This window comes from Triticum aestivum, chromosome 6B (assembly GCF_018294505.1).
Source record: "Triticum aestivum cultivar Chinese Spring chromosome 6B, IWGSC CS RefSeq v2.1, whole genome shotgun sequence".
Lineage (NCBI taxonomy): Eukaryota > Viridiplantae > Streptophyta > Magnoliopsida > Poales > Poaceae > Triticum > Triticum aestivum.
Window position 1 is genome coordinate 34,208,912 of NC_057810.1, and position 71,507 is coordinate 34,280,418.

General features: G+C 45.1%; 3 protein-coding genes and 2 pseudogenes across 7 annotated transcripts in view; all 5 read right to left on the minus strand.

The window, feature by feature from the left end:
- Positions 1-3,424: 3,424 nt before the first annotated feature.
- LOC123138723 (dual specificity protein kinase pyk3-like) lies at positions 3,425-12,279 on the minus strand (annotated as a pseudogene).
- Positions 12,280-20,665: 8,386 nt separating this feature from the next.
- On the minus strand, positions 20,666-25,558 carry LOC123133311 (putative receptor-like protein kinase At4g00960; annotated as a pseudogene).
- Positions 25,559-36,698: 11,140 nt separating this feature from the next.
- LOC123133312 (U-box domain-containing protein 35-like) lies at positions 36,699-41,280 on the minus strand. Its single transcript, XM_044552812.1, has 5 exons — positions 40,903-41,280; positions 40,516-40,771; positions 39,461-39,683; positions 39,246-39,366; positions 36,699-38,370 (listed from the first exon to the last, which is right to left on the minus strand). Exons 1-5 carry the CDS (start codon positions 41,065-41,067, stop codon positions 36,976-36,978), a joined length of 2,160 nt encoding a protein of 719 aa, XP_044408747.1. The 5' UTR covers positions 41,068-41,280; the 3' UTR covers positions 36,699-36,975.
- Positions 41,281-52,598: 11,318 nt separating this feature from the next.
- Positions 52,599-57,745, minus strand: LOC123135576 (serine/threonine-protein kinase PBL27). 4 transcript variants are annotated; one of them, XM_044554693.1, is made up of 6 exons: positions 57,464-57,745; positions 56,744-56,934; positions 56,360-56,615; positions 54,839-55,061; positions 54,602-54,722; positions 52,599-54,230 (listed from the first exon to the last, which is right to left on the minus strand). In XM_044554693.1, exons 2-6 carry the CDS (start codon positions 56,906-56,908, stop codon positions 52,815-52,817), a joined length of 2,181 nt encoding a protein of 726 aa, XP_044410628.1. In that variant the 5' UTR covers positions 56,909-56,934; positions 57,464-57,745; the 3' UTR covers positions 52,599-52,814. The 4 variants fall into 4 exon arrangements, with proteins under 4 accessions (XP_044410628.1, XP_044410629.1, XP_044410630.1 ...); XM_044554694.1 differs by having other exon boundaries at positions 56,744-56,955; positions 57,464-57,706; XM_044554695.1 differs by lacking the exon at positions 57,464-57,745 and adding an exon at positions 55,898-56,322 and having other exon boundaries at positions 56,424-56,615; positions 56,744-56,827.
- Positions 57,746-68,972: 11,227 nt separating this feature from the next.
- The window catches only part of LOC123135575 (uncharacterized), a 5,486-nt gene continuing 2,951 nt past the window's right edge, over positions 68,973-71,507 (minus strand). Inside the window, exons 6-7 of one of the 2 annotated variants that reach the window (XM_044554692.1) lie at positions 69,433-71,041; positions 68,973-69,290 (exon numbers count right to left, since the gene is read on the minus strand). In XM_044554692.1, the coding sequence (XP_044410627.1) occupies positions 69,286-69,290; positions 69,433-71,041 (1,614 nt within the window). In that variant the 3' untranslated portion in view covers positions 68,973-69,285. Of the gene's footprint in view, positions 69,291-69,312; positions 71,042-71,507 lie in introns of those variants that run through there. The other variant, XM_044554691.1, reaches the window with a different exon arrangement.

Below are 71,507 nucleotides of genomic sequence, written 5' to 3' on the forward strand. Positions count from 1 at the left end.
TACGGAACATCATGAATAGATAATTAAGTGACCAAATTAATAGAAATTCATTATCACATTAAACCAAAGTACATACATAGTTCTCATCTAACAACATAAAGCTCTGCGGAGCATCTAAATTAATTAAACCATACATTGAAACTATGTAAAACATTTCAACGCGAAAACAAATGCGGTCATAATCGCAACCAAGGTAACAACTGATCCAACGGCATAATGATACCAAGCCTCGGTATGAATGGCATATTTTCTAATCTTTCTAATCTTCAAGCGCATTGCATCCATCTTGATCTTGTGATCATCGACGACATCGCAACATGCAACTCTAATATCATCTTCTCCTCCTCAATTTTTCTTATTTTTTCCTTCAAGAAATTGTTTTCTTCTTCAACTAAATTAAACTCTCGACTATAGGGTCGGTTGGAATTTCCGGTTCAACAACCTCCTAGATAAATAAAATCTATGTCACGTTGGTCGGCATAATTGTCATAAACAATAAATGAACCAATAGTTATGAAAAGATAATATATACCACATCCGAATCATAGACAGGACGAGGGCTGACGGGGGCGGATACCAAAACCATCGCACTATATAAGATGCAATAATAAAAGTAAGAAAATAATACAAGTATCTATCTAAACATATAAGTAAGAATATTTTTCCTTTCAGAAAGAAGATAAGAACAAGAGGCTCACCACGGTGGTGCCGGCGATGAGATCGGCGCGAGTGATCGACGGCGGTGAAGACGGGGACGGGGCGTGACGGACCGCTAAACCTAGACAAATATTGAGGAAAATGGAGTTTGGAGGTCGAACTTGGAGAGGAGAAAGCTTAAGTAGTGTGGCTCGGGCATTCCATCGAACAGCTTGTGTGCATAGGAGGTGAGCTAGAGCACCACCAAGCCCTAACCCCCTCGGCGGCCAAAAAAAATAGAGCAGTGTGCTCTGCTCTTACGCGAGGGGGTATATATAGGGACCTCATTGGTCCCGGTTGGTGGCATGAACCGGGACTAAAGGGCAGCCTTTGGTCCCGGTTGAAGCCACCAGGAGCAAGGCCCATTGGTCCCGGTTCGTCCCACCAACCGGGACCAAAAGGTCCAGACGAACCGGGACCAATGGCCCACGTGGCCCGACCGGCCCCCGGGGCTCACGAACCGGGTCCAATGCCCCCATGGGTCCCGGTTCTGGACTGAACCGGAACTAACGGGCTGACCCGGCCTGGACCTTTGCCCCCTTTTCTACTAGTGTGGGGAGGCCGGCGATTACCCCTGCCTCCGGGGAAACCTCTAGTCCCACTGCGATGACGTTTATCTGGGCCCGACACGCCCTCGACGAAGTCGAGCGGAGGTCCATAGAATGGACGCTCAGCCGTCCCATCGCTCTGCCAAGCATAACCATGGCCGCCGCCCGCCGCCGCCGACCCTCGGTGGTGCCCGTCACCATATGCATCGAAGCCATCATCGCCCCACTTACCACGCGGAGGCCCACGACCGCCGTTCACGAAATCCCGTCCGCGGTTAGCAGCAAACGTAGGGCGATGCGAGCCCTGACCCTGGCCGCCACGATGCCGCGAGGGCGTAGCTTTAGCTAGTGGCGGTGCGCCTTGATGCTGCTGCGACAGCCCTACGTGGTGCGGCGGCGCCGCCGGCCTTGGCTGCGGAGCGACCTTGGGCTGCTGCGGCGCCAGCTTGCCTGCGGCAACGCCGGCTTGGCCGGCGGCGGCACAGGAGCCGCCTTGGGTTGCATGGCGGCCTTTGGAGGCGCAGCAGGAGGCGGCTACGGCCCGGAACCTCGACCCGCCATGGCGACACGACCGCCGGCGGTCGGACAAACCCTAGCGACGCGCCCACCAGCGAACCTCGGGAACCCAGGGGTAGCAGTCTGCCGAACCCTAGCCTCCGCAGAAACTCTCTGCGATGGAAGCAATCCTGCATGTACCGGATCGCTCGTCGATACAGTAGCATGCACGTCGAAACCATCCGTCCGATCGGCCATCTGTTTTTTTTTTTCCATCTGGTTAGGTCGCTAGGCCTCATACCCAGTCGTACCAAGGCCCAAGTCGGAATCAGAGATCACCGGCCCATCTCGGCCTAACAGCTTATTCAAACGCTCCCGTCGAGCCGCTCGGTTCAGGCGCACATCGCCGTTCACCGTCGACGACCGGACAACCGCCGGAGCCCTTTTTTTCTTCTTCTTCCTAGTCACCTTAGTCCATACCTCGGGTGGAAGAAACTCCGACAAAGTGATGGCAGACGGACTCACCTTGGGGAGCGGGCCGATCCACGGTTTAATCTTCGGCGATGGCGACGTTGGTTTTGGACCGAAAGCTACCTCTTGCTTACGCCTGCTACAGAGTTCCCTCTGCAACAATTCTGCAGGTTCGGACTTGACAGGCCGCATCTGAGGCATCTCCTTCGGGTGAACAACGATCGCCCCATCTTCCACTTCATCTTCTTCCTCATTAGCCAGGACCCAGAAACGTCCCCCGAATCGCGGCTTCGAAGGTACGGGATCCGCCGTGAGATCCACAACCTCGATCTGATCTTGCACGAGCGGCTCCGCCTGCATGGAATGGACAATACACACCTCGAAAACATCAATGGATAAGCGCATATCTTTAGAAATGTTGATACCGATGTCGAGAGCAAGGATGTCTCCCTCCAGATCTCTCACTACCATCCATCTCGATGGGTTGTACGCGTAGATGAATCCGTCCCTCCATCGTCCGGCCTCCTGGACGTTATAGAAACGAATTCGCCATTTGACCGGGTTCAGAAAGCCCCCGATCCGATCCAGATCCGCCGACATGGGCGATCCACTTGTCACCAATGACGGCGACGAACCCTGCGCCGCCGGCGTTCGTTATGCCGATGGAGGTTCGGGAGGAGGCGGCAGAACTTCCTACCCACCCCCCTAGTGGCGGATCTAGGCCCCAGGCCGGGGGGGGGGGGGGGGGGGGGTCTCAGGCCCACGGCGTGAGGCCCATTTCCTTTGTAGACTTCAGCAAAACACTGTAGCATTTTACAGCAGAGAGGGAGGGCCAGGAACTACCAACTGCATAATAGTTTCAGTTGCGGCAGCGTATACTCATGGCATGTTTTATATCGCCGCACGAATTCAGACAAACGGTTCGATCGGTGGCAACGTGGTGTCACCTCCCTCAGCTTTAATCAAACCCCTATGAATACACTCAACAGTACACAGTGCAAAAGGTTAATTACCCATGCTAATTAAGGTCTTGTAGACTTGTAGTTGTAGTGCATGCTGCTCTGACATACAGTAAAAAAGATGGTAAGAGTAAAATGGAAGCCACAAATCATGACAAGATCCCGACAAAAAAACACAAATAAATCAAGACCATATAAGCAACGGCTGAACACCAGAAAAACTGAATGAATGATCGGATATAGCTTTTCAACATATCAACTCAGAACTTGTCAACGGGATTGATTCAGTATGGAAAGGCGCTCTGCAACATCTACCATTGTCGGTCTTCGGCGCACATCACGGTCAAGGCATTCCACAACAATTTCTGCCAGATTGTGAAGCAGCTCCAAATCTTCTGTGGTCACAATTTCCTTATCAAACAACTCAGCTGCTTTCCAACCCTGCTTGTGATTCTCAAAGAAATCGTTTATTAAATTCAAAATTGAGCCCCCCCTCCTAGTAAGAAGCTCCAACATGACAACCCCAAAATTGTAGACATCATTTTGTTCAGTCAGCACACCTGTATGTAGGTATACCGGATCCATATAGGACATGTCACCAGTGACCATCCTGGTGAGGTTGCAGTCTAGCGCAACGCTGCTTGATATACCAAAGTTTGAGATCTTCGGCACAAACTGGTCATCCAAGAGTATATTTGCTGACTTAACATCACCATGTAAGAATTGTTTGTCAAGTGCTGAATGCATATAAGCTATAGCACCTGCTGATTGTGCAGCAATACTTAAACGCACAGCCAAGTTGAGAGGCACCCTCTTGTTGCTGTGAAGAATTTCATGGAGGCTATCTTTGGAGAAGAACTCATAGACTAGCATTGGGTTGTCAACTTCCACGCAACAACCTATGAGCCTAACAATGTTCTTGTGAATGAGTCGAGAGTGGGTGATGGCTTCATTTACAAACCGATCACTCTCTCGCATAGTACCACTAATATGCTTCTTTACTACAACTTGTACATTATCAAGAATGCCAAGGTAAACTTCTGCAAAGGGACCTCTTCCAAGCAGATTCTTATCCTTTAAAGTTGGCTTGAGCTCCTCCCTTTTGAAAATTTTAACACATTTTATCTTCTCCAAATTACGCCCACCGTATCTCACGTAATTTTTGCGTGCTTTTTTGTTGAAGATGTCCAAATTGTTCAACTTGTAGAGCAAACCAGAGTTTGAGCTAGAAATGCTTGCACCTTGTGGGATGACATTTTGCTTTGAATCCTGCGATCCCCATAGTGACCATTGGTTACCGGAGCTTCTTCTCTAGGTGTTGCAACGTATTGCACAAGTCCTGTTTCAGCATGTTCCTTGATGTCCTTTCCAAGGTAATCGGATTTAAGTTTTGCAATTTTATCAAGTCTGTTGATTATATGGTGTGCAACTGGTCTCTTCTTTGGCTTTGGATCCATGCACTCTATCCCTATTTGAATGCATACCCTTACTTCTTGCAACTGTGTCTCCCATTGATCTGATCCCTCCAACCGATTCATCCAAGCATTAACTACCTACAAAATTGCAATTGAAAGTAAAGATCCAGATAGTAAACTATGACAAGTGATCTACAGCTACTAGAGCGAGAGCGAGCGCGCGCGCACGAGAGAGAGAGAGAGAGAGAGAGAGAGAGAGAGAGAGAGAGAGAGAGAGAGAGAGCATACAGATCGGTTGCTTTATATGCTGCTGCTGGTGGTGAGAGGAATTGAAGATAAACTATATGACAAGTCATCTACAGCTATGAGAGAGAGAGAGAGGGATTGAAGATAAGCTATGGTGACAAGTGATCTACAGCTACTAGAGAGAGAGAGAGATGCTTGAAATTCAAAAATGGGGGAAAATATTATAAATTGAGCTATATTGTCAGTTCAATGCTATATTTGTTGAAGCGAAAGTGCATTTCTCACGAGTATGGTTTTGTGTAGCTTGAGCTACACGTTACCCCTTATCTTAGCCATCCATTTTGGCATGAAGATCCGTGCAAGCACATTTGTCATTTTTGTTTCTCTCAAACGAAACAACGTATAACCTTCAAACTTTACAGGACAACAACACATTCTAATTACTACGTGGGAAAAAACTTTCAGATTTTTTCATGCATTTAAAATGCTGAAATTTATTTTTTTTAATCAAAAAAAATCCTCATTTTGTATATTTATGTTGGTCCAAAATATCTGAAAGTTTTTTCACACATTGAAGTTGTAAAGTGTGTTTGATCTGCAAAGTTTGAAGTCCGTATGTTTTTTCATTTGAGAGAAACAAAAAAGAAAAATCTGCTTGTTACAAGTTAGTTGTAGAGTACGGATCTCAAAGCAGTGTTGAAGGGCTGAAGATAAGAGGTTCCATGTAGGACGAGCTACAAAGAAACTTTGTGATTTCTCACTTGTGTGTGTGTCCACTTTAGATTGACCTAATCCTAATGGGTAAGCAGGTTGGTGTATGAAACATAGAGAAGACCATTTTTAAATCCTCAACTGACCACTATGGAGAGTTACGATGAAGGGTTCCCCCCGCTTTACATTATAAAGCAAACAACGGACACATCCAGCTCACTGGGGCCGCAACACAGATAAGCCCAAAAGAAAAATAAGAAGAAGAAGAAAGAGAAATAAACACCGACACCGACACATCAATGAAGAGAGGAAGATCGGCAACCGCTGCACCCTCCGAAGAAGTACCACCACGCTCCCAGCATCTTGAAGCGCCGCGCCCCAAGCAACACACCTTCAAGAAGGAATGCGATGATGCCGCCGCTGTTGCCCGAACAAGTTCTAGGGTTTCCCCCAGTATGCGAGGGATAGTGGGGAAGGGGTATACCCGATGCCCCTTGGGAAGGTTTGACGGCGCCTGCAGGCCTCATCGCATCGGTGCCGGACTGGCTGACAGGGGTTTCTCCCGATCCACAACCACCACCACCACCCCAGGCATTTCGAAATGCACCACCCACCAGCTTGTGCCACCACAATTACCGGACAACCCTCACCGCCTCACTGGAGCTATTAACAGGAGACCTGGAGAGGGAGAGGAGACACCGGCCACGGGAGCGAACACAAGTCGACTGTTGGGAGGGGACAGCCTCCACCGCCGCAGCGAAGCCTACCGGACGCGGCGATGAGGACTTGCCGGGCCTTGATGGCCCGGCCGGGCCAACTGGACCCGGACAGTCCTGTCACCACGCTGCAGCACGCCGACCAACGAAGTCCTCACCGCCCGAGACCGCCGCCACCACGCCACCACCAGAGGACGTCGCCGCCGAACACCGAGCCACCGGCCCGCCCCAACCTAGATGGGGCCCAAAAGGGCCCAGATCTGGGCTGGGCGGGCGCCACCCCGCCGCCCCACGGCCAACGGCCACCGCCGCGTCGAGAGCCACCAGGCCCGCAGCACCACCACCGACGGGCCGCAGCGAAGCCGGCCGAGGAGCACCACCGCCAGCAACCACTGTCCGAGCAGGGTGGTGCCGCGCGCGAGGAAAGGCAGGCCCGCCGCCGACAGTACCACGCGGTCGAGGCCCGGCGGCACTCGCTGGTGGTGGCGGGAGGAGGCCGGGGCGAGGGCGGAGAACTGGAAAGAAGCGGGGAAGAGGCCCCCGGCCGCCTCGCTCGGGGAGGCGACACGGGGGTACGGGGAAGGGAGGAGAGGGGGGAGGGGGAGGGGAGCGGGGGAGGGCTAGCTGCGACGACGGGCTCCGGCGACGGCGGCGGAGCCGGCGGCTGCGGCGCGGGAACCCTAGGAGTGGGACTGGAGCGGGGTCTTGCACAAGATGGTCAATCAAATGCCTTTCCACTATGGAGAGTTTAGGACTCAACCCTGAATTTGAAAACCGGTCACTGCACATTCTAAACTTTCAAGACCGTCCACGGTTCAACCCTAGGCTCAACTGAAGCCGGTTTTTGCTGACATGGCTGGTTTTGACAGATTTGACTGCCGGTGTGGTGACTCAGCATGGTATTGACGGGTAAAAAGAAGAAGAAGAAAAAAGAGAAAACAGACGCAGCGCTCCTGTTTAACTTTGACCACATCCTCATTGAGACAAAGCATCGAACAGATGCCACTCACACAGGCCATGCTGCTGCTCTCGCTCGCCATGTTAGCGCTCGTCCACCACGTCTCGGCGGAGCTGCACCCGCAGCACGGCTCCTCCGTGTACATCAAAGCATTCCCGTCTTACCAAAGCTAGAGCCACATGGCCAACCACCGCAAGCCATGGCACGGCGGTCCCGCATGCAATAGTGGCGGGCGCCCAGCAGCAGTGTCCTTGTTGGGTTCCAGCAAGGCTGTGGGTGGAAGAGAAACGGGGCGACGTCGAAAGCCACAGCAGTGTCCTTGTTGGGTTCCATCTCTCCTGCCTCTCCCCCCGCCACCGCCTCTTGGCCTACGCACCTCCTCGCGACCGTACGTCGGCCCCGCCGCTACCTCATTTTCTCCCTTGGTTGTCACCGACCTTCTGCCGGACGCCGTGCTCGTTCATCGCTCGTCGTCATCGCCGGAATAAAGGTGAAACGCCATTGCCGTTGCTATAGCCGATTCATCGGATTGCTCGAATCTTCTTCCTCTTTGGCTGCCGCCGCATCTGACCTTACTTGCACACCATTGCAGGTCACTCCCACGCGTCGTCGCTTGCCAGTTTGGCCAAAATGACGATGGCTAGTCGGTGCACCACCACCGCCCCGCAAGTGTTCGGCAGTTTGCCTAGATGAGTTTTTTCATTTGTTTCCTTTTGAACCGAGCCGTCTGGATTGAAGATGAAGAGGTTGGGGGAAATGGTCTTCGAAGAGCATGAAGACACAATCTTGGAGGTCGTTCGAAGGTTCATTAAAGTTAAGCAGTGATAGATGTTTTTTGCATCGGGATACTCATACATGAGAGCACCCAACGAGGAAGACACCTAGAGGCTGATGACAGGGAGTGAAGCAAGAGGATGGCCAGGGATGCTTGGATCACTTGACTGTATGCACTGGACATGGAAGAATTGTCCTGCTTCTACTAGGGAAACGCTTAGTAGTGAAGCGGGTTAAACAACTAGTAGTAGCGAAGGGGCCCACGCTACTACCACCGCGCTACAACTAACAGGGTAGTAGTAGCGTAGGTGCCACCCTGCGCTACTACTACTTCTGTTAGTAGTAGTGTTGGGTCCACCTGTGCTACTACTAGTTATCTGTAGCACGGGTGTGCTCCCCGCTACTGCTACCTCTATGTAGAAGTGTGTGTCGTGCGCTACTACTACCTTAAAAAGTGCGCCACTAGTATTAATTTTAACTCTTTTTTATGTATTTACACAGTATTTATACAACAATTATATAGATTTTTATACACTCCAACACACACACACACACACAGAGACACATCATGGAAACTATATGATACAACAATTATGCAGGGTGGAAAGGTCGGTACAAAGGGGCTGCAACAATCAAACGATCACTCTTGAGGCAGTTGCAATGAAAGATCTATGGATATGACATTCATTCTTTGGTCTGCCTGGCTCTCATAATGACTTGAATGTGTTGTCGAGATCATCACTGTTTTTTAGGCTAATTGCAACATATGCTCCTGCTTGCAACTAGTCGGTCAACGGGCATAACTACTCGATGGGTTACTACCTTGTGGGTGGCATCTATCTACCATGGGCCACATTAGTCAAAACAATTTCGCGTCCAGAAGTTAACAAAAACATTAACTTCGCCGAATGTCAAGAAGCGGCTAGAAAAGATGTGGACAGAGCATTCGATGTGCTTCAGAAGCGCTCTGTAATTGTTTATGGTCCTGCTGAGTACTGGGGCTCCAAGGTTCTATGGCAGATCATGACTTGTTGCATCATATTTCATAACATGATCATTGAAGATGAGAGAGATATGTCTGAGAACTTTTGTTACATCACCAACGGGACTCCGGTCGATCCAAAGTATGATGCAAGCATTCCTTGAAGGGCATCGCAAGATTGAGAACCCACAAGTTCATACTCAGCTCCAAGAAGATCTTATTGAGCATCACTGGCAACTCCATAGCACTTCTTAGTTGTGTTATTTGCTACATTTGAACCATCCAGTGTGTTTAAGTTTAAATAACTCGGTTTGTAAACTTTATTCGTGATTTGCTTGAATCTTCATATTTATGTTTATTTGCTAGCTAGATGTGTGCTAATTCATAGTTGCTATGTAAACAAGAATTGCATAAGTTCAAGAAAACAAAATTTTACTCCGTTATATTTAGGGGACCGGCTAGGTCCGTCCAGAAGTTAGTGGAGTAAATATACTTCACTAAGCTTTGCTCAGTTGTATCCTCCTCTATTTTATAGGGGGTCAGTTAGAGTTGGTCTAACCAGTTCTGGAGTTCAGGGTTGAACCGAGTCCTAAACATAGCTGTATGTTGAGGGTTGAAAAGTGACTTCTCTCGATGAAACACAACATGATATCCATGTAAAGAGATCTCGAGTTCAAAACTTGGCTACCACACTTTTCTTTTTCAACCGCACCGCAGCCTACTTTATGTCCACACTAGGCATAAGTGGGCCACAAGTGCAGAAGAGTGGTAGCATATACAAACCCATTTTCTACATTTCCTCATAAGTTGATCTTTTAGGTAGAGTAGTGAGGATAAAAGTGTAAGCGGGGTGCTACAAATGTGATTTCGGTGATGTATCTTAGGCCAAGAAGCTTATATACAAGTTTAATTTGTGTTAATTAAGCATGCAATGAAGGTGGGGTGCCACAGAAATAGATGATGTTTTAGACTACTATGCTTCTCCTAGACATGATTTTTACAATTACTCTTTTCTTTTGGTTGGGGGAGGGGGAGGGGGAGGGGGGATTTATTTCTCAATTTCCATAAGTTAAACTACAGTATACGATATGTAGTTATTTGAAAAGCTATCCTTTAACATGGAACAAATGGTTAAATTATTCTTACATCATCATCTTCTGCATACCCCTTCTCTCCCGTCAGTATCTCCACGATGATAACACCGAGGCTATATATGTCTGACGCAAACGTGAGTTCCCCTATGAATGATTCTGGTGCAAAATATCCCCTATGAGAAGAATTTTAAATCATGGTCAATGAATATTCACGCAAATATAAATTGGTGCCAAACAAAACAAGCTTCCAAGTGACTAGCTTACATCGATCCGAATATGTGAGAAGTATAAGCCCTAGTTTGCTCATTATCAAGGCACCTCGAGAGGCCAAAATCAGCAATTTTGGGTACCATGTGATCATCTACCAATATATTACCAGGCTTCAGATCTAAATGGAGAATGCGTTTCTCATGAAGATGAAGCAAGCCCTCACATATTCCCTTGATAATCATATAGCGTCACCTCCATTCAAGTCCGCAAGATGCATCTGCAGAGGGAAGGGGTTTCATATTTGTGTCCCTTAGATACACATAATGTTAAAATAGAGAACAAAAGTCAGTCAACCCTTTGTTTTAAAAATAGGTGAACCAAATGTATAACAATCTGCAACTTAGCCTGCTATAGCAGGCCACCTCTTCACAAATTGGGAGGAAAAAAATCAACTTTCCCAAATCAACTCCCCCCCCCCCCCACCCACCCACACACCCTTTTTACGGATTTTCTCCCTTTGCTAGATTTACCTACTAGTATTTTGACCAGGAAATGTTCAAGCAAGCCCAACGGGGCTGCTTTTTGTTAGCATAGTTGGTTGCCCCATATGTTGTGGGCCAATCTTATTTAGGGAGCAAATACTTCACATGGATCAAAATCATGTTGAACCAAAATACAACACTAAGATCTTTAACAGGCCATTCCCTCCTCTGAGTAACAGTCACACCATGTTTAACAGCTGTTGGATCAAAATGAATGGACAGTTAAAAATAATTTTGGAGCATCTTAAAATTCTCATTTTAAATAGTTGTATTATTTGCATGGAATATATGCTTGGACTATGTAATAACATTAATAAAGAATATAAATATGGCAGCAAACATTACAACCATACCTGTAATATACTTATCAAGACTTCCGTTCGGTACATACTCAAAACATAGTAACCAGTTCCGTACATCTGCCATGACAAACTTCCCCTCATTGTCCGCAGGCCTCCCACACGTTTCAGAACAATATCCCAGGAAACGCACAATATTTTTGTGCTTGACCTTCATGAGACACTTAACCTCTTCTTGGAATTTACGCTCAGGCAAATCAAACGTTCTGGACAACTTCTTCACAGCGACCAGCCCTTTCCCCACTCTTCCCTGCAGTCAGAACGTGTATTTGCAACATTACCGTGTGAGCATGCACATGTAGTGGTGTTACTGTGATGTTCATGTGCCGTTAGTATTGATAAATCTTACTAGCTTGAGGTACCCGTACCTTATAAACCACTGCAAACCCACCACCCCCAGTTTCCTGATCATCGGAGAAACAGTTTGTGATATCTTCTAAAAGTGATAACGATACATATGTTGGCTCTGCATTTTCATCAAGGAGCACGTGCTCCAGCAGGTCGACTTTGTGTCTGAAATTGATTTTCCTGTCCATTTGCAATTGAGAGCAAGCTGCAGTACCTTCAAAACAAGAGCAATATATACCATTATATATGAGTTCACAGTATACCTGATTAGACAAGTAAGCATGAAATACAGATTGAAAGAATGAAGATCTGACATATATATGCATCTCAACTCCCTATATAGCTAGGTATTCAATTAACAACAGTAGCAGATTCTTATATAGTTAGCCTGATTTGATCTGGACCATCCTGCAAGCAAAAGGCTGAATAGTTGTCTTGGGCTAATTATATAGCATGGTTTGCTCAATAAAATATTAGGAACCTCAAAACTGAAGGGTGAATCGTAGGTAGACCAAAGCTAAGATCCATAAAATCAAAACATTATATATGCAGCTTGGTGTTGATAGAGGCCATCCATCTCAGGGACTAAGAGAGATAGAGAGAAGAAGCCACATGTACGCACACCAATGGCAGCAAGTATAATGAACTACCTAGTCCTGCAGAACCGCCGGCTGTTTCATCAAGCCTATCATTTATATGGCGGGCAACATGTCTCTTGATTGGGTCCGGGTCCAAGCATTCCATCCCTATCTCAATGCATACTCCCAGTTGCTTCACGTGTGTCTCCCATTGATCTGATCCCTCCAACCGATTCATCCAAGTCTTAACTACCTACAAAATTGCAATTGTAACTTAAGATGCAGAGAAATGGAAATAATATATAGCCATTTATTACAAACTAAACTATGTTGTCAGTTGGATGTTATGTTTGTTGCATAAGTGTTACTCGCATGTGTCCACTTAAGATTGACCTAGCGAGTAAACTGGTTGGCGTGTGAAACACAACATGGTATCAGTGTAACTGTGTAAAGAGGTCTCAAGTTCAAGAATGGGCTAGCACAATTTAAAGAAAATTGTAGCCTACTTTTATGTCCACATTAAGCCTAAGGGAGCCAAACGTGCAGAAAAGTGTTGGTATAGAAAGCCCTATTTTCTACATTTCCTCGTAAGTTTGATCTTTTAGGGCATGGCCAATGCGCCAGCCTGGACAGCTGCTTCACGGGTTCCACGTCGGAGATGAGCCATCGTGGAGAAATGTGACAAAAAGACAGTAGCTTGCAGAGGCACGGTGTATCCTGCAGAGGAGCCGACCGCTTCGTAGAAAAAGTGTGGTCCTGTAGAAAACTGAGGAGAGAGAACAAGAGTACATGCGGCCAATTTTATTTTATGTACTCTCCTTTGGATCTTTCCTCATCTCAGCAGGCTACCACATGACATCACCTGCGTTGGATAATGTTTATGTGTGCTATACCCTGAGCTGATGTGGCATTTGAGACCACCATTAGGTGCTGCCTCCATTGTACACGCCCTTAGGTGGACTGGTGGACCAGACCAGCGAGGACAAAAGTGTAAGCAGGGTAGTACACATGTGACGTTTGTGCTACATTTTAGGCCAAAGAGTCTTATATGCAGGTTTGATTTGTGTTAATTACCCAAAAAAGGCTTTCGCCCCACTTTATATATAATGCACAGACCATCAGACAAACCGATACAAACACACACCACCACCACACATGACACACGCACCCAAGGCAAGATACATAGGTGTCGAGCACCGCCACACCACCCCAACGCCACCAAGCCTAGGTGGCCACCGAGGAGGGGTGAGACAGACCACGATGGAGCACGGACTCCAAGACAGTGCCACCAAGAAGGGAAATGACTACAAAGCGACACCACCATTCGATCCCGAAGATCAAGTTTTCACCCGGAGCAATGCGATGCGGAGGGAACAACCGCGACAGGGCCTTCAGGAAGGGAACGACGTCCGCGGACGCCGCCGTCGTCGGTCAGTCCAACTGGGAAAGTAATACACCCCAGCTCACCCCCCGCCATTGCACCCAAGCTTCGCCGACCACCAGCACCCATGCCACCGGCCGCATGGCCATGGCTGCCCGACCGCACCTGAGACGCTCGCTCCACCCACAAACGCCGCTTCTCCCGCCGCCAGGGCCGCCACCCTGCATCCAAACACCCCTGGGACCAACCAAAGGCCCTGGCTTTGGTCCAATCGGCAGCCCCAAACCAACTGAACAACAGTAGACGCCCCGCCTCGAAAATCGCCGGAGTTGCGGCCGCGCGCACTCGGCCGAGGAAAGGGGGATGAGGGGGAGCGGACGCATCCAGACCGGCACACCCCTGTGCCAGCGACGGGTGGCCCGACCTCGTCGGCACATTCCATCCCTCCAGCCAACCTCCCCACCGGACACCCCTTGTGTCGCCCCACCACGGCGCCGGTGCAGATCCGCGCGAGGCCACCGATGACCACTTGTTCGCCAGCAAGGGACACCACATCCACCACTGCCAAGCACCAAGGATGCTCACCGGGGAGTCAATCCGCGCCGCTCGCCGCCGTCCAACCGCCAACCAGCCGGAGTCCGGCCAGCATGCACTAGTAGAAAAGGGGCCAATGGTCCAGGCCGGTCCAGCCCATTAGTCCCGGTTCAATCCAGAACCAGGACCAATGGGGGCATTGGACCCGGTTCGTGAGCCCCAGGGGCCGGCCGGGCCACATGGGCCATTGGTCCCGGTTCGTCTGGACCTATTGGTCCCGGTTGGTGGGACGAACCGGGACCAATGGCCCTCGCTCCTGGCCCACCACCATTGGTCCCGGTTGGAGGCCTGAACCGGGACCAAAGGATGACCATTAGTCCCGGTCCATTCCACCAACCGGGACTAAAGGGTTGGTCCTCGTTGCGGCCAAAGTTTAGTCCCACCTCGCCAACCGGAGGGGAATCATACCGGTTTATAAGCCCCTTCCTCTCTGCCTTATTGAGCTCCTCTGAAAATGAAAATAGATGCCCTTATATAGGGAATTTAGGCTAAATTCATACGAATTTCTCTTGAAATTTGTTATGAATTCAATTTGAATTTCCTCTATAAGCGCATCTATGCTCATTTCTGAGTAGCTTTTATATAGTTTTTTTTCTTTTCTGCTATATTTATTTTTTTCTTTTTATTTCTGAGTTGTAATAAGTCATTAAAAATAAGCATCTATGCTCATTTTTTAGTAAAATTAATCATAACTATTTTTTCTTCTATTTATTTTTGAATTGTAATAAGTCGTTAAAAATAAGCATCTATGCTCATATTTTAGTAAAGTTAATCCCAACTATTTTTTCTTCTTTTTATTTCTGAGTTGTAATAAGTCATTAAAAATAAGCATCTATGCTCCTTTTTAAGTACAGTTAATCACAACTATTTTTTGCTTCAATTCATTTCTGAGTATCTTTTTATATAGTTTTTTTCTGCTATATTTATTTTTTTCTTTTTATTTCTGAGTTATAATAAGTCATTAAAAATAAGCATCTATGCTCCTTTTTCAGTACAGTTAATCACAACTATTTTTTTGCTTCAATTCATTTCTGAGTAGTTTTCTATATAGTTTTTTTTCTTTTCAACTATATTTATTTTTTTTCTTTTTTATTTCTCAGTTGTAATAAGTCATTAAAAATAAGCATCTATGCTCATTTTTTATTAAAGTTAATCATAACTATTTTTTCTTCTATTTATTTTTGAATTGTAATAAGTCATTAAAAATAAGCATCTATGCTCATATTTTAGTAAAGTTAATCACAACTATTTTCTTTTCTTTTTATTTCTGAGTTGTAATAAGTCATTAAAAATAAGCATCTATGCTCTTTTTTTAGTACAGTTAATCACAACTATTTTTTGCTTCAATTCATTTCTGAGTAGTTCTCTATATAGTTTTTTTTCATTTCAGCTATATTTATTTTTTTTCTTTTTATTTCTCAGTTGTAATAAGTCATTAAAAATAAGCATCTATGCTCACTTTTTAGTAAAGTTAATCATAACTATTTTTTCTTCTATTTATTTTTGAATTGTAATAAGTCATTAAAAATAAGCATCTATGCTCATATTTTAGTAAAGTTAATCACAACTATTTTCTTTTCTTTTTATTTCTGAGTTGTAATAAGTCATTAAAAATAAGCATCTATGCTCCTTTTTTAGTACAGTTAATCACAACTATTTTTTGCTTCAATTCATTTCTGAGTAGTTCTCTATATAGTTTTTTTTCTTTTCAGCTATATTTGTTTTTTTTTATTTCTCAGTTGTAATAAGTCATTAAAAATAAAAAAGAGGCGCAATGCTTGTTAATTTGCTTCAAGCCTTTCGAAATAGTGTCAACTGCACTGCACATAGCTCTGTGCAGTCTACCGTATTCCTCAAGGCTTGAAGCTAACCAACGTGTAGGAGTATTGGGTCTCTTCGTCATCGTCTCTGCACTCAGGGCTTATAAACAGCTGCGAGTGCCTCTCGCTTGGCGAGGTGGGACTAAAAAAACAGCTGCAGGAAGAATCAAAATAAAATAAATAAAATAAAAAAAGTGCCACCTAAAGGGCTACCACGGCTTGAATACGACTAGAAACCCAACAATCGGCCAGGATTCAGGCCCGCAATAGGCCCAATAGGCCCACAGGCACATATAGTGCGTTTAGGCCCGTAAGCCTGCATTTGAGAGGAGCTCGAGAGGGCAGCGGGACTGGGGCTTATAAACCACTCTCGAGCCCCCTCAGCTAGCGAGGTGGGACTAAACTTTCGTGCCGCGACGCGGGCAGCACATGGCCTTTAGTCCTGGTTGGTGCCACGAACCGGGACCAAAGGCCTTCGTTTCCCGCCCTTTGGGCTGCTAAAAAGAGGCCTTTGGTCCCGGTTGGTGGCACCAGCCGGGACTAAAGGGGGGCATTGGTCCCGGTTGTTGCCACCAACCGGGACCAAAGCTTTTGCTATATATACAGCACTTAGCGCGACTTCGATCTCTCCTGCTCCACTCCCGTCGCCACGCGTCTCTGCCGCCACCTTGCCGTCGCCGCCCCGCCCCGACGCCGTCGCTGCCCCGCCCCGCCACGCCCCGACGCCGTCGCCGCCCCGCGCCGTCGCCGCCCGCGCGCCCCGCACAGCCCGCCCGCGCCGCCCCGATCGACGTCGCCGCCCCGGCCAGCGTCGCCTTGACACCGTCGCCGCCCCGCTCCGCACCTCGCCGTCGCCGTCGCCGGCCGTACGTGAGCACCTCGCCGTCGCCTTCGCCGGCCGTACGCCGGCCACCGTCATTTTTTTGTTAGATTTAATTATATTTTTTTTGTTAGGTTAGATGTGTAGTAATTTAGATATGTAGTTCATAGATTTTTTTGTTAGATTAGATTTTTTTGTTAGATTAGATGTGTAGTAATTAATTTGTTTATATTATGTTAGATTTTTTTGTTAGATTAATTAGATTTTTTTGTTAGATTAGATGTGTGTAGTAATTTCGATATGTAGTTCATAGATTTTTTTTGTTAGATTAGATTTTTTTTTGTTAGATTAGATGTGTAGTAATTAATTTGTTTATATTATTTTAGATTTTTTTGTTAGATTAATTAATTTTTTTTTGTTAGATTAGATGTGTGTAGTAATTTAGATATGTAGTTCATAGATTTTTTTGTTAGATTAGATTTTTTTTGTTAGATTAGATGTGTAGTAATTAATTTGTTTATATTATGTTAGATATTTTTGTTAGATTAATTAGATTTTTTTGTTAGATTAGATGTGTGTAGTAATTTAGATATGTAGTTCATAGATTTTTTTGTTAGATTAGATTTTTTTTGTTAGATTAGATGTGTAGTAATTAATTTGTTTATATTATGTTACATTTTTTGTTAGATTAATTAGGAATTTTTTTGTTAGATTAGATGTGTAGTAATTTTGATATGTAGTTCATAGATTTTTTTGTTAGATTAGATTTTTTTTGTTAGATTAGATGTGTAGTAATTAATTTTGTTCATAGAATTTTAATGATTTTTTTGTTCATAGTATTTAGAAAAAGGAAAAAATAAGAAGTAGTTTATATATAGTTGAACTAGCTAGTTGATTTAATAAACTAATTTATTTTACTATATATAGAAGTAGTTTTTTTTAGTAAGTACTACTTATTTATTTATAGTAAGTGCTTAGTAGTTGAACTAGATAGTTGATTTAATTAATAAAACTACTTTTATTTAACTATATATAGAAGTAGTTGCCGCATCGACGTCGGCGATGCCTATCCCGCATCCTCGTCGTCGTCGACTCGGCGGTGGAGGCCTGCTTGATCAGGGCCATGTTCGGGACTGGGCTCCGCCGGGCTGGTATTGGGAAGTGCTACCTTCCGGGGGACGTAGGTTGGTGAGGAGGCAGCCCGTTGTTGACCCGATCCTTGTTTGGTGGCGGTCGCGTGGGCCAGTGACGGTGGTGAGGCATCCGGACACCGCGGAGGTGGTACGTCACCGTGTCAGCGAGGAGGACGAGCACGTCCGTCGCTACATGGTTGCATTGGAGGGCAGATTCGACAATACCTGGCAGGTTCTTCAGGGATCTCACTGGAGCTATGATCCTGTGATGGTTCCTTATCTTTGGGTGTCCACCGCCCGCGTCGATACCCGTCGGGCGCTACGGTTCTAGTTGTATTAGTGATAATATTCGACGATGTACGGACACCAAGAGATGATGTACTTTTGCTTATAATTATTGAATGCATGCTAATTTGAATACTATACTTTATTTTATGATTTGGTTTTGCTTATTTTATGATTTGGTTTTGCTTTTAATTGGTTTGCTTATGAATGCTCATATTGGATAAGTTCTCCTTCATTCCCGTGTGCTAGACAATTTGATATAATAATGCATTCGGGAATGAAAGGAGGAGCTACGTACATCGATCATCGATAGTCAACCCGTGATTAATAATAATGATCTAGTTTAATATTTGAATTATGAACGTAGGCCGGAAATGTCGTACTCATCGGACGATGAAAACCGCCCGGGGGAGTGCGACTGGTGCCACGATGACCGAGGTATCTGCGACAGGTTCATTGTGCTGGACGAAGATCGTCGCTTCAGCATTAAGCTCGAGGAGACCTTCGATGTTCATACGGTACGCAACCGACGATAATAGTTTTTTTCGTAATTACTCATGACTTCAACTATTTTAATCATGACAATATTTTTCATCTTTTCCAGTTCGACTAGCTTATCCCATGCTTTGCAAGACGCTATGTCTTGGAGAGGATGGGTTTTGAAGACCATGAAAGTTTCGAAACCAAAAAAATTATCCTAAGTACCCATCATGGTGTGGATTTTCAAGTAAAGTTGTACAATGCTCAGAGTGTAACCCATTTTAGTTGCAAAAATTGGGAAGCACTTTGCAAGATGTATGGTTTTGATGAGGGTATGCTTGTTACCATGGATCTTGGTGATCCTACAATCGAGCAAGAGAGACCTACGATTTTTGTCCCTGTGGATACACCTCCAATTCTTCCCCCATGTGAGCTTAACATAGTTATTAAGTAATTTATATTGTTTATTTCAAAATAGTTGACAACTTATTCTCCATTGACAGCTTATTTTCATTCTTCAAAGAATGTGCGGAAGATGGTAGACAGAACCTACTACACCGAAGGCTCCAAACTAACTTATCAGGAGAAAAATCATCTGGTCGCATTTTGGACTGATCTTGAGAATTAGAATGTTTACAATCGAACTCCTCAACATTATGATCAATACGTGCCACTAGTGCACGTGTTGAACTACGATAACTACCATGGAGATACCCTGGTAAGATTTTTTACTATTACAACATCCGTGCATCTTTTTGCACACTTCTAAAACTAGTACATCATATCATTGCTAACTACGAAGTTATTACTATGTTTTTCAATAGATAATCCCGAATGATTGTGTGCCTCATCTGATGTATACACACGGTAGCCTTCATGTTTTGAACATACAACCAGGTCTTCCTACGAATCTCAACTTTCCATACCGGATTTCTAAAAGAAGTGGAGACATGACAATCAAAGAATGGAAAAGATGTATGCACAGTCGTAAGGAGCTTCTTGGAAGCAGCATTCAGCGAAGGGCAAAAATTGGAGACAGGATGATCGCCATTCTTCATAATGGAGAGTCAGGGTCTATATTGTTTTATGCTATTTTACCTTAAGGGTGTTTAGGTCCTACCTGATACTGATGATCATGTGTTAAGAACAATTATGTAGGGTTGGGTTCGATGACTATGAGGATGATGATCGTATGACTTATTATTAATAACGAGTAGAAGTTGTATGATGATGCATGATTAGTAGGACGAGTACTTGTTATTATATATGCTGATGTATGCGAGCATGCATGAGTTATTATATCAGCGGGTAAAATGAACATATATAGCAGCAGCGTTGGTAAACCAAGGACCAAGATATAAGAGAGGACACTTCTCTCTATTAGCTAGCTAATATAATAACCTAAAAATAACCCCCAAAACCCCTAAAGCAGCCCCTTTCCAAAAAAAACATGGACTTTTGGTCCCGGTTGGTGCCACCAATCGGGATCAAAGGCCCCCTGACTGGGCTGGGCGCACAGAGCCACGTGGAGGCACATTAGTCCCGGTTCTTGTTTGAACCGGGACTAATGGGTGGAGGTATTAGTAACGACCCATTAGTCCCGGTTCATGAACCGGGACTAAAGGCCCTCACAAACCGGGACTATTAGGTGTTTTTCTACTAGTGATGCCTACCAGCCTGCCTCTGCTGTGCCTCCACCACCACCAGCCAGGGCCACGGTAGGGGTGGACGGTCGCAGCCTGCGTCGCCCGTGGCCCGCGCCGCCTGCGCCAGATCTGACTACGCCGGCGCAGCAGCCACCTCTGAGCCCCAGGCGCGCCCGACCACCAAGCTGCCCGTCACGCAGCAGCGAAGACGCTGGGACTCCGCGCCCGCCCGCTGCTCCACCGTGACGCCTAGCAACGCGACACGCTCTAGCCCGGTGCGCCAGCCCGCGCCGGCCCAACGCGAGCAGGAAGACCAAGAGGCCCCGCCGCCGCCGGCAGCTGCTGGGCTTCGCCCGGCCGCACCCTCAGGCGGCAGCGAGGGAGGAGGAGGACGAAGGGGGAGGGGAGGGCCGACGAACTAGGGTTCCCCCCGGTCGCCTCGCGGGGGCGACGCAGGAGGGAGGGAGTTTCTGTTTTTCTGTCATTTGTGTTAATTAAGCGATCAATGTGGTACTAAAGGGGTGGTGACACAAAAATAGGTGGTGTTTTAGACTACACCATGTTTGTCCAAGTTTATGATTTCTATTTAGACTATACCGCTGCAGTGTGGTGACAGGACTGTCCGGGTCCAAGTGGGCCCGGCCGGGCTGTCAAGGCCCACCAAGTCCTCGTCGCCCCGTCCGGTCGGCTCCGCTGTGGTGGTGTAGGTTGTCCCCTCCCTCCGGTCGAGTTGTGGCCGCTCTCGTGGCATGTGTCTCCTCTCCCTCTCCAGGTCTCGTGTTGACAGCTCTAGTGAGGCGGTGAGGGTTGTCCGGTAATCGTGGTGGCACAAGCTGGTGGGTGGCTGAGGGCGTGGTGCATTTCGAAATGCCTGGGGTGGTGGTGGTGGTTGTGGATCGGGAGAAACCCCTGTCGGCCTGGCCGGCACCGATGCGATGACGCCTGCGGGCGCAGTCGGACCTTCCTGAGGGGCATCCGGTATACCCCTTCCCCACTATTCCTCGTGTACCGGGGGAAACCCTAGAACTTGTTCGGGCAACATCGGCGGCATCATCGCATTCCTTCTTGAAGGTGTTGCTTGGGGCGCGGTGCTTCCGGATGCTGGGAGCGTGGTGGTACTTCTTCGAAGGGTGTAGTGGTTGCCGGTTTTCCTTTCTTTGTTGATCTGCTGGTGTCGGCATTTATTTCTCTTTCTTCTTCTTGTTTTTTTGGGCTTATCTATGTTGCGGCCAGAGCGAGCTGGATGTATCGGATGTATCGGGTGTTTGCTTTATAATATAAAGCGGGGGGAACCCTTTATCATCTCTCCTCATTTTTTTGGGTGTTTTTTTTTTAATTTCTGAAGGTAAACTAGAGTATAAGAGAGATAGTTGTTTAAATCCATCAACATGAAGCAAATTCTTAAATTGTTCTTACAACCTCGTCTTCTGGACACCCCTTCTTCCCTGCCAATATTTCCAAGATGATAATGCCAAGACTGTATATGTCTGAAGCGAATGTGAGTTTCCCTGCAAAGGATTCTGGTGCCAAATATCCGCTACAAGAAGAATTTTAGATCCTGGCCAATGAATGTGCACACAAGTATAAATTTGTGCCAGGCAAAAAAAGAGCTTTCAAGAGACTAGCTTACCTCGATCCACATGGGTTTGAAGTATAAGTCTGGGTTTGTTCTGTATCAAGGCACCTTGATAGACCAAAATCAGCAATTTTGGGTACCATGTGATCATCCATCAATATATTACCAGGCTTCAGATCCAAGTGAAGAATGTGTTTCTCATGAAGATGAAGTAAGCCCATGCATATTCCCTTGATTATCTTGTAGCGCTCCCTCCATGCAAGTCCACGAGATGCATCTGCAGAGGAAAGGAGTTTTATATTTCGTCCTTTAGATACTAATGTGTATCTACAAATGCCTAATCATGCAAATTATTTTCATTGAGTTTTCTTTTATAAGATATTATAAGTTATACTTGAGGAGCCAAGAATAGCGAACATAACTCAGTCAGCTGTTTGTTGTTAAAATAGGTGAAGCCAAACTTATGCCCATGTGCAACTAACCTGCTATAGCAGGTCGCCTCTTCTCACAAATTGGGGAAAAAGGTCAACTTTCCTAAATCCGCTATTCTGTTGCATGCATTTATTCCCAGGAAGAAAATGAAACTATTTCCCCTTTTAGCTTTATAAGAGATTGTCTTCATTTGCTAGATTTATCAATTATTATTTTGACCAGGAAGAGCTGATGAAAGTCCAATGTGGCTACTTTTGATCAGCATTGTTGGTTGCCCCACACATCGTGAGGCAATATTGCTCACAGTTGTATTATTTTTCTAGTGAATTCTAGTCTACAGTAAGAAAGAAAACAGAGCGAATACCAACTGAATAGTCCTACCGAATGTAATTTCACGTTTTTACTGAGTATGGAAATGAAAAAAATATTCTACATATGAATACAACTGTGAGCTACCCAAGATACTGACGTGAAGTAAATACAACATCACCATCTTTGATACGTATTGGATCAAAATAAATAGATGCTTTGAAATAGTTCAAGAGCATCCTGAAATTTCTCATTTAAATAGTTGTATTGTTTGCGTTGGACTCAGGGACTGTGATGACATTTCATCAAAGAAAATAAATCTAGGAATAGATGTGACTGTCATTACCAGTAATATACTTGTCGAGGCTTCCGTTCGGTACATACTCAAAACATAGCGACCAATTTCGCACCTCTGCCATGACAAACTTCCCTTCGTAATTTGCAGGTCTCCCTTACGTGTCGGAACAATATCCTAAGAAACGCACTATGTTCTCGTGCTTGACCTTCATTAGGCACTCAACCTCTTTATAGAATTGTTTCCCATATTCACCATATGTGTTGCGCAGCTTCTTCACGGCGACCATCCCCTTTCCCACCATTCCCTACAGTCACAACATGCATTACTTGTCTGCACGTGCGTTGTGGTGTAATTGTGATGTGCACATGTCGTTTGTGTTTTAGATCACACGATTCGATCAGGAAAGAGATAACATTATAGAGGTACTTTGTACCTTATAAACCACCGCAAACCCACCGCTGCCAATTTGCTCATCATCAGAAAAACTGTTTGTGATGTCTTCTAAAAGTGATAGCGCCAGGCGTGTTGGCTCTGTACTTCCATCAAGCAGCACGCGCTCCAGGTCAACTTTGTGTCTGATACAAATGTCGCAGTCGTGCAGAACCTTCGAAACAACAACAATATATAGCATTGCTTTAAGTCCACCATATACCTCACTGCATAACTAAACCATGAAAACAGAATGAAGAACAAAGATCACTTATATGTAATGCTGGACGGAACGAGCGAGCTTCTCGGCCCGCTCGTGGCCCGTTATGGACCGGTAGAAAAACTGGTAGGTCCGGGCTGCAATTTTCGGTCCGAAAAAATGTCGGTCCAGTCCGGTCTTTAACCGAGTCGATCGGTCGGACCGAGAAAACGCAGTCACCGCCGCCGCCGTTCCTCGTTGTCGCGGCCACCGGCAGCTTCGGGGTTAACCGCCAACTGATTGCAGCCTTTCTGCATTTCTCTCTATTTGTGCGGTCAAGCCGTTCTGCTTATACAACCGAAAGGAACGGAAGTATTATACTAGGAACGGGTATTGCGGCCCTGTCATCCGACGTCCACCCGTACGCAGCTATGTTGCCGCCGCATGAGCTGAAATTGTGCTATCACACGAGCTCCCTCAACGGCCTAATCTAACTAACCTCAAACAGAACCAAGACGTGGACATGCTCACACACGCACACGTTCAGTTCGCCAGTTTCAGAAAATTCAGTTCGTCGGTATCGTCAAAGTTTTAGCTGTCAGTTAGTTTCTCGCGTTCATCCCCCTCGCCGCCGCACCTGGACACATCGACGCTGGTGGCTGTTGGCCGGTCCGTTCGGTCCAGCCCAGGCTTCATCACCGCCGGTCCGGTCCCTGAAAAACAGGACCGCCGGCTGCTCGGTCCAGTCCAGCTCGGACCGCCAGCGGCTTGTCCAAACGACGGCTTGGACCGGGACCGGACCGGCTCGGACCATGTCCACCCTTACATATATGCATGCATCTCAACTCCACATTAGCTTGTGAATAACCCAAGTATCATTAAAGACAACTATTTTGCTAATTTGCATCTTTGATTCCTAATAGGTTTAGATACAAGTCACCAATTCCTGAACAGTTGTTTAATTTTAATGAGCTAACATAATACGGATCGATCAAGTTGACAGATTTGATGACGAGAACCTGTACCACAAGATCATAGATCTACTATTGAGACTAGCAGTTTTCTTGTCTGAATAACTTGACTTTGTTTAGCGGTAAGCAAAGTGCACCATTCAGCAACAGTAACAGATTCTTATATAGCTAGCCCGGCTTGATCTGGACTAGTTGTCCTTTTGGGCTGCTATACTAGCACACGCGACGAGAAATCAGGAAGAGGCAGGCCAAAGTTAATTACGGTGAAAACAAAACACAATATATGCAGCACGGTGTGGACAGAAGCCATTCGTTTCGAAGAAGCCACATGTACTACGTACCTACGAGCACCGAAGTATAATGAACCAACTAGTACTGCAGACCCCACCCGCCGGCCGGCGAGCGGAGATGGGTGAGATCTGGATCACCACGGCGATCTGGATCCCGAGTTTTGAGGAAGAAGACGACGAGCCCGGCCAGGCTGCGGCGTCAACGCTTGGTTGCTAGTAGAGCGTGGATGCCCTTTGGAAAGATGAGTAGAGCACAATTATAGTACATGGTGACCGTCGTACTTTGAATGGATAGGATTCCGCGTCAGCCACCCATCTTCAGCAATTTGACTGGGTTGTTCTCTCCCTTGGTATTTACCTGATGGCGCCGCCGTAGCTCCTCCGGACGGCCAGCAGCGCGGCTCTCCCATGCCGGCGCCCCAACTATGCTCCCCGCGGCGCGCATCCATGTCCGCGACCTCACCTCAAAACCAGGCTGCCACCTCCGTCAGCAGCTGCCCCGCCAACGAAGTCCACTCCTTGAGCATCTTTTCGGCTGCGGCTGCTGCCTGGAGGGCCGCGCTGCTCAACGGCCGGCGCTGCCCGCATCCTGCATCCGCATCGACCGGATGCGCGGGAAGGTTGAAGGAATGCCGTCGCCCCGGAGCTCCCGCGCGTGTGGGCGGGCTGGATGAGTAAGAGGGGATGGGTGGTGGAGAGAGTGGCCGCATGCGGCCGGGAGATACGGCGGGTCGCGTATGAGGAGCGACGGCCGGAAACGGGCGAGGGAGGAAGGGCCGAAGGGAAGAGAGAGATAGTGAGTGGAAGGCCAGGCCCATAAAGTGAAGGAGCACACATTAACTGTTTCCGAGTTCCGACCTTCCGGCCATTCCTGGCCGACACCCACCTCTGGCTGGAGGCACGGCCGCGCCACCAGCCGCCACTCATCGCTGACAGCTTCCAACTCCGGCGAAAAGCCATCTCGGCCGCGACGGATCCCCGGTCTCCATCAGCATTAGCCCCCCATAAATATACTCAACGGTGCAGAGTGTAACAGATAACTACACTTATTAAATAAAGTCTTGTAGTGTTGCTATATATAACATCACAATGATGGTAGGAATAAAAATGGAAGCCGCAGATACAGACCAGCTAACCGATGGTCGAACACCAGAAAAAGCACAGAAAAAAAATATAATCCTTCTCTTACCAATGTCTCGAGCGAGGGCATGCTTTTAGCGCAGTATACACTTGGAGAGCATTTCAAAGACTTGTTCACCTCAGCAATTACAAGTCGACCATCACATGTCATATATACTTGCGTCTATCGGAAGCTTATTCGACACAATATACATGTTGTTCAGATTGCACACAAAGTAAATGCATCGGCTTGTCAACTCACAGCCTACGGGATTGAATCAGCTCAATGTGCCGCCCAACTTCTTTTATTGTCGGTCTTCGGTACGGATTCTCAAGGTTAAGACATTTCACAGCAATTTCTGCCAGGTTGTCAAGAAGCTCCAGATCTCCAGGCATTGTAATGGCCGAAAGGCGTTGTATCCGGCTTCTTTGCCGCTTCTTCTTTAATATATGATAATATATGATATGCATGCTCATGCGTATTCGAGAAAAAAAAGGTGCGGGCTGACGGCCCTCACCGGGCCTGCCTTCACTGCCCTGCCAGGCGCCAACGGCCCCCGCCCCCTTCGAACTCCGGCGACAAGCCTTCTCGGCGATGAGAAAGTCAGGCGACACAGCAGGCCCGATGGTGGCGGCCGCAGCGCAGAAGTAGAGGTCAGGGCATCCTAATATGTGGAAAGTTATTGGTCCTAAAAAAGTTCATGTCTTCCTCTGGCTATGTATGTACAACAAGGTGCTTACCGGTGATAATTTAGCTAAAAGAAGACAAGTAGATGAACCTACCTGTCTATTTTGTTCCGAAAATGAATCTTTTCAACATCCGATGTTTGACTGTGTGGTGGCACAAAATGTGTGGGTTTTTGTCTCAAAATGCTTTTCGATTGATAAGATTTCTGGTTGTGGTGATATTTCTGCCTTTTGATTTAGTTTTTAAGAAGCAAGGTTTTATGGCTAGCCACATGTAGGTATAAACGAGAGCCCAGCGCTTATAGCGCCCGTTCCGATCTGGCGCTCACGCCCCCAATGCTGGGTCGGCCTGTTCACGCCCACAATTATGAATTTTTTTTGTTTAGTTTTTTCCAATTGCCGGCAACCAATTCACCTTTGACCATCGAAATAAAAAATGTTAGATTTGTTTTTTTTAAGTACTCCCTTTGTAAGTAATATACGACCTTTCAGATTACTACTTTATTGATGAAAAAGGTCTTATATTACTTTACAGAGCAAGTACAAAAAATGAGGGAAAAATTTCAAAAAAATTGAATAATAAAGTTCTAAAAAATGGAAAGAGTTTAGGACTTTGAAAAAAACTTCACAAAAAGTGAAAAACAATGTTCTCAAATTTTGAAAAAAGCTTATAATTGCGAAAAAACAAAAACATTTGAGTAAATTACAATTTTTTAAGAAAAATCATGAACGTTGAAAAAGTTTACAAACTTTTGAATAAAATTATGAACTGAAAAAAAGTTCATGAATTTGTAAAAAAAATCACAAAGTTTTTCCAAAATGCGAGATTGAAAAAACTCAAACATTTTTTAAAAATAAAAAGGAAACAGAAAAAAAGGACATAAAACAAACTAAAGAAAGGAAAGAAAACTATCTAGGAGCTTCTAGAAACTTCCCAAAACCGGGAGGAGATCTTGCTCCTTGCCTAAGATGGGCCGGCCTTATTCTGTGAGCGACTTGTCTGGCGCGGGCTCTTTGCTTGCAACTGGCGCCAGAAGCGGCGAATATGAAATAGTCGTACATACCATCAGAACAAATTAAGAGAGAGATGAACATACACACCGACCGCGAAGGAAGCAAAGTAGTATAAACTAGATAGTTGCTTGTGCGTTGCAATAGAATATAAATATACTAACAAGTTAGCTTGTGATTTTCATGCCCATATTACTGTGATTGTGTAAATAAATATTTATGAGATCCCGCTCATGATTTATCAATCTAAATAAATTTTAGGATTTTATTTGCTAATCATAAGAACTTTTGGGTTTACTAGAGAAAACAGCAAGTCAACAAAGAGATGGACAATTAATATCTCTACCTAATAATAAAGCTACTAGTGCTTCTGGTCGTCCGTCGCTCATTTTACGAAACCCTCCCCGTGTTTTTCCGAAATCAACCCGCATTACGGACTTAAGTGACAAAAATGAATCTTTTTTGTATTTTTTTAGAAACCCCCTTCTATTTTCATGAAATAAACCCGCAGTACGGACTTAAGTGATAAAAATGAATCTTTTTTGTATTTTTTTAGAAACCCCCTTCTATTTTCATGAAATAAACCCGCAGTACGGACTTAAGTAAAAAGGCGAATCATTCTTTGTATTTTCTTCGAAAATCCCCTACCATTTCTATTAATTAACAACTATAAGTGACAAATACTTTTACAAAATCATATATTTTAAACCGCAACTCCAACTTTGAATTGTTATGTATGAAATCTGATTAGAAAAATGTGTAGAATCTGAATATGAGGTCATTTTATGTATTTAACTTTTTTAATATTCTATTTATGATGTAATTTTAATCAATAGTGATGTGTACAATCTGAATATGATGTTATTTTACATGTATACCATTTTTAAAATTCTATTTATGGTGTAATTTTAATCAACAACGCACAACCCGTCTTCTTCCTTACCGAGGCCAATCCGTGTTGGTAATGAAAACCTCATCAAAATTGGATTGTTGACAAAAGAAAGCATCAATAACCATACATCCATGCATCGGCAAAACATCGCATGGAAAAAAAGAAATTTGATGTTCATCTTATGCCGAGAGAGAGAGGCAACATAGATGGGATGCCATGTTCAAATAAATGACATGGATCTGTTGGGGGTCTTGAGTCATGATTATTGGGTTAAGCACGTGTCGTATTTTTTTCTTCCTTTGCAACACGCGGCCGTCTCTTTTGGTAGTGATTTTTAAATTAAAGAAAGCTAAAGATGGTGTGTGCTTGAATTCCTAAGTGCACGCTGCTCAGTCTGCACGATTGGTTTGCAATCTGCAAAGTTGCTGGATTCCGCACCAAGGCACACCAACTTTTTGCTGTGAGTTAAAAGGTTTAAAAAATGTTGAACGCATTCAAATGTGGTATCGTTTAGATATTTTGAGAAAAAGATATGGCATCCATGTGCCAACACCGTCTCACACTGTCATGCACGGACGCGCCTCCACTCATTGCAGGCAGTTGCCCGGCCTTCCTTCGAGCTCTAGCGACTATCCTTCTCTGCCGTTAAGTGATGAGATGCTGAACACCTAGAGAGACTGCTTGATCTGGATAGCAGGACAATTAGCTGCAACTGAGAATGCAGAGGTGCAGACATTTTCTGTGAGCGACACACATAGGTGGATTGGCAATTGGTTTGGCGCGGTACCAGTAATAGAACCTCAGCATTCCTTGCACGAAGCATAGATCAGCAACAGCATTGGTCCGGTTTGCCGATCGGATCGATGTATTGGTTTCTAAATACTGGATTGCAAATTCAGACTCTACCCCCCCCCTTCCCCGCTCCCGCGACGTGCCCCGCGCGCACGTCTCGGGGGATCCAGATCCGCCGGCGGCGAGCAGCTCCCTCCCCCATCCCCTCCCCCCCTCCCCGCTCCCGCGACGCGCCCCGCACGCGCGTCTCGGGGGATCCAGATCCGCCGGCGGCGAGCAGCTCCCTCCCCCCCCCCCCCCCCCCCCCGCGCGCCGCTGCCGAAGGGCGTCCGCCGGGCGAAGCCCGTGCGGAGCTGGCAGCGGCGGGGCCTCTCACCTCTTTCCCCTGCTCGGGATCCCGGCGGTGTGGGTCAGCCGGTCGTGGGGGAGCTGGATCCGGCGAGCTCTTCGGCGGCGGGGATGCGCGGATTCTGCAGCAACTGTGCTGGGAGGTGGTGGTGTGGCTCTGCAGAGGTGGTGGTGGGGGCTAGGTCCGACGAGGTCAATCTGGTCCCCTCGGGGCTGCGGGTGTCGCTGGTGGCGGCGGTCACGGTTGGAGAGGGTGCTGGTCCCACGTCTGGGGGTGGCGTTGGCGCTGCGGTGCGCTGGTCTTGGCCGTGCTGGGCGGCGAGGCGGTGGCGGCCATGGATCTCGATCTGAAGTTGGAGGCTTTCACCGGCGTCTTGTCCTCCTCGACCGGCCGAGATGTGGGCGTCCTCCTGGCGTCCCGTTCGGTGGCGAGGCGCTGGGTGTGGGCTCTGGGTCGGGGGAAACCCTTGACCGGCGTTGCCCGGCACAATGTTGGCGACGCGCGTGGCGCCGTTGTCCCTCTGGTGGGCAACATTGAGACTTACTCCATGCCCTCTGCCTCCTGGTCTCGGGCGAAAGCATACAATCTCTGGATTAGGGTGGCGATGGCGCGTCAGCGTCATGTACTTCTTGAAGGCGTCGTCTTGGGTGATCAGCAGTCTGGGATTTGGTGTGGTGTTGGTTTGCATCTTCAGTACGGTTCATGCTCGACAACTGCGGTGGGCTTCTGGGTCTTGGCCGGAGACGATGGCGATGTATGGGTTTCTTTCAGAGGTGAGGTCGCCAGGGCAGTCGCTCTCTCCTCGGCAACTAGTTTGCCGGCCCAAGCGTGCTCGGGGGTGAGCTGCTCTGCCTGCTGATGGGTCGACGTCCTTCGATCCAGGACAAGAGGGCGGGGGTGCCCTCTTCGGCGGCAGATTCGGATGGTGAACCGAGTGGCCCTGGGAGCCGACGAAGTATGGCTCTCCTCCGGCGACAATTAGCTCCCTTGTCGCGGGCGTGTCCATGTCATGATCTATAACCGTCGTGGGCTCCGAAGTCCTTTTGGGTTCTTCGGAGCTTGTTAGCTGTTCCGTAGTGCTTTGTATCCGTGCTGTTGTTTTTCTGTTTCTTGTTGTCCTGTTGATTGTAAGGTGTGGTTATTGCTTTATATATAAAGCGGGGTGAAAGCTTTTTTCGGTAAATTCAGACTCTGCGAGGCGAGTTGTAGCAGAGGTTACTTCGCTTATGCAACTCACAAGGGCAACACTAGTAGCAACAGTAGTACGTGAAAGCAAGAAAAGGAAAGAGACTGATAGTTCGCGTTGGTCGATCACATGTCGGACCCCTGCTAAAGATGAAACAAGGCTGTGCGAAGCGGAAAATGTCTTACCACAACGAGAGGGGATGCCGTACATGTTATAAGCAGGGGTGCGAGACCCTGGTAGCACGTACAGTTTGTATCTCATACATGAGAGAGGTTACAACTTGGAGATCAAGCTAGCTAGAGATAGAATTATGAACTAGAGATAAACCTCCTATCCTAACTGCCAAGATACGTACAACTCCTGTTAAGATACGGTACACATGCGCACAAGTAAGGTTGACACATACGGCTTGTTTAACACCCTTCCTTAATCACAACTTCATCAAGTTAGGATTATGCTTGAAGTCTTCAAAGCTTCTTGTAGGCAAAGGCTTTGTGAATCTATCTGCAAGTTGATCTTTAAAGTGCACAAAGCGTATATCAAGTTGCTTTTGAGCAACTCTCTCTCTGATTAAATAAAAATCTATCTCTATGTGTTTTGTTCTAGCATGAAACACTGGATTTGCAGAGAGATACGTAGCTCCAAGATTGTCACACCATAAGCAAGGTGCATGTTTACTTCGTATGCCAAGTTCCTTCAGCATGGACTGAACCCATATGATCTCCGCTGTGGCATTTGCCAATGCCTTGTATTCTTCCTCTGTGCTCGACCTGGATACAGTTGCATGTTTACATGCACACCATGATATCAAGTTAGGTCCAAAAAACACTGCAAAACCACCAATGGAACGTCTGTCATCAAGACAACCTGCCCAATCAGAGTCAGAGAACGCACTGACTAAGTAAATGGTGATTTGCTGAAGTTCAGTCCTAAGTTCAGAGTGTGCTTAACATATCGAACTATGCGTTTTGCAGCTGTCAGATGAACATTGGTAGGTGCATGGAGGAACTGGCAGACTTTATTAACAGCAAAAGAAATATCAGGCCTAGTAAGTGTGAGATACTGAAGGGCTCCTACCAGACTCCTGCATTTGGTGCTGTCTTCTTGGCTTAAGGGCTCGCCTTCTGCAAGGGATAGCTTTTCTGAGCTGGATAATGGAGTGAGAGGGGGTTTGCATCCTTGTAGCCCAGCTTTCTTGACCAAGTCAGTGGCATACTTTTCTTGAGAGAGAACAAGTCCATCCTTGTGCTTTTTCACCTCAATCCCAAGAAAGTAATGCAAGTCACGAAGATCCTTTAGAGCAAAGTCTGCACTCAAATCCTTAAGAAGTCCTATGATTGCTTCATCAGATGAGCTAGTCATGATAATATCATCAACATATATGAGAACAAATATGCATGTGTTGGACTTGTTGTAGATGAACAATGATGTGTCAGACTTAGACGGAACAAAACCAAGTGCTTGCATTTTGTGACAGAGACGAGCATACCATGCCCTTGGAACTTGCTTTAACCCATATAGTGCTTTATCAAGCTTGCACACATAAAAAGGAGCATTCTTACTCTCAAACCCAGGAGGTTGTTTCATGTACACTTCCTCTTAAAGAACACCATGGAAAAACGTGTTTTGAACATCGAGCTGTCTGAGACTCCACCCTCTAGAGACAGCAATAGATAAGACAAGGTGAATAGTGGCCGCCTTTACTACTGGACTGAAGGTGTCCTTGTAGTCTATGACATACCTCTGTTTGAAGACTTTTGCAACCAATCTAGCCTTATAACGATCAATGGTTCCATCAGCTTTCCTCTTGATCTTGAAAACCCACTTGCAATCAATCAAATTTTTACCTTGCTGTGGGGGAACCAAGTGCCATGTTTTGTTTCTCGTCAATGCCATGTATTCTTCATGCATAGCTTTCTTCCACTTTTCATCACACAATGCTGCTTCAAGGGTGTTAGGCTCATCTGGTTCACCTATGGAACAAACCATACCATACTTGGATATATGCTTGTAATTAACGGGTTGAATTACCCCTTGTTGCAGCCGTGTGCGTCACGGTTGAGAAACATCAGGATCGGTGGCCACAGAGGATCCTGCAGACTGCTCATGTGTGACCACATCAGATCCCAATGAACATGCTGTCGGATTTTCTACAACTGATTGTTGAAGTAGGGCATGTGAATTTGCCGCAGAAGATCCCGCCGGTGCATGTGCATGTGCATGCAACTCGTCATTGCGTGATGATGGCATATCTGCCTGGATCGCCGCGCCAGTCGGGCCCTCCCTGCGTCGCGCGTCGCCACGCCGCGTGTACGTCACCGGGTTGGTGGCATACCTCGTACCGCACGATGATGGAGACCGGTGCGGGGCCGCGGCCGCCCGATCACGCGTGTACCCCACGAGCCGGGCACGTGAATCTGGGGAAAGCGTGGCGCGCACGCCCGCGCCTGCGTCTGCCCCCGCGCCTGCAGCTGCCCCGTCAGCAGGGAAGGATCCCGAGGCGCCTGCACCTGCATCGTTCGCAGGAACCGATCCCGAGGAGGATCCGATTCGCTGCAGCTGGGCAGATCCCGAGGCGGATCTTTCTCCCCCGGGGAAGCACATAGAATATGGCTCAATATGAGCCGTTTTTTCTGCAGTTTCTGCGTTTGCTTCTGTAGTTTCCGCACTGCTTCGTTCTGTTGCATCAACACAAAACTCATGCACATCATTAGATGGGTTAGTCAATAGGTCATCAATATTTTGTCCCCCTTGATCAAAACTAGTGAGATGAGAGGGCAAAAGAAGGATTTCTTTGCAAAGGAGTGCACCAGCATTGGGATGGAGGTCAGCAAACGGAAATTTTGTTTCAACAAAGACCACATCACATGAGATGTAGACACGACCAGTGGAGACATCTAAACACTTGACCCCTTTATGCTGTGCACTATACCCTAGGAAGACACACTGTTTTGAGCGAAACATGAGTTTGCGGTTGTTGTAGGGACGAAGGTTGGGCCAACATGCACACCCAAAAACACGGAGAGACTTATAGTCTGGTTTAGTGTGAAGAAGTCGTTCTACTGGAGTTTCATTGTTAATGACATGACTAGGTAGCATGTTGATATTGTGAACGGCTGTGAGAAAAGCTTTGTCCCAAAACTTGAGAGGCATGGATGCGCCTGCCAAAAGGGAAAGACCAACCTCGACAATGTGCCTACGCTTGCGTTCGGCGGAACCGTTTTGTTGGTGAGCATGCGGGCAGGACACGTGGTGTGAGATGCCAAGATTTTGGAAGAAGGAATTTAATTTTTCTTATTCCCCTCCCCAATCGGATTGGACAACGACTATCTTGCTATCAAACTTCCGTTCAACAAGTGCTTGAAAGTTTTGGAAAACTTGAAACACATCGGATCTCCTTTTGAGGAGATAGATCCACGAGAATTTGCTATAGTCATCAATAAAACTGACGTAATACGTATGTCTACCAATGGAGGTAGGGGCTGGACCCCAAACATCGGAAAAAAATGAGTTGCAAAGGTTTGGTAGAAACACTAGTTGAGATGGGATACGACAATTGATGACTTTTAGCTCGTTGACATGAATCACAAATAGTTTCAGCATGACGCTCACCAACAAACGGGAGCTTATTTTTCCTAAGCAACTTTTCTACTAAAGAAAAAGAGGCATGTCTTAGACGATCGTGTCATCGTGTGGACGAAAGCTTGATAGCACCACAAGCTTGTTTATTGTATCTTCTAAACTTCGGAATCAACGGGTAGAGCCCTCGAAAACATCTACCTCGATAGAGGATTTTCCTCGTGACCTGATCCTTAATCAAGAAGAAAATAGGATGAAATTCGAGAAAAACATTATTATCAAGGGCAATTCTATGGACGGAAAGAATATTTTTGTGTGCACTAGGAACATGCAAGATTTTCTTAATGTGTAGTTTTTGACTAGGGGTATGAAATATAGAGTGACCAATGTGACTTATACCCATACCTTCTCCGCTAGCAGTATGGATTTGATCTTTGCCGCGGTATTTATCCTTCATGGTGACCTTCTGAAGCTCGTTCGTGATGTGGTTTGTGGCACCGCTATCGACGTACCAATTGGTGTCAGTACCGTAGGAACCATCAGCGGCAGCAGCTACCTTGTCGTCGTCTTGAGAGTCCTCATCATCATCATAACGGTACCAGCAATCCTTTACTGTGTGACCGGGCTTCCCGCAGATTTGGCACCGCGGAGTCTCCGGACTCGTTCTGTTTCCACCACCGCGCCCGCGCCCGCGACCTCGGCCACCCGAGCGCTAAGGAGAGTGGCCGCGATCATTGCCGCCGCCACCGCCAGATCGCCCTTTGTAGCGCGGGGAGCCACGCGAGCGGGAGCCACCACCCCGGCCGCGTGATGCCAAGTCTACGAAAGATTTGAAACCGCCGGATCCATGGAACTGTGCCATGCGCTGGTCGAAGTTCGACAGCATGGCGAAGAGATCGTCGAGGGTTGCGGGAGTAACACGGGCGTCGAGGGCCGACATCAGTGGCTGATAGTCCGCCTCCAACCCGTGGATGATGTATGAGAGGAGCTCATCGTCCTGGATGGGCTTGCCCGCCGCGGCCAGCTCATCGGCATAGCCACGCATGGCGGCGAAGTAGGAGGCAACCGAGAGGTTACCCTTCTGCGCGTTGATGAGGGAGGTGCGTATGTTGTTGATGCGACTCGCTGATTGTGATGAGAACATGGCCGCGAGCATCGTCCAGAGCGCGCCCACCGTGGTGACCGTGGTCACCATGACCAGGACCTCTTTAGTGAGGTTATTTAGCAGGTAGCCAAGGACCTGCTGGTCCTCCCATACCCATATAGGGTGGAGAGGGTTGGGCGATGAAGTCTCCTTGCCCTCCTTGACGGTGACGAGGAGCTTGGCCGGCTCCGGGTTGGTGCCGTCGACGTAGCCGAAGACGCCGGCACCGCGCAGCTGAGGTGTGATCTGCGTGCGCCATAGCACGTAGTTCGTGCGTGACAGCTTCTCTGTGACCTGATTGTTGAGGTTTGGTGAGAAGGCGCCGGAGGAAGACATGGCTAGGTTAGATGGGTTTGACAGAAGCTCTAGATTGGAAAAGGAAGGCTCTGACTACCATGTGCAAAGCGGAAAACGTCTGACCTCAATGAGAGGGGACGCCGTACATGTTATAGGCAGGGGTGTGAGACCCTGGTAGCGCGTACAGTTTGGATCTCGTACAGGGGAGAGGTTACAACTTGGAGATCAAGCTGGCTAGAGATAGAATTACGAACTAAAGATAAACCTCCTATCCTAACTGCCAAGATACGTACAGCTCCTGTTAAGATACGGTACACATGCGCACAAGTAAGGTTGACACATACGGCTTGTTTAACAAAGGCAACATGTACACAGAAAGAGGCGGCCGAACTCTCCTCCACTGGAGATGACCTCCACTCTACCCTGTCAGCCTATCACTCCAAATGTGCCCCTGTCTGCCTGTATGTGTACTTATGATTGTGCCTGGCTTGCTTGCTGTAAGAGGCTGAATAATCCTGACCGAGGAGTACTGACTAGTAGAGTTTTTGTCCCAAGGTTTCCCCATCTTGTAACTCTATTCAACTTCGGCTTTCCCTCGCCCGTCATAGATGGCGGGGATGAGAACGGTGTATTCTTAACGAACAAAGAATCACATTGGAAATGGATGCCCTAATAACGTCCTACGAGAACAAGTTTCTGAAAACAGAGGGAGGGAGAGTAGGAACTGTAAACTGAAGAATAAAGTTGGAGAGCAAGAAAACTGTCAGCATTCTCTCCAGCACTATACTATAAAGGTCAATGTTGGTGGAGGCCATTTCAAGCTACATAAAACGGTTCTGAACCTCGTGATGTGAACTTCATCAGAAATAACCCCGTGTGAATAAAGTCAACACTACACAATACAGTCCCTTTATTAAGGTCTCGTAGCGACGCTCTAACATCATAAGGCTGGCCTGGATGGATAAGACTAAATGGAGCCACAAATCCTAACCAGGTAAGAAGCAAAGGCTTAAATGCCAGGAGAGCGGAGCTAACAATCAGGCAACTTTTCTCTGCTTTTAGCGTGGTTTACAGATGGAGAAGATTTTAAAGAATTGTCCACAGCAGCAGAATATACAAGTTACACGTTGACCATCACACGATCTATCCCAAGCTTATTTGAGATGACGTACATGTTGTTCCAATTCGTCTTGCAAATGCTTCACCTTCTTCAGTCTTTCAAGGCGCTCTGCAACATCTTTCATTTCCGGTCTTCGTTCTGCTTCAAGGTTAAGACATTCCACAGCAATTTCTGCTAGATTGTCTAGAAGCACCAGATCTCCTGTCACTGCAATTTGCTTATCAAACAACTCAGTTGTTTTCCTCCCTTGCTTGTGATTCTCGAGGAAACTCCTTACTAAGCTGTTATTGTCGGAATGTGACGCCTTTTTCCTTGTAAGAAGCTCCAAGATGATGACTCCAAAACTGTAGACATCACTTTTTTCAGTTAGCAGGCCTGTTTCTAGGTATACTGGATCCATGTAAGACATGTCATCAATGTTGTGGGTCCCCATCCCAGTCATCCTTAGTATGCCAAAGCCAAAGATCTTTGGCACAAAGTTTCCATTGAAGAGTATATTTGCTGGTTTAAGATCACCATGTAAAGGTTTGGTACTTGCCTTTGAATGCGCATAAGCTAGAGCACCTGCTGATGTTGCGGCAATACTTAATCGCACGCCAAGCTTGAGAGGCACCATGATATTGATGTGAAGAATGTCATCCAGGCTATCTGTGGACAGGAAGTCATAGACTAACATGGGGGTGTCAGATTCCAAGCAACAGCCTCTGAGCCTAACAATGTTTTTGTGAATGACTTGAGACTGGATTATGATTTCATTCAACAAAGCAGCGTTATCTCCCACAGTTTTACTAATCAGCTTCCTTACTGTTATTGGTACATTATCGACAAGGCCCTTGTAAATTTCACCAAAGCCATCTTTCAAACTAAGATTCTCATACTTCAAAACTGGCTTGAGCTCACGCTTTTCGAAAAATTTAAATTGATTAGTTCTCTTTAGTACAGACCCGCCTATCCTCTGGTAAAAGTCTCTGCGTGCTTTTCTGCCGAAGATGTCCATATTCTTCAACTTATGCAACATACCAGAGTTAGAGCTAGATTGCAGTTTCCAGGACAATGACCATTGATCAACTGGAGCTTCTTCTTCTTCTTCCTGCCAATGATCTTCTCTAACATGTTCCGCAAGTTCTTCCATTTCAAAGCATTCCTTGATATCCTTTCCTATTGACTCAGATGAAAGATCTGCAATTTTCTCTTCACAATATTGTTCCTTTAGAAAACAAACCTGGTGCTCAATTGATGAACTATCGATACCAGTTTCGACGGCATTTGCTATGTTGCCAAGCATGTCAGTTATATGACTTGCAACAGGTCTCTTCTTTGGGTCCGAGTTCATGCACTCTATCCCTATCTTAATGCATACTCTTACTTGCTCCAGCTGTGTCTCCCATTGATCCAATCCCTCCAACCGATTCATCCAAGTGTCAACCACCTACAAAATTGCAATTTTAAGCTAAGATCTATATAGTAAACTATGTGGTCTATCGCTCAGAGAGAGAGAGAGAGAGAGAGAGAGAGAGAGAGAGAGAGGGATAGGAAAGGGAGAGGGAGGGAGGGATAGGAAAGGGAGAGGGAGGGAGAGGGAGAGAGAATGATATTGTAAAATGGAAAAATAGCCATTATTTCAAATTGAGTTATGTTCTTGGTTGCATGTTATATTTGTTGAAGTATAAGTGCATTTCTCACATGTGTCCATTTTAATTTGACCTATCAGGTAAGCTGGTTGGTCTATGAAACACAATAGTTATCCACATAAAGAGGCCTTGACTTCAAGAATGGGCTAATTAAAACAATAAATAAAACTGCAGAGTACTTTCAGTCCACATTAGGCCTAAGGGAGGGAAAATGTTGGCATATATAAATGCAATTTCAAATTTTCTCGTAAGTTTGATCTTTTATGTGAACTAGCATGGACAACAGTGTAAGCGTGGTTCTACAAATGCTATTTTGTCCTACATCTTAGGTCAACAATATTTATATGCATGTTGAATTGTGTTAATTAAGCAATCATTGTGGTACTAAAGGTGGGGTGCCACAAAAATAGATAATGTTTACACTACCATGCTTATCTGAGACACGACTTTTACTCCCTCCGTTCGGAATTACTTGTCTCAAAAATGGATGTATCTAGAACTAAAATAGTCTAGATACATCCATTTTCGCGACAAGTAATTCTGAACGGAGGGAGTGCCTTTTTTTTTTCTTTTGGTGAGATTTTTATAATTTATGTAAGTAAGCAGAGTATAATATATATAGTTATTTTAAAATATACATTTTACATGGAGCAAACACTCAAATTATTCTTACATTCTCATCTTCTGAATACCCCTTCTTGCCTGTCAGCATCTCCACAATGATGACTCCAAGACTGTAAATGTCCGACGCAAATGCGACTTGCCCTCCAAAGAATTCGGGTGCCAAATATCCCCTATGAAAGAATTTTAAATCCTGCTCAATTAATGTGCATGGAAATATAAATTTGTGCCAAACAAAAAAAAAGAGGTTTCAAGAGACTGGCTTACTGCGAACCACATAGGTTTGAAGTAAAAACCCGGGTTTGCTCTTTATCAAGGCACCTTGATAGACCAAAGTCAGCAATTTTGGGTGCCATGTGTTCATCTACCAATATATTAGCAGGCTTCAGATCCAAGTGGAGAATGCGTAACTCATGAAGATGAAGTAGGCCCTCACATATTCCCTTGATAATATTATAGCGCTTCCTCCATTCAAGTCTGCAAGACGCATCTATGGATGAAAGGGGTTTCATATTTTCCTCCCTTGGATACATATAATGTAATGCAAATCACAAATGCCCAGCAATGCAAAGCATCTAAAATGAGTTTTATAAATATGTCCCAGTTCATCCTCCAAGAGGCAAGAATAATATAAATCTCAATCAGATGTTTGTTGTTAAAATAGGTAAATCGAAATTCATGCCCATGTGCAACTTAACCTGCTATAGTAGGTTGCCTCTTTCTTTCCAAAAAATGGAAAAAATTAACTTCTCCCCGAATCCATTATTTTGTCGCATGCATTTATTCCAAGAAAAGAAAATCATTTTATCACTTAGCTAAATAAACATTTAGTATTTTGACTAGCAAGAGTTAAAGCAAAGCCAAACGTGGCTACATTTTCACCCACAAAAGGTGGCTACTTTAAATTACCATTGGTTGCCCCACATGTCGTGGGCCACTAGTATTTTAGGGAGGAGATTTTTTCCGTAGGTCAAAAATCTGTATTTTCTGGTGATAATAGTACTACCAATGTGAGTTCAGGTTTTTTAAAATAAACATGGAAAAGAGTACAAATACTCTACAAATGAATGCATGTATGAACTATGAAAGATAGTGAAATATTACAATAAATCTTTAACAGGGTGTTGCCTCGTATGATTAATAAGTCAACATGCATTTTGTAACATGCCTTTGGATCAAAATGAACAGACAGTTAAAAAGAGAATGAGAGAATCTTGAAATTTCTAATTTTAAATAGTGGTATTGTTTGTGTGGGACTCTTGGACTATGTAATGGCATTAGGTAAAATAAATAAATATCAAAATAGATGTTACGATCATTACCAGTAATATACTTATCAAGGCTTCCATTTGGTACATACTCAAAACATAGCAACCAATTCCGCAGATCTGCCATGATAACCTTCCCTTCATAGTTTGCAAGTCTCCCTTGTGTGTCAGAACAATATCCCAGGAAACGTACTATGTTTTTGTGCTTGGCCTTCACCAAGCACCCAACCTCTTTAAGGAATTTATCCTCATGCATACCATATGGTTGGGACAGCTTCTTGACAGCGACTATCCCTTTTCCCACAATTCCCTACAGTCACAACATGCATTACTTGTCTGTAGACGCGTGGTGGTGTAAATGTGATGCGCACATGTCATTCATCTTTTAGATCAACTGGGGTCAGATGAGGAAAAAGACAGCTCACTAGAGGTCATTTGTACCTTATATACCACCGCGAACCCTCCGCTGCCTATTCGCTGAGCATCGGAGAAACAGTTTGTGATATCTTCTAAAAGTGATAACGGCAGGTACGTTGGCTCTGCGCTTCCATCAAGCAGCATGCGCTCCAGGTCATCTTTGTGTCTGATAATAATTTCGGTATCCATTTGCAATTAACAGTGCCACGGTGCAATACCTTCGAAACAAGAGCAAACACATACGGATTTTAAAATTTAATTAGCTAGCTAGCATATACTACTCCATTACTAACTTGTGGATTACCCAAGTATCATGATGTGTGGCTAGAAGCTGCTCGTTTGTCTCCCGTGCACCCTTCCCTAGGGTTCCGCCTACGCCGCCGCCAGCTCCCCCACCACGGGTAACCGCCGCCGCTAGCCTCTCTCTCTCGCTACCCCACCCTCCCTCCCCCCTTTTCCCCCCTCCCCGTACCCCTCGTGTCGCCTCCCCCGAGCGAGGCGACCAGGGGCCTTGCCCCGTTCCCCTACAGCGCCCCCCCCCCCTCGCTCCTCCCTCCTCCCGCTGCCACTAGCGAGCGTCGCCGGGCCTTGCCCGCGTGGTGCCGGCGGCGGCGGGTCTGCTTGTCCCCGCACGCGGCCCCCCTGCTCGGGTGGTGGTGGCTAGCGGCGACGCCCTTCGCCGGCGTTGGTATGGCCCAGCGGCGGTGGTGCCGCGTGCCATGGTGGTTCCCGATGCGACGGTGTGTACATTGGCCGTGGGGTGGTGCGGTGGCGCTGGCGGCGCCCGCCTAGCCCAGATCTGGGCCCATTTGGCCCCCATCTGGGTTGGGCCGGGCCGATGGCTCGGTGTTCTACGGCGGCGCTCCCTGGTGGTGGTGAGGTGGCGGCGGACTGCAGGCTGTGAGGACTTCGTCGGTCGGCAAGCTGCAACGGGGTGACAGGACTGTCCGGGTCCAAGTGGGCTCGGCCGGGTCGTTGGGGCCCACCAAGTCCTCGTCGCCGCGCCCGGTCGGCTCCGCTGCGGCGGTGGAAGCTGCCCCTCCCTCCGGTCGCGTTGTGGTTGCTCCCGTGGCTAGTGTCTCCTTTCCCTCTGCAGGTTTCGTATTGGCAGCTCCAGAGAGGCGGCAAGGGTGGTCCGGTATCCATGGTGGCACAGGCTGGTGGGTTGGTTAATTTCAAAGTGTCTGGGGTGGTGGTGGTGGTGGTGGTGGTTGTGGATCGGGAGAAATCCCTGTCAGCTTGTCCGGCACGAACGTGGTGACGCCTGCGGGCGCCGTTGGTCCTTCCTGAGGGGCATCGGGTATATCCCTTCCCCACTATCCCCAGCGTACCGGAGGAATCCTTAGAACTTGTTCGTGCAACAACGGCGGTGGTGTCGCATCCCTTCTTGAAGATGTTGCTTGGTGCGTGACGCTTCGGGATGCTGGGAGTGTGGTGGTACTTCTTTGGAGGGTGCATCTGTTCCCGGTCTTCCTTTCTTCATTGATCCGCCGATGTCGGCATTTGTTTCTCTTTTCTTCTTGTTGTTTTTTTCTTTCGGGTTTTTCTGTGCTACGGCCCTAACCAGCTGGATGTATCGGATGTTTGCTTTATAATATAAAGCGGAGGAAACCCATTATTGTCAATTACCCGGGTATCATTAAAGAAAACTGTTTTGCTAATTTGCATCTTTGAATCCTAGTAGGTTTAGGATACAAGTCACCAATTTGTGAACAGTTTGTTACATTTTAATTAGCTAGCATAATATATACGGATCGATCAAGTAGGACAAAAATCTGCAATACAAAGATCGTAGATCTACCGTACAGAGTAGCAATTATCTTGTCTGATTAATTTGACTTTCTACAGGGACAAGCAGTTAGTGATTTTATAGTGCATCAACCAGTCAGCAACTGTAACAGATGCTTATATTAGCTAAGCCTGATTTTATCTGGATAGTTGTCCTTTTGGGCTGCTATACTAACACACGCGACAAGAAATCAGGAAGAGGTAGGCAAAAGTTAATTACGATGAAACCAAAACACAGCATGGTGCTGACAGACAGAGGCCATTCAATTCAGAAACTAACTAAGAGAGATAGAGAGAAGAAGCCACATGTACCATACATACCAACGGCAACGAAGTATAATGAACCAACTGGTCCTGTAGAACCCACCCGCCCCGGGCTGGCGAGCAGACAGCAGAGATCGGTGAGATCTGGATCACCACGGTGCTCTGGATCCCGAGCTTAGAGGAAGGACGACGACGACCCAGGCTGCAGCGTCAACGCTTCAATGGTAGCTAGAGCGTAGTTGTCCTCCAGCGAGATTAGTGTGGGGTGTAGTAGAGCAAGTTGAGCTGCAATTATACATGATGATGGTTGTTGGTTCCAGTAAACTAATGCTGTAACTGACAGCTACCCTAGGGATAAAGAAATCCTTATGGGCCATGTTCTACGTTCTCTAATCGCATGTTGTTCATACCTTACCCGCAAAAATAAACTAAAAGAAGTTCTTCATACCTTACCCACTGATTGCTTTGACCAAGTAGGATTCCTACTCCGCAACTGAAACCGGCACCTATCTTCAGGAATTGACTGGGTTGTGTTGTCCCTTGGTTTTTACCAGATGGGCCGCCGTTGCTCCTCCGGCCGTCTCCCAGAGCTGCCTCCCCTGCTGGCGTCCCAAATGTTCCCCACTTCTAGATGTCTGTGGATGCTTAAGCGGGTGTGTTTGTAGGGTTGTAATTTTACATAAACCATGTCTCCCACTTCTAGATGTCTATCAGATCTCTTCTTGTCTGCAAAGAACTTTATTCTCTCTTGTGCCTTGAGTAAGTTATCCTTGATTTGCTGTGCAATTGTGTCCCTGTCCAGTTCAGCTTGGTGGTCATATCCTTCCATTTGTGGGAGCATAAGTTTAGCAATGAGAGGAGGAGGTCTAGCATATAAGGCCTGGAAGGGAGACATTTGTAGGGAAGTGTGAAGTGTGGTGTTATACCACCATTCAGCCATGTAAAGCCAAGTATGCAATTTCTTTGGGATGAGCAAAAGCCATACACCTGAGGTAATTTTCCAAGCATTGGTTAACTCTCTCTGTTTGACCATCAGATTGTGGATGATATGAAGTGCTCATGTGCAGTTTGACTCCCATTTTGGTGAACAGCTGTTGCCAAAAATTGCTAGTAAATATCATGTCTCTGTCGGTGACTATAACAACTAGGAGAATGCCCTTGCGTTGCTACGGGCAACATTTAGCAATTTCGTCGGCGGATCAACGAGGAATTACTTGATATAATAGTTGAATATCCATGCATTACAACAAAATATATATTACCATGATGACAAAAGGCGCAAGAAAGACCAAAATCGAGCATAACCAAATATTTCCTCAACAATTTCCAAAAAATGCTCGCAACTTAGAAATTAAAGAAACAGACAGTATGATTCTAAACTTAGATGGTGAACACATCGATGATTTAACTTTTTGTTGTCAGTATGCCAAGTATAATGTTGTAAAATTTATTACCTCGTGAGATCAACATATTCGGAGACATCAGACAACTCCAGGTATATGCAATTTAGACAACCCCAAAATGACATAGAACTTTGCAATGTTCAGATTGCTCGACCAGTTCGAGATCAATCTTAACTGTAAGTCTGCCAATGACTAATTCTCAACAAACAAACAAATATCGAGAGAAATCAGTGCGACTTCTCTGAAACAAACTACACAAAAATAGACACAACAACATCACCTCGCTCGTTTGAGCCCAACCACCCGTGAAGCTGCCCTCCTATCTTGAAATCCATAGATAAAAACATATCAAAATCAGATATTATCTCACGAAATATGCACCTAATTAAATATGAAGCAAAGATGAAAAGATACATCACACCCATACTATTCGATGGAACCATCCAGGATAATGATTTCAAAAGATTGTCGTCATTGTAGACCATCCATCGGCACAAGCACAAGACATAGTATGCTATCCCATCCTAGATGCAAGTATTGCTTTCACTAATTCACTCTCGATCGGTGGCTGCATAACCGGCGTCGTTCTGCTCACAATTCAAGTCGCCTTCGTTGTGGCTGAGCTACCTCGTAGATCTCATCCCGGTTCTCCCCCTGCCATCGTAGAGGAAAATAGTTGCGTGGGCGCTCTCGGTTCTCAATTCTCATGACGTTGTTGTCATAGTTCTATCAACATTGCACCACCGGCTTGCACATCATGGCGGCTTCTCAAGCATATTATTGGTTGTGGTTGTGGCTCTGGCCCACCTGATAAGGCCACCCGCCGCCGCCCTTGATGGTGCATCTCTTGCCACCACTGTCCGTGCCCATGCATTGCGACGGATCTAAAAGAAATACTAATACATGTTCACTAACCCGAAAAAACATTATCTTATTTGTAAAATCCGGAGCAAACTTGTAAGATTATTTTCGTAAAAATATCACAACTTACCTCAGACACGTCACATGTCGATCATATTGTCAGAAATGACATATGGCATCAACAACTCCGTCTTTTACTGATATTAAATGAAAATAATAGCTAAGGGGTGTTGATGATATAGCATTTCGGCCGACTCTGCACGATCTAAAAGTCCATAAAAATTCTACGTGGAAAATCACAAATAGGAAAAATGTAACATTACAAGTATAGGTCTAAACTTTAAAGAGATGCCTGACCATTTTTTCAGAGTTATCACTAGTAGAAAAATATCTGATAGTCCCGGTTCGTAAGGGCCTTTAGTCCCGGTTCATGAACCGGGACTAATGGGCCGTTACTAATACCTCCACCCATTAGTCCCGGTTCAAACAAGAACCGGGACCAATGTGCCTCCACGTGGCCCTGTGCGCCGAGCCCAGTCAGGGGTCCTTTGGTCCCGGTTGGTGGCACCAACCGGGACCAAAAAGCATCCACGCATCAGCATTCCAGTGGTTGGGTTTTTTTTTGAAAGGAGGGGGGGGATTGGGGGTTTTGGGGTGTTAATTTACGTGTTTCATATATTGTGTTAGCTAGCTAATTAATAGAGAGAAGTGTCCTCTCTTATGTCCGTGCTTGGTCGACTCTACGTACTATATATACATAAGTGATCGAGAGAACTATTCAGTACAGAAGTTCATGCATACCGAGAGAAGTGATCAATCGACCTCTCTCCTTCTCCGAGAGATTGGTCGAACAACAAGTTTTCGTATATCATGTATCTGACGCTACTGACTACATACATGCATGTACAATATGTATAAGATCTCTTATAATTACAATCCCCTAGCAATTGAAATCAATTTCCACATGGTATTCTCCGGCTTTATTGATGACGTGGTCAAGAAAGAATCCCGCCAATTCCTCTTGAATTGCTTTCATGCGATCTGATTCTAGGAGTTCATTCCGCATCTGTCACGTCTAATTTGAAGAAGGGGTTAATTAATACATATATATGAATGAAACTCAACAGAAATGATGTTGTAATAAAATGAAATTGTGAATATTATTGCTTACGCACTTCATATTGTCTTTGAGAGTAGCCCCGCTTGTTTTTCAAAGTCGCGTTGTGGATGAACTCGCACACGTAGTATCCACAGAAATCATTCCCTTCTTCCTGCCACAAGCACTTTACGAGAAATAGAGGTCAATCAAACTGATAATGAAGCATTATAAATGGCATTGATGAAAGTATAGCTATAGAATCAACGGGAGATGCGCACAACTAGCTAGCCAGTAGTACTTACTTTCGGGTATGTATATCGCAGCTCCTTCGGCAGTCCCGGAGCTTCTGCGGTGAACTGTTTCCAAACCCTGCAAGACAAAGAAAATAATTATTATTACTTGAGATATCAGGAAATGAACAAAAAGTTGCCGGTATGGTGCGATAATGATCGATTGAACTTACTTGCTGAGCATTTCAGTCATGTCCGCATAGGATTTGGGATCTTCCCGTCTCGAGTCTAAGACGGTTACTAGTCCACGCTCAATCTTAATCTCCAGAAGAATATAGTGGTACCTGCGCACGCATGCATGACTCATCAATTACATTACTATAACCTCGCTCGAGTAATAAGGGAAACCGAATATGCACACGACAGTAACACTCACTTGCCGTTGTAAGGAAAGAGTATGGTATCTTTGTTTTGATTTTTTATCAATGATTGTAGCACGTTGTCCTCGGCCTCTTTGATGTCCTTTTTAACCAGAAATTCATTTATGATATTTGTGTTAATGAACCCAATATCATAAATTTCTTGTTTTTTGCACTCGACGATCTTCAATTTGCATAATATATTGAGGATAATTAATTATAAATACATGAAATGAAAGAGCCGAGCTATATATAGAGACTTAATGACAGAAATAGTACTTACAGATAGTAGCAAAAGACCATTAGTTTATCGAGGGCCTTTTGATTGAAGAACGCAAAGAACTCATCAAATGGAACAGTCAACAGATCATTTGCAACGAGATCGTGCTCCTCTTTAATATGCAGATATAAAGCATTCGTACCCTCAGACTCTCTGCAGGTTTCCATGTACCAATTATGGAATCTTCGCATCATTGTTGTCAGAGATTTTTCATCTTTGACGAGAGGCTTCCCGTACTCGTATCTGTGTTCGTCCACCTCCAAGAAATCAGGAAGTGCATCGTCAGGTAGGTAATCGTCAAGATTGCCATAACCGGCCACCGTCCCCGGAGCATTAGACACATTGAGCGGGGGGCACGATTGCTGTGCTTGTTCGCCGAGCTGGGCAATTTTTTCCCCTTTGCTCGTTCTTTTGACCTTTTAGCACTGACAGTAGTTCCCGACCGCTGGGCTTGGAGATATGTCTGTTCAGTAATGCGCTCATAGTTGGTTCTCGGCGGAGACTTTGGTGGTTTCCTCAGGGCATCGATAGTGCGCTTTGCTTTCACCGGATCTACCTTCTCCTCCGGAGGTGGATGTCTCTTTGCTTTCACCCCTTCAAAGAACTCCTTCACGTGGGTCCGCACAATCGTATCGTTTTTCTCCTCGGACCTCTCGTACGGTAACTTCTCTAGAGGCTTGAGAGACGATGGACCGTATTTGTATTGCCTCCCGCCTCTGGTTGTGCTGCTAGACGCCGGAGCAGACGGAGCGGCTGCGGCGTCTGTCTTCTTTCGTGCTTGCTTACGAGGCGGAGGAGAAGGATTACGACGCGCCGGAGCAGCCAGGGCGGCGGCGGGTCTCTTCCACCCTTGCTGACGAGGCGGAGAAGGAGGATGCTGCTGGCTGCTCGGGAGCGTCGGCGCAGGCGGAGAAGGAGGCGGAGTGCCGCCATGCGCCGGAGAAGGAGGCGGAGTGCCGCCACGCGTGCCCTGATTGTCACTCGCTGGAGGAGAAGGCGGTGGAGGAGGCGGAGTGCCCTGACTCGCCGGAGCAGGAGGAGGAGGCGGAGGCGTCCAGTTCAGAAGGTTGATGAGCTCCTTCTTCCATAGGCATGGAGTCTTCGGAGCAGAACCCAGCCTAGTCTCCCCTTCACCGGTAAGGTGGTCAAGCACGAGGTCCTCAAATCCCTCCGTTATTTCATCCACCATCACCTTAGCATATCCTTTTGGAATCGGCTGGCAGTGATAAGTTGTGCCGGGTCTACTAGGATAAACTTGGCCAACAGCCGCCTTGACCTTCAAATTCATCCATCGCGCCATAATGTGGCAATTTTGAGACTCCGTGATACCATCCACGGGATAGCTGGCAGGAGCTGTCAAGACATGCTCCGGCTGAAGCAGCTCGGTGGAAGCCACGCTACTTCTCCGCTGAGATGGCGGGGTAGCTTCGGGGGAAGCTTCGGCAGGTCGTTTGCTGCGATCTGCTGCTTCTCGTTCCTCTTCTCGATCCTCTAGCCCCATTACCCTTCCGTGCAGCGCCTGCAGTTGGTCTTGCTCCAGTTTCTTCCTCCTCTCGTGGGTTTTGTAACCCCCTGCATCCGGAAAACCAACCTTCCACGGAATGGAGCCTGGCGTGCCTCGTGTCCGTCCAGGGTGCTCAGGATTCCCAAGGGCCATTGTGAGCTCGTCCTTCTCCCTGTTTGGAAGGAACGTCCCTCGCTGCGCTGTATCGATATAGTGTCGAAGGTTCTTGACTGGTATTTCCAGTTGCTCGTCCGTCCATTGGCAAAACCCTGTTACAGGGTCCAAGGTTCTGCCAGACCCGAAGAACCAAGTCCGGCAACGGTCTGGCCATCTCATTATCTCTGGTTCGATCCCTTTTTCAAGTAGATCATTCTCAGCCTTGGACCACTTAGGCCGGGCTTGCAGGTAGCCACCTAACCCCGTGCGATGGTGAAGCGTCTTCTTCGCAGCATTTTTCTTGTTTGTCTCCGACATCTTTTTACTCTTTTCCAATGTCTTGTGGGCCACAAATGCGGGCCAGTGATCTTTGATCTTCTCATATTTGCCGATGAATTCTGGTGTCTTTTTATTTTTGACAAACTGGTTCAGCTCTTTCCTCCACCTCTTCATTAGGGTTGCCATCTTCTTAAGAGCACAAGACTTGATTAATTCCTCTTTAATTGGCTTCTCCGGATCCTCCTCTGGCGGTAGGGTGAAATTTGCCTTCAGCTCAGTCCAAAGATATTCTTTCTGCATATCATTGACATAAGACACCTCAGGGTCTTCCTCCTTAGACTTATACCATTGCTGGATGCTGATCGGGATCTTCTCCCTAACAAGAACCCCGCACTGAGCAGAAAATGCCTTCCTTGTCCGGATGGGTTCAATCGGTTTACCGTCGGGCGCGATTTCTATGATCTCAAACTTTTCATCCGAGCTCAAATTTTTCTTCGGGCCTCGTCTCCTTACCGAAGTTGTGCTCGATCCGGAGGGCTAGAAATTATAAGGAAGAAAGACGAGAGTAATTAATATGTGTACATATACCAAAACAATGGAAGCATCAATTAACTAGTCAGCACGGGCTAAACTAATATATATATACCTGGCCGGGCTCGGTTCGGTCATCGGAGCAGTCAGCACGGTCTCCTTCTTGTACCTCCATGGTTTCACCGGAGCCATCATGAACATAGTCCCGTTCTTGTACCGGCATTAATGGGCCGAAGCCATCATGAACATAGCCCTCTTCTTCACCCCGTTCTTCCAGCTGACCAACGGTGTCGAGGAGAAATGACGCAACTTCATCCCTTCCATTTGCGATTGTCCCTCAATATCGCTTCTGTTTCTTCGTCTCGGCAGTGCTCCATAGTTTCTGCAAATATTTACAACATGTCAATTATTATTCAAACATGGTACAGATGGATATATATATATATATATACTAGCCAGCTAATCACGATAAGGAATCATGTTAGTGGCCTCGACGCTGCTTCTCTAGGGTTTGGGGTCGCCTCGACACAACAACGCTTCAAAGGTTTGGGGTGGCCTTGACGACAACGTTCTTTTAACTTGGTAAATTTGGGTGGCCTCGAGAGAGTTAATTTGTCGGGTAGGGGCGCGGCGGGAGGGGGTAGGAGACGAGGCCCTCAGATTCTTGTGACAGCCTATATAGCCATTTGCTCAACATGCATTTCTTTTTAATCTCGAGGTTCTCGATCCCAAGACCCCCCTGATCTTTTGGTCGACAAATAATATCCCATCTTGCCAGGCGATACTTTGTCTTAACCTCGTCGGACTGCCAGAAAAAACGAGATCGATAGAAGTCTAGTCTCTTGCATACCCCTTTAGGCACCTCAAAAAAAGATAGAAGGAACATTGGCATACTCGTGAGTACCGAATTTATCAATACTAGACTTCCTCCATATGACATAAGCTTACCCTTCTAGCAGCTTAGTTTCTTCTCGAATCGATCTTCGATGCATTTTCACTCCTTTAGTTAATTTCCTACGATGGATTGGAATGCCTAGAGCTGAACGGTAATAACCCTAGTTCACAACCGAACGGTTGCTTGTAGCTGTCTTCATCATCTTTGGCCCTACCAAAGCAGAACAATTCACTCTTGTGGAAGTTGATCTTTAGACCAGACAGTTGTTCAAATAGGCATAACACTAGTTTCATATTCCTCGCCTTTGCAAGGTCATGCTCCATGAAGATAATAGTGTCATCCACATATTGTAGGATAGAAACGCCCCCATCCACCAAATGGGGAACAAGACCACCTACCAAGCCTCTCTCCTTTGCCCGACCTATGAGAACTGCCAACATGTCTGTCACAATGTTGAACAGAATCGGAGACATCGGGTTCTTCTTGTCTCAGGCCTTTATGCGTTTGAAAATAATGACCAATGTCGTCATTCACCTTTATCCCAACACTACATTTCTGGACAAAAAAATCCACCTGATTCCTCCATGCCCCATTGAAGCCCTTCATGCGCATGGCTTGCTGCAAAAATGGCCATTTGACCTTGTCATATGCCTTCCCAAAATCTACTTTGAATATCACCCCATCGAGTTTCTTCGAATGGATTTCATGTAAAGTTTCATGTAAGACAACAACCCCTTCTAGGATGTGTATTCCAGGCATAAAGGCAGTCTGACTTGGTTGCACTACCGAACGGGCAATCCGCGTCAGTCTATTGGTGGTCACTTTCGTAAATATCTTGAAACTAACATTCAAGAGACAAATGGGCCTAAATTGGTCGATGCGTATTGCTTCCTCTTTCTTTGGCAGTAGCGTTATCATGCCAAAATTTAAGTGGAACAATTGCGTTCCGTTCATGCTCTCCGTTCTTCTTCAAATCAAATAAAGTAATTCGACCGGCCATGCTCTCCGTTCTCCAATCGCATGCTCTGGCATATGGACTTGCAATTTGAATTGGTAATACCTTGCCTTACAATATCCCTCCTCCTATGTGGATGGAAGTTTTTTCCCCTTCTTCTTTATAAAATGATACGCACACTCGTGCGTATTCGAGAAATATCCCTCCTCCTATCTTCAGCTGACACGGCATTTTATCCTTCAACATCCCCGCCGGCGGGAAAGGCAACCCCACGGGGAAACACCCGTCACCGATGAGCGCCAATGATCGTTAGCACGTTGGTGATGTGGGTTCAGGTTCAGAGAAAAAAAAACGTGCGGGGAGCGTGACAAGGCAGCAACGAGGAATGCAAACTACAGTTGTTGGGTTGGGCTGGTCAACCGGTTGAAAGCCCAAGAATCTGACTGAACCCTCTCTCAGCTGCTCTGAATCTCGATCGTTTCAGTCTTTTTTGGCTGTTGTAGCTGAGATGAATCTGTTAAGTTGTGGTGGTGCCCGTGTCACTATCAGCTGCGGATCGTTGGAATCTTCTTGGATCTCATTCACAGCCTAGCCTAGCTATCTGCCTATGTTTTTCCTTTAAAGCTCCAGCAACCACCACTGACTCTGATATATACTACTACTACGCAGATCACATCAGACATATCCAAGTCTGAACATGGTGCAGGCGTGCAGCTGTGTGAATCTGAATCTTATTTCCCTTTCAGGTTTGGCTCCGGAGGCAGCAGAACGCGACCTGAATTAAAATTTACCTTTCACCTGAAATCAATGCAAGCACCACCAAATGCGTGTGTTTGAACATAGAACACCTGATACTGGGTCGTATGTGTTTGACAGTGGAATGCGCTGAGCAAGCATTGCACTGCAGGATTATTTGAACGTAGCATCAGTATTAGCAGCCACAGACTGTATGCGTGTGTGAGAGTTGCAGATGTCTGCCTTGCTGCCCCTACTCGCAAACTACTGTTCGTATCACCATGCAAATTCATACACAATGGGTTTGGTGGCAACGTGATGTGAACTCCATCAGCATTAATCAAACCATATGAACAGAGTCAACAGTACACAGTACAAGAATTAATCACTAACATCATAATTTCATAAGGACGGTACTTCAAAGATTTCTTCACAACCACGCTTCGATCATCACACATTTACACATAGTTGTGCATATCAGAAGCTTATTCAACACATCATACGTGTTCAAACTCCACTAGTAAATGCATCATCTTGTCAACTCAATTTACAGGATCGATTCAGCATGGATAGACGATTTGCGACATCTACCATTGTTGGTCTTAGGTCCACATCAGAATTAAGGCATTCAGCAGCAATTCCTGCCAGAGTGTCAAGAAGCTTCAAATTTTCTGTCACTGCAATTTCCTTATCAAACAACTCAGTCGATTTCCTCCCCTGCTTGTGGTTCTCCAGGAAATTAATTACTAAGCTGTTTTTGTCCATATGTGTGGCCTTTCTCCTAGTAACAAGCTCCAAGATGATAACTCCAAAACTGTAGACATCACTTTGTTCGGTCAGTAGGCCTGTTCGTACATATACCGGATCCATATAAGCCATGTCACCAATGGATATTCCGCTATGTTCATGGCCTCTCACGATCAACCTTGATATGCCAGTGTCTGAGATCTTTGGCACAAAGTTGTTATCCAAGAGTATATTTGATGGTTTAACATTACCGTGTAATATTTTCTTAGCAACTGCAGGATGCACATAAGCTAGCGCACCTGCCGACGTTGCAGCAATACATAATCGCACGCCAAGGTTAAGAGGCACCTTGATGTTGATGTGAAGAATGTAATGGAGGCTTGCTATAGAGTGAAACTCATGGACTAGCATCGGGACTTCAAATTCAAGGCAACAACCTATGATCCTAACCATATTTTCGTGAATGACTTGAGACTGGATGATGACTTCATTTGCAAAATCTTCATTCTGTACCACACTACCACTAAATAGCTTCCTTATTGTAACTGGCACACTATCAACAAGGCCCATGTAAACTGCTCCAAAGCTATCTCTTCTAATAAGATTCTTATTCTTTAAAATTGGACTGAGCTCCTTCTTTTTGAAAAGTTTCACAAAATTTACATTCTCCAATGTAGGCCCACCATACCGCACATGATTCCTAAGCGCTTTTCTGTCGAAGATGTCCAAATTGTTCAACTTGTAGAGCACACCATTGTTAGAGCTAGAAATACTTGCACCTTGTGGGCTTACATTTTTCTTTACATCTTGCACTCCCCTTAATGGCCATTGATCACTCGAAGCTTCTTGCTGCCCTTGCTGCCAATGATCTTCTCTAGGTATCTCTACATATTCTGCAAGTCCTTCTGTTTCAGTGTGTTCCTTGATTTCCTTTCCAAGGTACTGATATGAAAGCTTTGAGTTTTTCTCTTGGCAATATTGTTCCTTTAGGAAACTAACCTGCTGCTCAACTGATGAACCACTTATGCCAGTTTTGATGGTAATTTTTGTTTTATCTAGCCTATCAAGTATATGGCGTACAACTGGTCTCTTCTTTGGGTTCAAGTCCATGCACTGTATCCCTATCTTAGTGCATACTCTTACTTGCTCCAACTGTGTATGCCACTGATCTGATGCCTCCAACTGATTCATCCAATTTGCAACTACCTACAAAGTTGCAACTAGGAGTTAAAATGTAGATGGTAAACTTTATAGCAGCAGCGACTACTCAAGTACAGATGCAAAAAGTGGTTTGACATTTATAAGCACATTTCCAAATTTCTTTGTAAATTCAATCTTTTGGGTGAAACTACCCTTTTGCAGGCTGCCATGGATGTGATCTTAGTGCTCGCAAAGGCTTAATTAAACATGCAATGTGGTGTGCTGAAGGCACAATGCTACAAAAGTGGATGATGGTTTAGACCGTTCTTGTTTGGGAATACATGATTTTTGCAATTACTCCAAGGCTCAGTTAAAACATAGCACATTTCATTTGAAAATCTATCATTAACATGAGCAAACACTTAAATTGTTCTTACATTCTCCTCTTCTGGATACCCCTTCTCTCCTGTTAGTATTTCCACAATTATAATGCCAAGACTATATATGTCCGACGCAAATGTGAATTGTCCTCTATAGAATTCTGGTGCTAAGTATCCCCTACAAGAAAATTTATACAGCCCAATAAATTAATGTGCACAAAATATGGATGTGTGCAGAGTAAATAAGAGCTTTCAAACCCCTGCAAAAAAAGAGCTTTCAAAACGGTGGCTTACTGAGATCCACATAGATGTGAAGTAAAAGCTCGGGTTTGGTCTTCACCGAGGCACCTTGAGAGTCCAAAATCAGCAATTTTTGGTACCATGTGATCAGCTATCAATATATTTCCGGGCTTGAGATCCAAATGAAGAATACGCTTCTCATGAAGATGAAGTAAGCCCTCACAGGTTCCCTTGATAATATGATAACGATCTCTCCATTTAAGTCCACAGGACGCATCTGCGGAGGAAAGGGGTTCCACATTTTCATACCTTAGAGATAATAATGTGAATCAATTGATGCATGCCATACAAAGCATTTTCAATATGTTTTCAAAGATGTCCAAATTGGTGTCAAAGAAGAGTAGAGAATAAATCTGAGACGTTCAGTGTTAAAATATGCAAAGGCAAGTTTACACCCAACTATAGCATGTCACTTTCTAATTGATTAATTAAATTAACTTCCTCACTTGCTATTTTATTCAATGATATTATTCCAAGGAAGAAAATAAACACATCTTCTCACATAGAATAGCACGACCCAAAAAGTTGTTAAGAAAAAACCGGACGCTAGTAGTTTTAATCACCATTATTGGTTGCCTCACATGTAATGGACCAACACTACCCTTATTCAAGGGAGGAAATAATTCATGGATAATATGCCTACACTTTTCTGGTGAGTTCTAGTCTACAATACCAATCTATATTAGTTTTACTGTATGTATTTTTATGTATTTACAGGACATGGAAATGAATAGAAATACTCCGGGTATAAATACAAAGATGAATGCAAAACCTACATCAAATGCAACCTTGCGGACGGTTTTGCGAAACAAACACACTCCAATGAAAATAGAATCAAATGGAATGACTATTTTCCTATTTGGTTGCGGATGATGAACTAGCTGCAGTAGTAATTCACAACATATCAAGCCCTCTCCCCAATGGAAATGCTTAGCCCACATCTTAGGATTGGGCGGGGAGGGGGGGGTGGCAAAACTAAGCTTAGGCCACATGAAGAGATCTCCTACTCTAGGGAGGGTGAGACGGCCGTCGGCCGGGTTGGTGTACACTAACCTCCGCCAAGGTTCTCCCCCAACGAGCCCACCCCTCTCCAGCGATCATAGGCAGTGACACTGCCATTTGAGTTTGTTGCCTTCCTGGCGGTACAATAGTGATGGTCACCACGCTTGACCCTGGCCTCGCCGCCGCACCCGAGAATGAGGGGGAGAGAACTGTCCTCCGCCGCAAACATATCCAAGCCCCGTCTAGCTCATCGTTGTGCCGGAGGAAAATATGACATCTCTACCACCACACAAGGATTTGTCCGGTGCCGACACATTGGTATAGGCATTGCCAACACGTTTGTATGGCTGCCTTGTTGACTCCTTCAAGTGGCCCCCAACACGCAATAGGGTGCGCTCGACCATGACCCCGTCATCACAAAAATATGGTATGCTAGGACTATCAAAAAATATGGGATGCTAGGACTATGTAGTGACCTGGAAAAATATATAGAAATAAGCTTCACGGTCATACCGGTAATATACTTATCGAGACTTCCGTTAGGTATGTACTCAAAACATAGCACCCAGTTTCGTACATCTGCCATGACAAATTTCCCGTCATAGTGCCCCACCATCCCTTGCGTGTCAGAACAATATCCCAAAAAACGAACTATGTTCTTGTGCTTGACCTTCATTAGGCACTCGACCTCTTTGTGGAATTTATTCTCATGCATGTCAATTGTTATGAGCAGCTTCTTCACAGCGACCATCCCTTTTCCCACCGTTCCCTGCAGTCACAATGTGAATTACGTTTTGTGTGCACGTGGTGGTGTCATTGCGATGTGCACATGTCATCTATCTTTTAGATCAACTATGATAAGGAACGAGAAAGCTTACAAGCGGGAGTAATCCATACCTTATAAACAATCGCAGAACCACCACTGCCAATTTGTCGATCATCAGAGAAACAATCTGTGGTTTCTCGTAAAAGTGATAATGGCAGGTATGTTGGCTCTGCACTTTCATCAAGCACCATGCGCTCTAGGTCCAACTTATGTACAGTTCTGATTTTGGTATCCATTTGCAATCAATACCAGAGTGCAGTACCTTTGAACCAAGACAACACAACTATTGGCTTTTAGTTTGTGTGTGCCCGTTGACAACAAGACAACTACTGGAATATTAGAGACTTCAATAAAGGACTATTGGAATCTCTAAAAGGACTTATATTTAGGAAAGGATGGAGTATTAGCTTTTTACTCAAGTAATCAAGTATAACCATGAAACACAACATGTTTACGTACATGCATCTCATCTCTCTAGCTAGTTACTCAGTATAATAATAGAAGATCACTATTTTGCTAGCCTGGTTTCAAAGTATAACAAATTAGTGATTTAAAAGTAAAGTAAATCATTCAGCAACAGTAACCGATTCTTGTGTCGTTAGCCTCATTTGATCTGGATTAATCAGCTGTCTTTCGATTTACTATAATAGCACTGGTGACATAGGAATTCACAACCACATGAAGGAAGGATGGATCGATGACCAAAATTACTTGAGAGGAAACTAAAACACAGCATATACAGTAGGGTGTTGATACTTGATAGAGGTCATCCTTCCCATGCACACACATACCACGGCAGCGATGTTATCGAGTAGTCCTGTAGAAGTAGAACCCGCCGGGCAGTGAGCATGGATGGGTAAAATCTGGATCACCACGTCTTGCCCGAGCTCCTAGGAAGATGGTCGACGACGATGAGCCTAGACGGCCTTAGCCTGCAGCGACAACACGTGATGGTAGACTGCAGCTAGATTTTCTCATGGTCTGATGTAGAATGGGGAGGAAATTCTGTGGAGGAGAAGGCTGAGACAGGGGAAACAAATTGGAGAAGATAGAGGTGATATACGCGCCTGCTGTTCGACCTCAAAAAGACATCCTTGGGATATGGTTGTGGAGAAGGCTTAAATCTTGTCCACAGATAAATTCAAGACTAGTGAGATATTTTGTGTACTCTTTGTATACTTCCTTTTTGAATTGATATTCATTTTTCTTTTTTGAACAATTGATATCCTACACGATCACAGTGTGTAGGTACAATATTTCTGGCGGTTATTATTGTCCAAGGCGATCACATAAAAGTGCTTCTCTCTAGTGAGTTTTTCAAAAACAAATACTCCCTCCGTTCCGATTTACTCGTCGTGGTTTTAGTTTAAATTTGAACTAAAACCACGACGAGTAAATCGGAATGGAGGGAGTATAACAATAATGAAAAAAAATCTGGGTAAATACTAATGATAATTACACAAATGCTCCCATTAAAAATGCTGCCTAAAAAATAGCCGCCATTTGTTTTCTAGTGTTTTAAGTCAAAGATTTAGGCTGGAATTTACCGAAATTTATAGTATGGCATTCAAATAAAACTATCATTTCAAAGTATTTCAGGAACCCAAACTCTGATAATTCAAATTTCATTGTTGCTGGTTTTGGGTTTTAGTGAATGAAATAACGACATTTTTTTTCAAAAGAGAATGATGATCGAGTTTTGAGGATTAGTTTTAATTCAAGGTTGCGGATTCCTAGAGTATAGTTGACAAAAATAATTATGATTATCGAGTTTCTAATTATACTGAATCTAAAATCATTGGGCACCTTCTAAAATTTGATGATCCTGACTGCATGTTCAGTTTTGTGAACCAGCGCACCACACCGTCCAACTTCTCGTCCATCAGTTCTTGATGATTGATAGCGCGTAATTGCAACTAAAAAAACATAGTGGGTAATTATTATTTATGATCATGGTGTTATGTTAGTGGTAGTCGACATGGAATCAACATGTGTCGTGTTTCTTCTTCATAAGAAGGATAAGCGAAGATACTTTTTTCTCCGAAACTTTCAAAGTTGTTCCCGCTCGACACCACCATTACCTAAAAATCGACGAGCTGCCAGGGTAGCAGATTTGGAAAACGTTTAACGATTTGAACAAAATTTTGTGAATTCAAACAAAATTGATAAAATTAAATAAGATCATGGTTTTGTGAAAAGTTCATGCATTTGAAAAAATATTCATGAATTTTTAGAAATGTTCACATGGTACAAAGCAAAAAGGTAAAAAATAGATAAAAAGATGGAAAAACAGAGAGAAACAGACCAAACAAATCACATAGGAAAACCGGCAGGAAGCATCTAAATTCTTCTCGAAGCCGGAGGTTTATATACGTAGCGTCTATATCACGAATTAAACGAGACGAGACAGTAGCATGTCTCGCTGAAGGGTCTAGAGTAATTGGGCCGGCCCATTCACGCTCACTTAAAGGAAAAACGAGAAGAGAAAAAAGGGAGCACGCGGGGGATTTGAACCCTCGTGTACTGGTTGATTGCAAGCGCAGCTAGTCACTGGTCTTGCCTTGGGTTCATGATTGAGCAATAGGGCGGGACTACTTAAGTCGAAACGAGCCTGGTTTCCACTGTTTCTTCTCTTTTTTTCCAGGTTATTTTTGTTTTATTTTTTTCATCGGGTTTTCTCTCTTTCAATTGTTTTTTTCTTTTTACGTTCTTTTTCTTTAATTTTCTTTACTTCTTTCTCGGTTTTTACTGGATTTCCTTTTTGTTTTTTCTTCGGTTGTGCTTCTTTATTTCTCGTTTCTCATCTTTTTTTTATTTCCTTTATCATTTCTTGGTTTACTGTTTGGTTTTCTTATTTCTTCTCCAATTTTTGGTTTTATTTTTTTTCTTTTTATTTTTTCTAATGTTTCTTTTGGTTTTTACTCTAAATTTTTCGTATACATCAAGAATATTTTTCTAATACACATTTAACATCTTTTGAATACATGGTCAACATTTTTTCTATAGACATTTTCAACACTTTTCACATGCTTGATTAACATTTTTCAAATACAAGAATAACATTTTTCTATACACACGTTTAAAGATTTTTCATATTCTTGATTAACATTTTCGAAATACAAGATTAATATTTTTTAATACATGGTCAATATTTTTTGTATAAACATTTCACATTTTTTGAAATGCTTGATTATCATTTTTCAAATACTTATTCATTTTTTCATATGCCTTATTAACATTTTTATATATATGATAAAAAACTTCATCATTTTTATATACATGGCAGACATTTTTCACATTTTTCAAATGATTGATTTACATTTTTATATACATGATTAGATATTTTTCATCATTTTTTAATACATGGTCAAATTTTTCGAAATGATTAATTAACATTTTCAAACATTTCTTCAACATTTTATCATATGGTTGATTAACAAAACATATAACGAGGTTGTTGTTCCCGCAGGCCTGGACCGGCCCAACTCGCGCTACCCTTCAGCAAAGGTTCCCCCCTGTGTCGCGTGAAGCGGGACATAGGGGCTCCCTCTTATATGTGCTGGCCCAATAGAAACGCGCGTGAGGGCTGCCTACCAATATCGAAAAAACCGAGCAGCGGACCCCGAATTGGAGTCGCCGAAATTCTTGGGCGGGAAGTCGAATGAATATGCCGCCTGGAGCACCTCCTAGCGAAGGTCGCCTGTAGGGAGCCGTTGCTAGGCGAGCAATCACGTGGGCCAGAACATGCTTACATCACACTGACGTCACCCGTTTTCTGTATTTTCTTTTTTCTTCACATTTTTGTTTTTCTGCTTTATCTTTTCCTACTGTTTATATTTAGAAATATTCTAAACATAGATATTAAGAAGAGCACTTACATAATTTTTTAAGAATGTTCATAATGCATTTGAAAAATGATAAACATGTATAGAGAATGTTAATCATGTCTATGAAAATTGTTTGTGACATTTTAAATATGTTATGCATTTCAAAAAATTGACATGACATTTTATATTTGTTTATACAATGTCAAAAATTGTTTATGTAATTAAGAAAAATGTATATTCAAACATATGTGCTTTGCATTTTAAAAAATGTTGAAAAGTTTCAAAAATATGGTTGTTAAATTTTCAGAATAAATTTATATATATTTTTGGTAATTTTTGCGTAATGTAAAAAAATGGTTCATACAATTTAGAATGTACATGAAATTTCAAATAAATATTCCTGCAATCCAAAGAAATGTTCGTGACATTTAGAAAATATTTGAACAATGTAAAAAATGTTTATTTCCGGTGGAAAAATGCATGTGACATTTGGAAATATGCTTGTACAATGTAAAAAATGTTCCCTTATGTTAAAAAATGTTTATTTCCATTGCCCGTGAAAAATTTGTAAATGTGTATACAATGTAAAACAATGTTTGTGTAGTTTAAAAAATGTTTATTGCCATTAAGATTATGTACAACGTGTATCTGGAAAATGTTACATTGTACCAAAGAAGTGTTCAAAACATGTATTTTAAAGAAATGTACATTATGTATATTTGATAAATAGACGAAGTGTGTCCAAAAAATGTTTCATGTGTGCACTATAAATGTATATCATGTACTGAGAAAAGGTAGATTTTTCTAAAAAGAAATAAACCGAACAATACAACCTAAACCAAGAAAGATACAAAAGAAAACCAAGAGTATGACGTAGAAAGAAAAAAAAACTCACTGAAAATAAAGTATAACGAAGGAAAGAAAAAATAAAAACCAAAGAAAACTGAAGAAAAACGCGCAAGGTCAGTGAAAACAAATGTATTACGTCTCAATTAACTGGGCGACCAATATGATATCAAGTAGGCCTAATTTTTCTTTCAGGCAGACTTTATCCTGCCTGTTCCGTGGACCCCGAATTCCCCGATACCTTGACCGCATCCTTTGCCTTTTGCCACTTGTCCTTAATTTTGAGACAGATCATGTGCTTTGACTTGGCCAACCCGATGTGGCGGCGTTGGTTGTCAGCCGGTGCCAGCGGTAGCCGTCCGACTCCACGATGGTCTTGGACGAACTGAGGGCACAAGCCTCCGCGAGCTCGGGGTTTGCGAGGACCCAAGTCGGTGGCACCTGGGACTTGGCGAACAACGCAGGGTGCTACACCGCGTGCCGCTCCTTCATCTCGGCGAGGCATCTCTACTCCTAATCTCTCAGTTTGTAGTCTCGCCTCACTCCCACCTCATCCCACCATTCTTATCTTTCGCCCACCTTTGACGTCATCACGTCACAACATTGGGCCGGCCCATTAAGGTTTCAGATCTTGATTTCTGGAATGGTACCAAGGGACCTGATTCTGTTGCCCGTCAGTGCACCATGTTATATTCCATTCTGCATCAATATGTCATTATATTTCTGGAGATATTAACCGGGTGAGTAACCTTCCCTGAGCAAAGACTTGCCACGTGAAACAGTGGCATCTCTATATTTATAATTAATACGCAATCATCCCTCACAGTAGGTAACAAGTTTAAAAAGTGCCCAATAGATAGGTCATGTCAGGATTGGGCGTGCATCTCTGGAACAGGAGGAGTGGAGTAGAAGGCATCAGGTACGTGGTTGCGGCTTGCTGTGTTCGTCGGGCTCTCTTGAACAAGAAGATGATGAGCTACCATGAATTCCACATCTTGCCGCTTTCTGTTTAATGGTATCCACTTTGAGTAGTGATGCTGTGCTATGTGGATTTGTCGGTGAATTGCTAGCTTTGATGTGTTCGGGTTGGTGATGAAGTGAGATGGTTTGTTGGTGCAGGTGTGAAGCATCCGTTTGAGTATAGGAGTACCGATGACATATGTGGTGAGGTGTTGAGGCTTTACGGTGCGCACAAGTCAACCAGCATCTGGCCCCATGACCTCAACAGTGACGGAGCCAGGTACACAGCAAACCATTCACTTTCCTCTGAATTGGGACTGATGCTTTCAACAATGAGGATGGCATGTGTGTTCGTATTCAGTTATTGATGAAACACAGCCATAGTGTGTTGTTTATCGTTTCAAAGTGCTCGCAAATAGTTGTGATGTAAACTATAGGCCCCGTAGACATCTCACCGTCCTACTCTTTTGTGATCAGAATCTTTTTAAATCAACCTTCAGTATCCAAACCATGTGAACTTATTTCACCATTAATGATTATTGGATGAAAATCTGGTACTGTAATTTTTTATACTATTTCAAAGATCGATAGTGTAGCTAACACGCTTAATTTTCCGATAAACATATCTTTACTATGCATAAATAACTGGATTATTATTGGCATGAAAAGTAGCTTATGTGCACTCATGCTTTTTAAAGCAGATGTGTATTCTGTTCCCAAAGGAATTAAAAAATCATGTGCCTTCAATAATACTAACTTACTTTCTGGAGAGATACCACCATTAATGATGGATTTAACTATTCAAAAGTTTGTTGGTTTTGCACCAGGTGCTCCTAATGAAAATTGTATCCATTGTTGAGGAAAAGAAGGGTGTAAGTAATTGCACATATTTGCTAGATACTGGGTAACTTGTAGAAGACAAGATTTTTAATTTCCTCTCAACGAACTTCCTATGGACTCAAAATTGATCCATATCCACCATGCTCAATCTCTCGTTGTTTCTTTCTCTAAATCCTCTCTATGTATGGTAGAAGTCGCTTGAGCGTGGACAAATCAATACCAAAATTTACATGTTTCTTTCTATATGTGTGTACAACTTTCTCTTTGAGGAGCGAGTAGGTGGAGCACAAGGGCTATTTGATACTCCAAATTCCCACTAAATTGCATAGTTAATAATTCAAATCTTAGCATCTCATAATGGATATCCAATTTCTTTCAACTAATTTTATTCATATATGGAGTATGGCGATCTGTTGTAATGTACATATCATTTTTCATATATCATGACCTCTTCGTCGTAATTTGTCATATCAAGATGGTGTAAGATGGTCAGGCACACAACATTGTTGGGTTTTCTCATTTCATATCATGCTTGGTCTGCAACTGAATCATACGAATTCATTGGATGTTCCGCGAGTACGCGACTTGGCACACAAATGCATTATTCATAATGAAAATAATATCATTGTATGTGCTTAAAAATTATGTCATAATTCTATACAAAGATGACATCTTCGACCAGATAAAGAAGTGATAATGGTAAAAAAATATCTTTGGCAGTCTCCATGTCTAGAAGGCTGGAATGTTGAGATATTAGGAAGTGTGCATTAGTTCTTCCGACAGAAAATCGAGCGGTCAGGAATGAGAATAGCGACATAAACTCCATATTTCCGTGATGTGTTTGTATTTAAATTAAGAAAATGGCAATATAACAAAAATTGTTCTATGTCATGATAATAAAAGTTTAATGAAATACGGATAACAGTGTCCTCACACCACCAATACACACATGCACTCACAAATGGATAGGAACCACCACTATCCTAACCATTAAACTACTTTAGTTCAATATTGTTTTTCTATTTGTCAATAACATATTATTGTTTTTTTAGGGAACATATGTTGTGTTTGATAGTATGATGTGTGTTAGCTGATTGCAAAAAACAGATGTGTATTAGCTGAGACGACATTGTTCTCGGTTATTTTAGTTCAGTGTATAGCATCTTAAATTATTTTAAAATCCCATGGCAAGGCACGGCGTTCTACTAGTTTGGATAATGACGAGGACGACGTGCCGTGCACACTGGTTCCTTTGAGGTAGTACTCGAGGTGACCGTGTAGCTTGGACGGCGGCGAGGACAGCTACTCCTTGACGACGATCAAGTGCCATTGGGTGTCCGGCAGCTGAGGCGAGGGCGATGGTGGCTTCTCCTTGACACGGCGTCCGATCTAGATGCCGCCGTCACGTGGAGGGGACGTCGACTCCTACTTGATGCGGCGTACGGTCTGGACGCCCGGTTACATGGAGGGGACGGCGGTTATCGGCAGAGATTTCAGGAGCTGCTGAGCTCGGGTGCCAAAGCGCTGCTTCCAAACGTGGCCTCTCTCTCAATTCCTTTCTCTCTGGCATTCCTTTGAACAGCTGATGTGCAGTCACGGTGGTGATGCAAGCTCGTCGGGGTGGCGTTCCCCTGAAATTGAGCATGGCGCGGGTTCGGTAGGAGGAAGTCTTGGCCATGGGCGCGAGTAATTTTGGTACGGCTTACTCAGTAGCACGAGTGGCACGAGTGTGTGTCTGCTGCGACGGGCATGCTACCTCCACTCCGAGCATGGCTGGACTGCGCTGCATGCTCCGGGAGAAACCTAGCCCCCGCGTCGCTCCTCCCGCGGGTGACACGGGCGGCGCCGCCACCCCTTGCCACTAGCCCTCCTCCTCCTCCCCTTCCCCGCCGCCGCCGGCCAGAGCCGCCGGGGCAAAGCCCCCCGCGGTGGCTGGCGGCGGGGGCCTTCTCCCCTCCTCGCATTTGTGGCCTGCGGGAGCGGCAGGCCGAGCGAAGGCGCCGGGGCGCGCGGATCCTGGCGGCGCGGCAGCGACGATCTTGACGGCGGCGGTCCCATGGCGCGGCTGCAGATGGGTCGACGCCGAGCTGTGTGGCGGCTGCGTGCGGGTCTCCTCGTGGCGGCGGCCTTTGCCGGCGGCGGGGCGGCACATGTGCGGCATCCGGCGAGGGGTGGGGACGCGGCCACGGTGGCTTCTCGTGCGAGTACACGGAGAAGAGGCTGCGGCATGTGTCCTCAGGGAGGATGGCTATCCTTGCCCAGATCGGTCGGCGGTATGGCGGCGGAGGTCGCAGTGGCCGGTCGGCAGTGGCAGAACTTGGCCGGTGGCAGCGGCGAGGTTCTGTCTGGATTCCGGGGCGGCGGCCCTGGAGGGTGGCGGCTGGTGAAGCTAGGGCTTCCCGCGGCGGCATGGCGTGGTGCAGTCCCTGTCCAAGGCGGATCTGTGACGGCGATCTGCTTTGGATTGGTCCGGATCAGAGACGGTGACGAGCGCGCAGGATCCTTCTCGGGGGCTCTTGCGGCTTGGCGAGGCGGGGTGAGAGCCCTCCTCCTAGGCCCCAGTGGTGGCACACTCAGGCAGTGGCCGGTGCGCCAGGGATCCCACGGTGGCACTGTTGCTGCGGTTGGTCGCCGGATCTAGGCGGCTGGATCTGGGGCTTTGAAGGCGGTCGAGACGGTGCACAGGTTGTTGGGTGGATTTCTTGGGACGGATCCGGGTGAAAACCTGGTCTTCGGTTGATGGCCGAAGCTGGTGATGACGATGCCCTTATCATCGTTTCCTTCATGAAGGCATCATCGAGGTGAAGCTCCCAACTCCACTCAATACCTCCAGGGGAAACTCTAGATCAGCTGATCGGATGTTGGCGGCATTCATGTGTCGTAACCCCTTTGGGGCGGCATTCTTGGAGGTGCACTCGGCTTCGCGGGACCAGCGGACGGCTTTTTTGGTGGAGCGGTGCTTCATCCTACATATTGATGGCGACGGTTCTTGACGGCGTGCTGCAGTGCAGATTTGGAGTTCGATGTGGGAGGATGGACTCGCGCAGGAGGACGGCGTTGTCTGGCGTCGTGGTGGCGTCGATGGCAGAGAGACCTGGCACGGTAGATGCAACAGTACATCTCTGAATATGGACTCGTGGCAGGTGGCTGCGGCGGCCTCATACCCGGCAGGCGTTCTGGTCGAGGAGTGCGCCGGACTGGTAGGTGCCCCATACCAGGCAGGCGTCCTCGTTGGGACCTCAGGTCTTAGATGTTTAGGTTTGGCTGCGATGTGTGTTTGGTATTAGGCCCAGACTATCAGCGCCCCTTCATCATTCGGATAGGTGTAGCGACAGTTGTTGCTTAGACGGTGCCTTTAGTCTTACTATTATATGACTTTGTAAGGTCTTGTGAGTATAATTAATAAGTGGCCGCATGCATCATCCAGATGCAGAGGCCGGGGGTCATCCTCCTTTTCTAAAAAAAATGCCAGGTCACACCAGATTATCCTACAGTGCCATGCTAAATTTGATATACTACTAGTACTTATTAAATTGTGTGTCATGGAGAGATTCATTATATTTTTTTTTGAAAAGGGGGGACTCCCCGGCTTCTGCATCAGAATAATGCATACGGCCAACTAATTAAACAAATAAATAGGTTCAATAAGGTCTTAAAGTCTCAGAATGAAAATAAAGAAAAGCTCACAAAGAGCTAAAAAGGCGAGAAACAAACTCGCCACAAAAAGCCACAACCGGCTGGCATAAGAAAGATAGGTAAACTAATTGCCTATCCTATTACATGACCGTCATCCAAACCGGTTGAAGATATCCCATGCTACCATCTCCCAGCGGATAGATCCAGTAACCAAACGCTCCCTGGCCTCCGTCGGAGTGAGTAGCGACCATATACGGATCGACGCAGTGGCTAGGAAAATATCCTGCAAAAAATGAATATTTGTTGTTCTGTTAAAAACCAAATCATTTCTGCAGTTCCAGACTGCCCACAGTAAAGCACAGACTCCTACGCGAATGTGTCTCGCTGTTTCGGGCCCTATCCCGTTAAGCCACGTTCCAAATAACGTGTTGACAGACCTCGATGGAGTAATGTTAAATGCAATATGGATTGTCCGCCAAAGAACTTTGGCTAACGGGCAGTCAAGAAAAAGGTGTTTGATAGTTTCATCCCGATCACAGAAACTACACCTAGTAGGTCCTGTCCAATTACGCTTTGCCAAATTATCCTTGGTTAAAATTATTTATTTATGAACAAACCACATAAACACTTTGATCTTTAAAGGAACTTTGACAGCCCAAACATGTTTGGAACTAGGAATCGAGATTGAATTGATAACATCAACATACATTGATTTAACTGTAAATTCTCCAGACCTAGTAAGTTTCTAGCATAGTTTATCGGGCTGTTGAGATAGCTGAACCTCCGTCAGTCTACCTACTAGATGGAGCCATTCTTCCCAATGGTTGCCAATTAGCGTCCTTCTGAACTGCATATTAAGGGGAGTAGATTGAAGTACGGTTGCAACGAATGCCTCACGTGGTTGAACAATACGATACGGAGACGGGTATTGAATGGCAAGTGGGATCTCTCCGAGCCAAGTATCCTCCCAGAATCATGTGCTAGCGCCGTTGCCAATAATAAACTTTTTCCTATTAAACAAGGTTACTTTGACTTTCATAAGCCCTTTCCAAAAGGGTGAGTCAGATGGCCTTGCTGTCACCTGGGACAAAGTTTTGGAATGAAGATACTTGCTACGAAGGATCTGTGCCCAAGTGGCATCAGTCTCTACCGATAACTTCCACAGCCACTTTTTGAGAAGACATCTGTTCTTGATCTTAAGACATTAGTTCATCGCTCTGCCAGAAGAAACGTGATCGATAGAAGTCCAGTCTTTTCCTAACTCCAACTGGGACTTCGAAGAACGACAAAAGAAACATAGGCATACTCGTGAGAACCGAGTTTATCAGAATTAATCGGCCTCCGTATGACATGAGCTTGCCCTTCCAGCAACTCAGTTTCTTTTCAAATCGGTCCTCGATGCACTTCCATTCTCTGTTTGTCAGCTTGCGATGGTGAATTGGGATACCTAAGTACGTGAAAGGTAAAGTCCCCAATTCGCACCCAAACAATTGCCTATATGCCTCTTGTTCGTCATTGGCTCTATCAAAGCAGAACAATTCGCTTTTGTGAAAGTTAATCTTTAACCCGGATAATTGTTCAAATAAGCATAACACCAGCTTCATGTTTCTCGCTTTGGCCAAGTCATGCTCCATAAAGATGATCGTATCATCAGCGTACTATAGGATAGACACACCTCCATCAACTAGATGAGGTACCAAGCCACCCATCTGACCAGCCTCCTTAGCCCTTCCTATCATAATTGCCAACATATCAACTACAATGCTGAACAAGATAGGAGACATCGGATCCCCTTGTCTCAGGCCCTTATGTGTCTGGAAATAATGACATATGTTGTCATTCACTTTAATTCTAACACTCCCTTTTTGCGTGAACGATTCTACCTGGCGTCGCCAGGCTTCATCAAAACCTTTCATACGCAAGGCCTGTTGAAGGAATGGCCATTTGACTTTATCGTACGCTTTCTCGAAATCCACCTTAAAAACAACTCCATCTAATTTTTTCGAGTGGATTTCATGGAGTGTTTCATGAAGGACCACCTTATAAAGTATTGTAGGTGTTTTGATTGGGGAAATGAACAATCTGTTCTGAAATACACTAGTTAGCACCAGGAAGAATGAGGATCCAAGTTAATTCATTACAAATGACGATCCTGGTACTATTCCTTTACCCCATTAACAGCGTCGGTCGAGTAAAAGGAAGCATAATGTAACTTGAAGAATACTTATATGGTTCATTACATGATAAATATTAAGCACGGTGTGAAGGCACATGTAGTATATATGGCATGAAAGTAAACAAAGGTTGGCAGTGGTGATAGGTGGCCTCGGAGCTTACAGTTGCAGAGAATTTCAAAGATCCGTTTGCAGCTACTTTTCTAGCTGCTTGCTTTGTTTTTTATTTCCTCATACTAAAAAAATGAACAAACACAGGGTGATGCAATGAGCCGTTTGATGTAAGACACTGGTGGCTTCATTCTGGAATAAAATCGGGGAGACCTTTTGCTAACCTGTTCACAGCAGCAAAATACATAAATTCAACCTCTTCAGAAGTTAATATATATATAGTTGGGCATCAGAAGCTTATTCAATGAACAAACATGCTGTTCAAACTAAGCTATAAATGCATCAGCTTGTCAATTTACGGCTTACGGGATTGATTAAGTACGGAAAGGCGCCGTTCAACATCTACCATTCGTGGTCTTTTTTCCACATCATAGTCAAGACATTCCACAGCAATCTCTGCCAGACTGTCAAGAAGGTCCAAATCTCCTGTCACTGCAATCTCTTTATCAAACAACTTAGTTGCTTTCCTCCCCTGTTTGTGATTCTCAAGGAAATTCCTTACCAAGCTGTTATTGTTAGACTCTGTGGCCTTCCTCCTGCTAATGAGTTCCAAGATGACAATTCCAAAACTGTAGACATCACTTTGTTCGGTCAGCAGGCCTGTTTGTAGGTACACCGGGTCCATATAAGCGACGACACCAGCCATTCTACCGACGTGTTGAGCGATTCTTCCAGTGTGTCCGTAGTCTCCTGCAATCATCCTTGATGTGCCTAGGTCTGAGATCTTTGGCTGAAAGTTGTGACCCAAGAGTATATTTGCTGGTTTAACATCTCCATGTAAGATTTTCTTACTGCCCATTGAATGCAAATAAGCTAGACCAGAAGCTGATTCTGCAGCAATACTTAAACGCACACCCAAGTTGACAGGCACCACATGGTAGCTGTGAAGTAAGTCATTGAGGCTACCTTTTGAGACAAACTCATAGACTAGCATCGGGATGTCAACATCAAGACAAATACCTATGAGCTTAACAATGTTTCTGTGACAGACTTTAGATTGCTCGATGACTTCATTAACAAATTGTTCCTCCTGTGGCATAGTGCCACTAATCAGCTTCCTTATTGCTAATCGTGCATTATCAACACGACCCTCATAAACTTCTCCAAAGCGACCTTTTCCAATAAAATTGTCACCCTTTAGAATTGGCTTGAGCTCCTCTATTCTGAAAAGTTTTACACATTCTATATTCTCTAAGATAGGGCCACCGTACTTCACGTAATTCATGCGTGCTTTTGAGTTGATTTCCAAATCAGTGGCGGGGCTCAACCGAGGAACCACCATTGGGTTTGTAGCAAGATGATGTGAGTTATTCAGAGATATATATGAGCAGATGGTTCTAAGTTTGATGCTTATATGTCTTGCCCAGGCTCTCGGACTTGGGTTGCTCCACCATGGGTCCAAATTGTCTAATTTGTTGAGCACACCAGCATTAGAGCTAGAACAACTTGCACCTTGTGGGCTGAGATTTTGCGTTGTATCATGCGGCCCCCATAATGACAATTTATCATCTATAACTTCTTCCTGTTCTTGCTGCCAATGATCTTCTCTAATTATCTCAACACATTCTTTTTCTCTGAGGGTTATCCCAACACATTCTGTGAGTTCTTCTTCTTCCATTACAAGGTCTTTTTTAATATCCTTTCCGAGGTACTTGGATGAAAGCTTTGGAAAATTTTCTTCGCGGCATGGTTCCTTTAGGAAGCTGACCTGCTGCTCAACTGATGAACTAGTGATGCCAGTTTTGATGATACTTGCCGTTTTATCAAGCCTATCAATTATATAATGTGCAACCGGTCTCTTCTTCGGGTCCAAGTCCATGCACTCTATCCCAATCTTAGTGCATACTCTTACTTGCTCCAACTGTATCTCCCATTGGTCTGATGCCTCCAGCCGATTCATCCAATTGTCAACTACCTACAAAGTTGAAACTGAGTTAAGATCTAGATAGTAAACTCTGGCGTTTGGTGATTTATAGCTAATAGCTTAATACAGACAGAGAATTATATATGCTAGAAATTCTTAAAAAAGGAAATTATATATAGCCATTGTTAATTCATGTGAACTTATAAATTGACTTTTGCTATCAGTTGGATTTTGTATTTGTTGAAGCATAACTGCACACTTGTCACCTGTCCTTGTGGGTTCGAGATAACATGTGAGCTGGTTGGTTGGTGTATATGAAACACAACACGATATATATGCAATGAGATCTAGGCCTTGGAGAGCTTCACACATGCAGATAAGTGTTGACATATAATCACATTTTTCACATTTCTTCATAGGTTCAATCTTTTGGACGAACTAAACAGGAGGAAAGCGTATGAGCGGTGTTACAAATACGATATTACAACAACAACAACAACAACAACAACAACAAAGC

Bases quoted from the DNA above. Each gene is read 5' to 3' on its own strand.
- LOC123133312 (XM_044552812.1), bottom strand. From the start codon at position 41,067: ATGGATACCGAAATTATTATCAGACACAAAGATGACCTGGAGCGCATG. The intron at 39,367-39,460 runs GTAAGCCAGTCT...ATTCTTTCATAG, and splicing joins TCAAACCTATGTGGTTCGCA to GGGATATTTGGCACCCGAAT. The intron at 38,371-39,245 runs GTAAGAATAATT...GCAATTTTGTAG, and splicing joins GGTATTCAGAAGATGAGAAT to GTGGTTGACACTTGGATGAA.
- LOC123135576 (XM_044554693.1), bottom strand. From the start codon at position 56,908: ATGGATACCAAAATCAGAACTGTACATAAGTTGGACCTAGAGCGCATG. The intron at 54,723-54,838 runs GTAAGCCACCGT...ATTTTCTTGTAG, and splicing joins TCACATCTATGTGGATCTCA to GGGATACTTAGCACCAGAAT. The intron at 54,231-54,601 runs GTAAGAACAATT...GCAACTTTGTAG, and splicing joins GGTATCCAGAAGAGGAGAAT to GTAGTTGCAAATTGGATGAA.